Source organism: Neofelis nebulosa, chromosome 3, assembly GCF_028018385.1.
Source record: "Neofelis nebulosa isolate mNeoNeb1 chromosome 3, mNeoNeb1.pri, whole genome shotgun sequence".
Taxonomy (NCBI): domain Eukaryota; kingdom Metazoa; phylum Chordata; class Mammalia; order Carnivora; family Felidae; genus Neofelis; species Neofelis nebulosa.
In genome coordinates, this window is record NC_080784.1 from 132,912,694 (window position 1) to 132,984,782 (window position 72,089).

The 72,089-nt window shown below is 37.2% G+C and overlaps 1 long non-coding RNA gene across 1 annotated transcript; it reads left to right on the top strand.

The window, feature by feature from the left end:
• The first annotated feature begins 11,367 nt into the window (after nt 1-11,367).
• Nucleotides 11,368-37,610, top strand: LOC131507326 (uncharacterized). Its single transcript, XR_009259450.1, has 3 exons — nt 11,368-11,566; nt 13,427-13,531; nt 37,297-37,610. It is a non-coding gene; the product is annotated as an uncharacterized LOC131507326 (long non-coding RNA).
• Nucleotides 37,611-72,089: the final 34,479 nt, after the last annotated feature.

Consider the following 72,089-nt stretch of genomic DNA (forward strand, 5'->3'; position numbering starts at 1 on the left):
CATGTGAGTGAGCCATGTTGGAAGATCTCTCCCCAGTCAAGCCTTGCGATGACTTCAGCTCCACTCAACATCCTGACTACAACCTCATTAGAGATCCTGAACCAGATCATTCAGCTAAGCTGCACCAGGATTCTTGCCCCACACAAGCTTTGAAATAATAAGCATTATAATTTTAAGCCTCTAAATCTAGAAATAGATTACTAAAACACCATCCTTCAAGCCATCTCCTTCTTGGCTCATGACCTAATCCAGAACTTGTGGACAATAATGCAGATGCAGAATTATTATTTTCTCTTTAGAGATATGAGTATTTTTATACCTCCATCCCTGCCATAAGATGGAAATCTCAATACTCACCCTCTCTCTAGACCTTCTTCTGCCTGACGGTGTTATTGTTAAAAGGCCTAGTTGCCATTTGAAGTCTACACAGCTCTTTTAACTAGTGTGTTCAGTCTTTATAGTTTAAGAAAGCAAACTTGGACAGTCGCTGAACATTGCTTCCTCACAATTCTTTCTGCTCTTTTCTATAGCTTTGGTCAAAGTACACACCTTCCCCCAAGCCAGGATAAACTATTGTAGATGACTGTACTCACTACAACTCCTGATTAGCAGGCATAACTCAAAAATCCAGAACGCAAAGAAAGAGGCTCAGGGTTTTACTTTTTTCACATAAACATAGGGACTCTTTTCAATGCAACCACAAGAAGCTTTAGTCTCCCAAAGTAATTATAAACACTGAAATTATTAATGGCTCTGAATTAAAAAGACAAAAACAGTGCAGTGGAAATATCATCAGTTCTAAGAATTCAGGAATATATTGAATGTGAAAAGTCCTCTATAAAGTACTTCACACATTGTAGTTGTTGTTGTGGTTGTGGTTGTTGTTTTATTATATCGAGCCACCCATGAACACATACAAATCACTTAAGAAATGGTCAGATTCCTAGGTCTAAGAGACTTGTGACATTGCCAAATCTGTCTGTTCTCTCAGCACAGTGGAAGTGTAACGCGATATGTGAAAACTGCAGAAAGCTGCATTTTCCGGAAGCTACCACCTAGCTAACAAAACCAGGGGCAAGTTGCTTGTCTTCAAAGGCCAGTTTCCTCATCTAGAAAATGGGTAAATGAGTTAGAGAACTTTAAAATAGCTCCTTGGGTGCTAGTAACTGTAAAATAACACTTGTGGTTAAATGGCAAAGGAAGAATTTTAAAAGTCAGAAAAATAGTCAGCATATATTTTTACCTACTCTATTAAGGAAATAATTTTTACTCTGCATTCATTTCATTTGAAACGGTAAGTGTGAAAATGTTCTTACATATCTGTTTTGATAAGTAGCCAGATGGTGTCTAAAGATACATTTTCTTTGTAGTTTAATGCAATTGAAATGAGTTCTCTAGTCACCTCTTGAAGCCTATGGAGCTTTAAAATCAATCATTTAGAATATGAAGATCCTAGTGAGGCTATTAAACTCTATGACTTTTAAATGTTAAAATCACCAAAGCACCTTTAATTTTACTGGTAATGACATATACAACCTTTTATACTGGATATTAAGTATTCATATTAAATCATAATAAATATTCATGCTGAACCATAAGCCACCTGATATTGCAAATGGTCATTTATGTTGTCATTTATGTACCAGTGTCAGTTCTGATAGGATAATGTTTATAATTTATTAAGCAATATGTCACAAGAAAATGTCCATTTCCACACTATTTCCATATTAGTAGCAGTGAATGTTGCCAGGGCATGGTGGAATATAAATTATTTCTCAGTTTGAACATGATGCTACTACAATAAAATGCCCATGGCTAAAAAAGTCATTAACATGCACTATAGAACAAGCTTGTCACACATAATACACACAGACACACACGCGCGCGCACACACACACACAATTAGGATATTTGGTAGTGCAGACAAAAAGAAATAAAAAAAATAAAAAGCAGTAAACATCAAAGCTGAAGGTCCTCTGATTTATAGCAAGCACAGCAGGGATGGATGGAAGTCTGACAATGAGATGCATGGAGAAAGTCTGGCTCCTTCATAGTAAGCCAAAGACTTTCCCTTTATCTACAAGGGAGCAAGGTTCAAAGCCAGGTCAGCCAGGGAAACTTGGAACTTAAGGGAACTAGAAAACAGAGATCTTTTGGAAATAGCTATTGCTTCCAATGGATGACTATGTGCCTAATAAAAATGGAAGGCCTTGTTAATTTTATTTAACTGTTAATCACCAGATGTTCTGAGCCATATGGAAAAAAATTTAATTTAAAGTTTTCAGAGCAGTGATGTGTGTGTGGGGTGTGGTAGGATTTGTGTTTGTGATTGTGTGTGTGTGTGTGTGTGTGTGTGTGTGTGCATGTGTGTAAGTGCAATACAATCAGATATTTAGATCCTCAGAAAAGTAATTTGTTTTATCAGGTCTTTTATCTCAACAGGAGAGAAGGCAGCATTGTGATATTTGTGATAATATCACCCTAGCACTATACAATATTTTTTAGTTTATATCCAGCTCCTCATGCAGGACAGGGTGATCTAGCTCTCATGTCACCCCAGGGGTCAGCCCTGGGACAGAGGACCAAGAGGTTTGCTAAGTGAATGTTTAAGAGAAAAGTATGCAGTAACCGTAAACAGAATAAGCAATGTAGTGGGTAGATTAGAATTTTAAGTGAAATATGCAGGAAAGGACTTGCTGAGGTTGCATTTGAGTGAAGACCTGAAGGGGGTGAGAGAGCCATGCATTCTGATATCCAGAGGGAAAACATTCTCAACATAGGGAAAAATGAAAGCAAATCCTCTGAAGCTTGAGTGTATCTGGCATTTTTTGAGGAAAAACAGACCAATGTTGTTGGAAAAGAAAAGAAGGAGCAGGAAATAGTAGGAGAAGGGACCAGAAAGGTATCTGGGGCTAGAACTTCCAGGGCCTGTAGGCCATGCTGTTAAGATACAGAAGAACTAGTATTCACCATTTATGGAAGCCATGAATAATACTGACAATTACCTCGGTAAAATTATTGCAACCAAGCACAGTAATTATTATTATTAAGGTGGTAATGGATTATTACAAATTAATTCATAATAAAAGTAACAGCTTAGGAAGAAATTTTGAAGAGCTATTGTAGCTTTTATAAAATCTCTTAGTTATGGATATTAAATGATTCTGCTATTGATGATCATATGATATGGGGACATGCCACACACAGCCATAAAAATGACTTGCACTTTGTGAACAGAAAAAAGTACTTTCTAAAATTATCTAAAAATCATACAAAAATCATGCCAAAAATAGGGGTAAAGATCATCATGCATAAGCTATGTGCTCTATTTTCTCATGATATGAAAGAGAGAGGTGGGGAGAGAGATTCTAAGAATTATCTTTCCCAGAATAGTAACTACCTATGGGGGAAAAGACGTGTTGAAAGGGGAATAGCTGTCGTAGTGTGTTTTGTATCTCTCTGTACAACTTAAAAATTCTATTTCTATACTTTTGTAGCTTTTTAACAACAGCAAGGGTTATCTAATGGGAAAATGATATTTTCCTGTTTCGTTTTATTCTTTGTACCTACTGTATTTTTAAGTGAATAAGTGTTAACATTATAAAAAAATTCTGCAGTCTTAGTATGAGTATTTTATGAGCAATAACACTATAAAACTTTTCAGAACATTTTAAATAAAGGAAAACATTTCAACAAACTAGTCTTTAGGCAACCCTTCCTGAATTCCCAAGAAATGGCAGAACTGACAGAGCAAATGAGGATGGATCTAGAATTAGAGTGCTATGTATGGGGCACTTGGGTGGTTTAGTGGGTTAAGTATCCAACTCTTGATTTTGGCTCAAGTCATGATTTCAGGGCTGGTGATATCAAGCCCTGTGTTGGGTTCTGCACTACCAGCATAGAGCCTGCTTGGGAGTCTGTCTCTCCCTCTCCCTCTCCCTCTCTCTCTCTCTGTCTGCCCCCTCCCTCTCAAAATAAATAAAAAGTGCTATGTACATTTTAAAAACGAATATCTTTCCTAAAACAAATCTTCTAATAGCTCAAATTGCTGGAACAAAGCATGGGCGTTTTAATTTGTTCTAACAATATAATAGTATTTCAAGTTCCATAGTGGTTCATATTGCTTGTACTCATTATTGCATCAGGAAAGAAATCACTTAGTGTCTGTTAGCTTCAGTTTCTCATCTGAAAAATGGACATAATCATGCCTACCTTTCAGAACTGTACAGAGTCTCCAAAACATGTCTATAAAGTAGCTGACATACCACCTAGCACAAGGTGCTCAACAGATTGTAAGCAAATTAATGTCAGAGTTTAGGTGATCACCTGAGTTCACAGCTTTTTAGTGACCATGCCAGAAGTGGAATTGCTAACTGAGTGTTTTCTGTTATGCCATGAGTATGAGTCTAGGCACTGAGTTCTGGACCTCTTATCTGCTCAAAATGTCTCATGCTGATTCATGAGGGCCAACTGTGAGCAATACTTCTCAACTCTTCATTTGGTGACATTATATTGAAAATTTTAAATTGACCATGATGGGTATAGTTATGCCACAAAAATCAACAAATGCTACAAATCAAGGATTTTGTTTATAAGAGAGCCAGTTATTAAATATTCACCAGCATACCACTAGTCTAGGCTTGTAGATCTGGAACTAAGGGCACAGATAGCATCTATTGTTTGGCTCACTATGATAAATGTGATGTAGATATCTCTTTGAGAGGCTACTAAGATTTTCAAGATTTTCAGTGTGTATTTAATTACCTTGGGGCAACTTCTAAACTAGGTGATTCTTACTCTGTAAGTCATTAGACATCTTTTTTAAGAATCTTAGAGTATTTGTTTTCTGAATGTTGCCTTTCCCCACATTTCCTGAAGACGGAATAAAAGGCTTAAATCAGGGCACTCATTTTTTTTTTCCATCTCTTTTCTGTTGCCAGTTCAGTGAAGCTTCCTCCCCAGGCAGAATTAATCGTTCAGGCTTCTGTGCTCCCTAGCATTTTGCTCAAACTGTTAATATTGCACTTATCACATTGTATTACTGTCAGATTTTTCCTGCTTCTTTTCTTGGCATGATCGTGAGCTGCTCAAAGATCTCTCATTCATGTTATTACCACTAGCACCTAAAATGCTACCTGGCTCACAGTAGGGCACTCAGTAACAGCATATTGAGTTCAGTTGAGCTGGCTTACAAGAAAATAGAAGGAGCCACCTTATTTTGATAGGAATCCCTCAATTAAAAGAGGGCTACAATTTTGAAAGCTAATGACAAATTATTTTTCTAGGTCACAAAATACTTAAATAGTTCCTTCTACAATGAAATTAAAATGACACAACAGATGTAATAGAGAAGGAAACGATAGAACAGTGAGATTTTTATCAAAAAGTTACAGAGGCAGTGTGCCCGAGCTCTTTATGTGTTACCAAGAGCCTTAGTGTTTTAAAACTATTGGCCTGAAGAGACTCTAGCTTTTTTGTAAAATGAGGATAATCATACCAACCATACCTAAAACCCAAGGCTTTTGTGAGAATTAAATCAGAAAAATGTTTCTGAAAGTTCCTTATAAACCATAACACTCCAAACAAATACAAGGTATTATTCTATCTGCAGAGACTTACTTTGTAGAAAATCTGGAAATTTCTGTAACTCTGGGATCTTCTCACAGTTTCAGTATTGCCTTTAGAAGCTTGTCTCCCCATGCTAAGATAAACACTCACCCAGAGTTACCACTGAATGAACCTAGTTTCCTAACTTCCTTTTGGGTTTTGCTATTTAAAAAGCATCTGAATCTGATCTGTAGTATCATACTAACTAGTTGGGACTGCCATCTAGTGACTTCCATAAACCAATCAGCTAACTCCGAAGAAATTTAGCTATCCAGATATTTAAACAAATCAATGCATAAATATCCCATTTTTCCAAAACTGACATTTGTCTCTCATTTACATGAATTTTGTGTGTGTGACAGAAAGCTACTATTGAAAATAGTTTTAAAAATAACATGCTACTAATACCTTGTTGCCTAGCTGCTTTGCAGCATTATAGCATTATTTTATTATTAATATTATTATTAATTTTGCACTGTCTTAACTATTTCTGGCAGATACTTAAATCTTGATATCCATATTAGTAGCATTTCTTTTTCTGCCTCAAGAGAGAAATTATTGTGGATCACGGGTAGAATTATTCTGGATTTATTCACACATTGCCAGTATGTCTTGACCCCCAATGACAGTGATCAAGCAGCTGGAATCTGAACGAACAGCACTGCATCCTATCTGATTTCTCTGACATGTCCTCCTCTTGCCTAAGGAGCCCTGACCTAAGAAATGGAGTGGGGCTTTGTACCATGTCATGTGAAGTGCCATCTAAGGTCAATGTGTCATCAACGGCTTACATAATTATACCAGGATTCAGCCTGTGATGTGGGGCTTGCAGCCTACATGTTACTTAAGGCATGTGGCTTAGGAAAAGAGTCCTGAGAGAGCTACTAATGAGAAAAGCAAACATCTGTTTGCCTCATCTGGAGTCTACTTTTTTTTTTTTTTCAATATATGGAGTTTATTCTCAAATTGGTTTCCATACAACACTCAGTGCTCATCCCAAAAGGTGCCCTCCTCAATACCCATCATCCACCCCCCCCCACCCCCCATCAACCCTCAGTTTGTTCTCAGTTTTTAAGAGTCTCTTATGCTTTGGCTCTCTCCCACTCTAACCTCTTTTTTTATTTTCCTTCCCCTCCCCCATGGGTTCCTGTTAAGTTTCTCAGGATCCACATAAGAGTGAAACCATATGGTATCTGTCTTTCTCTATATGGCTTATTTCACTTAGCATTACACTCTCCAGTTCCATCCATGTTGCTACAAAGGGCCGTATTTCATTCTTTCTCATTGCCACGTAGTACTCCATTGTGTATATAAACCACAATTTCTTTAACCATTCATCAGTTGATGGACATTTAGGCTCTTTCCACAATTTGGCTATTGTTGAGAGTGCTGCTATAAACATTGGGGTACAAGTGCCCCTATGCATCAGTACTCCTGTATCCCTTGGGTAAATTCCTAGCAGTGCTATTGCTGGGTCATAGGGTAGGTCTATTTTTAATTTTCTGAGGAACCTCCACACTGTTTTCCAGAGTGGCTGCACCAATTTGCATTCCCACCAACAGTGCCAAGAGGGTTCCTGTTTCTCCACATCCTCTCCAGCATCTATAGTCTCCTGATTTCTTCATTTTGGCCACTCTGACTGGCGTGAGGTGGTATCTGAGTGTGGTTTTGATTTGTATTTCCCTGATGAGGAGCGACGTTGAGCATCTTTTCATGTGCCTGTTGGCCATCTGGATGTCTTCTTTAGAGAAGTGTCTATTCATGTTTTCTGCCCATTTCTTCACTGGGTTATTTGTTTTTCGGGTGTGGAGTTTGGTAAGGAGTCTGCTTTTTTTCAAATGTTTATTTATTTTTGAGAGAAAGAGAGAGAGAGAGAGAGAGAGAGAGAGAGGCAGAGAGACAGAGAGAGAGAGACAGAGACAGACCATGAATGGGGGTTCGGGGACAGAGAGAGTTGGAGACACAGAATACCCAAACAGGCTTCAGGCTCTGAGCTGTCAGCACAGAGTCTGACATGGGGCTCAACTAATGAGCCATGAGATCATGACCTGAGCTGAAGTTGGATACTTAAACAACTGAGCCACCCAAGTGCCCCAATCTGGACTTTTAATCTCACTTTTCTTATATCATGTTTTTACCCAGTGATCACTTTATTGCATGATTTTTTCATTACCACCAATGTTTCTAAATGTAGCATTGTATCATTTCCTATGTTTTAAAAGAATAAGTTAAAAAAAATAAAAAGAAAACCTGGATTACCAAAATGCTTAAGGGATTGTGCTTTGTTTTTTTTTTTTGTTTTTTCTACTCTGATTTGCCCAAGAAAATCAGATCCCTCTCTCTTGTGGCTAGTAGCACTGTGTCTTACTGTCTGGAAGTATTTATTACAATAGTAATTAATTTTGGCCAAACATTTGAAACATCTGCAACCCTGCTAGAATGAAGGCAATTTACGAGCAGGGATGCGTGGCATCTGCCTTGGCTGTGTTTTCCTCCCCAGAGCCTAGCACAGTGTCTCCCTGTGTAAGTAGGCACTCTCAGAGAAATTCATTGAATGTAAAATAAATGACCCCATGTCTAAAGATTAGTCTTAAAATTACATCTTCTGCACCTTATCTCTGTAGATTATAAACCATGCACAAAAAGTCTATCTCTACCACTTTTCTAAACCTTAGCTCTATTATCTTAGCTTTTTCATTAATGAGCTATTAAACCTTGGTCTTGTCAATTGATCCCTTTGTGCTCAACTCCCTCATTTGTGAAATCAGAACGTTTCAGAAAACAGTGATAATTTTTTTTTAATTTCTTTCTTCATTTAATTATGTTTTATTTCTTTTTTAGAGCATATTGCCTTGGCCAGAACTAAAATAACAATGTTAAACAACAGTGAGGGTGGAAGAAGGAGACCCTGGGTTTTTAAAGGCCTATGTGAAAGGCCATGTGAAGTACACCAGTGTTTCCCAAGATGTGTTGTTCGAGTTCTTTTTGAGGAGTGTCTTCCAGAATACTCCAAACTCTTAAAGTTTGAAGTCTAAGATCAAAATGAACAAAACTGGATAGAGAAAAAGCATAGTTCCTTTTAAACAAGCTGCTATTTTAATACTTTAAAATTGAATCTTGAATTATAATGCAGCAATAAAATCATCTGAGTGCAGGCAATTAGTTGAAAAGGAGAGATGATCACATAGCCTTCTGAGGTAATAATTTGCAGGAAAGCCCATAGATTCAATGTTTTAAGTACTCTTTTCATATTTGATCAATGTAATCTTCTTGTTCATTTTAATGATGATGTTAACATTAGGCTGTCTGAATCCTTTGATTTACTGCTAATTGTCAATTTCCAAGCCGTGCTCAGCAGATGCTCATGCCTGCATTCATAGATATAATTATGTGAACCATCTTTTTAGCAGTCAAGGCCATAGATTTAAAATGTAGGTAAAATAGTAGCTTTGGGAAATAATTATTTTCAAAATCCAGGGTTTCTTTTTATGATTAACAAAAATCTATCTAACAATGTATAGATGAATGCTTTCCTATCTAGAACCACTCTTAATTTGTTTCTTCCATATGCTTTTTGGTATTTTCCAAATGTTCTACAAAGGGCTCATAAACTATAAAGAATGTTCTCTTTGTAAACTGCTTCACAAGGGAGGCCATTTCTCCTCAGCAACCCCTCCAATCACTCACCACTTCCAGGAAATTAATGAGACTCAAATTCCTTCATAGAACAACCACCCTGGTCATTGCTTAATGGGCGCATATACAAAGTGGCTATGGCTCAAAGGGAGAGGCCAAACTGCCAACAGCAAAGATTAAAATTGAGCCTCTGATGCAGAACCTTTCCCAAGGTTACCAGAAGGATGAGATTGGCTCTTTCAATCAGGGAGGAAGCAACCATTTTTGTCACAGGAATGGAAATATATTCCTCATACAAATTTATTTTCTGTGCTCAAAATGTCTCTGCTACAACTGGAATTTGTGGCATTCCTTATTCATCATTACAGCTTCTCATATAATAGAACTTCTGACCAAGGAAATAATTTTATGGTGAAGGATATACAGCAATGTGTCTTGCCCGTAGGATTACCGGCTATAGACAAAAAAGAGGCAGAGCAAGATAGCCAACTAGGAGGTCCCAGACCTTGTTCTACACTAAAAACTATGACCTAGCCACTTCTAGAATAAAAAGAACTCTGGAAAAGTTTCACGGTCCAGGTTAGAAACTGCAACAAACCAGTGGGGCAAAAGAACTGAGGATAACTATATACAAGAGATGGGAAAAAATAGTTTCACGTTATCCCTTCCCCCAGGCACAGCTCAGTAGTAAGAAGAATCCTTTCAGCTTTGATTTCCCCCTTGGGGAAAAGCAGTATAGGAAGACACCAGCAGTCCTCCCACTGCCAGGGACCAGATTCTTTGCTGCTAAGGAACCCCACAGTCTTCACCAGTAAGAGCCCCAGCTTCTGGAGCCACCAGGAGCTCAAACTGCCACATCTCTCCAGAACTGCAGATATTGTATGCCCTCCCTAACTGCCACCACCGTGCACCACCTCTCAGCTGACACTGCTAAGTACCCTTAGTACCACCACATACCCCTGGACTTGGAAGCCCCAAATCCAATTGCCCACGTGCCCACATATGCTTCTGGAACCAAGTGTTACCGTGCCCCACCTCCCAGAACTGGTACCCATACATTCTCTTAAATCCAGCACTCACTGGACCTGGGTGCCTCCTGGATGGGTGCCACTGCACACCCCATCCTAGACGGCAGCCTCATGCCCACCCACAGATAAAACTCCTTCCCTACTGAATCCGGTATGTAAAGGCTATGAGGAAGTCACTGCTTCTTCTAGTGAGCAGACACCAATGCAAGGCTACAAAGAACACAAAAAGTTGGGAAGAAAGACAACCCAGAAGGAAGACAATAAAATTTCACTAACAAACTCCTGAATGTGAAAATCTATGAATTGCCTGACAAATAATTCAAAAATAATTATTTTAAAGAAGTTTAGTGAGCTTCCAAAGAATACAGACAACTCACTGAAACCTGAAAAATAATACACAAAGTTCAACATAAAGATAGAAATCATAAAAAAAAAAATATTTTCTGATAAGCACTCTCTGACTTGAAGATAGTCACCTTCTTGTTATGTCTTAACATGGCCCTTCTTCTGTGTATGTGCTGAGAGAAAAAGAAACTCTCCCATGCCTCTTCCTCCTCTTATAAAAACATCAGTCCTATAGATTAGGGCCCTACCCTTATGACCTCCTTAACATTAATGACCTCCTTAAAGGCCCTCTTTCCAAATAGAGTCAGACAGGAGGTTAAAACTTTAACGTATAAATTTTAGGGGAACATAATTTCATGCCATAACATTTTTCCCCCAACCCTCCCACCACCAACACATTCATGTACTTCTCACATGCAGAATACATTCACCGTGAACCAATAGCTCCAAAAAGTCTTCATACAACCTGGCATCAATACTAACTCAAAACATCATCTACATCTCCTCTAAATTATGTATGGGTAAGACTTAAATTGTGCTTTATCCTGAGACACAATACCTCTCCAACTGTGAACTCATGAAACCAGACATATTAGGTACTTCCAAAACACAGTGCTGGGACAAGCACAGGATAGACATCCTCATTGCAAATAAGAGAAATAGGAAATTAAAAAGGGGGGATGTGTCTCAAGAAAGCCCATAACCCAGCAAGACAAATTCCAGTAGATTTTTTTTTTCCCCAATAGATCTTAAGACTCGAGAATAATCATCTTTGGCTCAGTGGTTTGTCCTCCAGGCCCACTGGGGCGGCAGTCTCACCCGCATGGCTTTGAGACAGTGGCCCCACCTCACCTCATCTCTGCAGCACAGCCTGGCTACTGACACCAAGGAAGTGGGCCCACCCTATGAAACTAAGAAGAAAGAAGCCTTGTACACATGGGCTTGTGGATGTGAGTGGCAGCCTTGATTATCTCTGAAATGTCTTTATATACGTCATTTTCTCCCTTTCCTACAGGATATGGCATGCTCACAGCTGGATAACTCTATTGTTCCATGTGTGAAACCCCTGAAGTCTAAAAGCCTTCCTTTATTTCAACTGATCTCTGTCCCTTTCAATGCAAACTAGTAGCGTCTGTATTGGTGTAATCGCATCTTTATTTCTGGCTTCTGCTGAGATTGTTGATTAAAATTATGTGGCTCAGTCAGTTAGGCATCCGACTGGCTCAGGTCATGATCTCACATTTTGTGGGTTAAAGCCCCGCATCAGGCTCTTTGCTGACAGCTCAGAGCCTGGAGGCTGCTTTGGATTCTGTGTCTCCCTCTCTCTTTGCTTTTACCCCACTCATGCTCTGTCTCTCTCTGTCCCTCAAAAATAAAGAAACATTAATTTTTTTTTTTTTTAATTATGCACAATCTCTTTATGAGGTGATTGCCCAGGCACACTGGACAGTGATGTTCTCTCCAGAACATACTTTCTCATTTTTTGCCATATGCATAGACTGAGAATTTTCCAAATCTTCAATTCTGGTTACTTTTTACTTAGCAGTTCTTTCAATTTCTTACTCTCCTCTCACACTTTACTATAAGCATTAAAGAGAAACCAGGTGACAAGTTCAGCAATTTGCTTACAAACCTTTTCAACTAAATATTTATCACTCATAGGGCTAAAGACAAAGGAATTGTACCCAAGCACTCTACTTGAGTTCAAATTTTTCCCATAGGGGTATGTTAATAATTCTGAAATCACAGTACACATATAATGGAAATGCACACTTAAGAAAATGAATGGCAATAGTGGGAGCCAGGTTTCTCATGGCTGGAGTAGGAGGAGGCAATGGGAGAAGACTATATTGATTCACATAGTAATGAATTAAAGTTCTCAACATCAATATGAATTCATGGTTAGCTTGCTATAGATACACATTCTTACATATAACAATATTTATGAACATGTCTCCTTAAAAAGAAACAACAGGTCTAAGATGGAGTCACTTTTGCTAAGCCCCACCAAGACTTAATACCTAACCTAACTTCACTTTCAGCCTTTCTCAATAATAGAATTTTAAAACAATTAGTCTGGAATTTCTTGACCAGTACTAGTGAGGAAATCTACATGAACAAAACCCCCTGCCTTTCCTTAAAGGAAGCTAACTTTCCCTGAAATAATCCACTCTTTTAACTTCCTTGTCCTATCCTCCTGCCTATAAACCTTTTCTTTTGTGCAACTCGTCTGAGCTCCTTCTATTTGCTAGATAGGATGCTGCTCAATTCATCAATTGCTGAATAAAACCAATTAGATCCTCAAACTTACTCAGTTGATTTTTTTTTAATAGTATACACACAGGTTAGTATATGCCCACATATTCTGCCCTGTCAGCTAAGAGGACCTAAAAGAAATGACATCTCACTAGCAATAAGCAAATCTAGTATCCACATCTTGGTTTCTGATACTAGTCTCAAATAAAGAAAATTCAAAGAAAATTTCTCCTTGGAGAAATGGCTGATTTTAAGACTGGGGCAGAAAATACACAGGGTGAGCCTTTAAGCAACTGGGGCAGAAAATACACAAGGTGAGCCTTTAAGCAACTGGTAAGTAAAATTGTATTGGATTATAACCCAAAGTATAAAATAAATATCCATAAGTCCATATAGGTATAAATGATTGGCTAGGTAAATGGGGGGAAACAGACAAATCACCGTGCAGAGTAATTAAAAATAATTTATATACATACTTTACCAGATGCTTCACTCTCAAGAAGGGGAGGAAAATTATCCACCCTTGACATGTGTGCTGTATACTTCCTTCCAAGGCTGCAGTCTGAAAAGAGTAGAAAAGAATAACTTGACATTGGAGAAGCCTAACAAGCACTACTTCAGCCAGATGATCAAAGTTGGCATCAATCGTGACAAGTCATGTGAGTATGAGTTATCTTTGATAAGATATGATGAGAATCGTACTTGATCTGTTGTCTTCCTCACAAAAGCCTCAATATCAGTCTAGTAGTAGAAGACAAATTCCATCTGAAGAACATTCTGCAAAATATCAGACCAGTACTCCTGACAACTGTCGAGGTCATCAAAAACAAGGCAAGTCACTAAAACTGTCATAGCCAAGAGGAGTCTAAGGGGACATGATGATGAAATGTAATGTGGTATCCTGGATGGGATTCTGGAATAGACAAAAAGTCAGTAAGTAAAAACTAATGAAATCTGAATAAAGTATGGACTTTAGTTAATGACAATGTATCAGTAGTGTTTTTTTAATTATGACAAATGATCCAGACTAATATAAAATATTAATAATATAATTATGTTCTTATATTTATATTCAAATATAATATATAAATAATATAAAATATTAATAATAGAGGAAACAGAGTATGAGGTATGTGGAAACTCTGTAGTATCTTTGAAATGTTTTTGTAACTCTAAAACAATTCCAAAATTAAAAAAGTTCATTTAAAATAATCAATTAAATCCCTTCTCTCAAAATGAAAATATGTCTACCACAGACAGTTCAGTTAAAAAAAAAAAAAGCAGACTTAAAAAGATATTACAATAAACAATAATGATAGTAATAATTAAAATTTTCCATCAAATCCTTTTCAGATATTTATGAATGACTAGAAATTCCCAGAAATACCTTTGTCAGAGGCTTCCAATTCTGCAGTTGCCTTGCTGCATAAACTCAAACCTCTGTCAAGCTGGATAAGTTTTTAGTCTAGATTAACATTTTACTCTAGATTAATTCACTTATGTATCCATCTTTAAGTGACTTCGTGTATCTCGTTATCTATACTAATTGTAAGATTTAGGACATTTTAAAAATTTATGCTCTAAGATCATCCATAATGTGCTATAATTCACTACTTATCATTATAAATGGTGAAAATAAAAACCTGTGTGGCTTGAATTGGTGCCCATCCTCCTTTGTCATAGGAGTCATGTCTGTCTTAACACATCTGAACACACATCTGTGCACCTCTTATAAATTTTGGTTAGTACTTTGAATGTTAGCCACATGGAATATTAACTCCACAATGAGTAAGAGATCCCTAACTCCATCAGGTCAAAATTCAATGTCCCTCCAAATGCTAAATTTTTGCTAGGTGGAGGTAGACCTCCCAGTAGGGCATAAAGCACTAAGTCATTTATAAAGCCACATGGTCACTTAAATCTTTTGGGAGACAGAGTAGGAAGATGAATAAATAAATTAAACATACAAATTTCAATACTAGGCCTCCCCGAGACTGGAATAACTTGAAGACATAAAAATTTTTCTTACTCAAATTTTTACTTTTAGAATTCCAGTTTTCTCAGAAAACTATAATTTGATGAAAATGTGTTATTTGGTGACATAGCTATACATAGCATTTCATCAAATAGCAAAAGTAATCATAGATAGAAGTATAAAATTATGAAGAGATAACAATTTTATTTTTGTGATTACCAAGAAGGAAGCAAAGATTATGCACAATAAAATTAAGAAATAATATAAGACATGTGTACAGTATAACAAACAGAATGGAGCTTACTCAACTGTAGTAATAATTTAGAAATGATATAAAGCTGAACATGAACTTAATAATTACATACATTAAGATGACAATTTAAAAAACGGGCTTACATATACTTATGAGGGGCTTTTCTCATAATGCTTAGAGATGATTGATCAGCCTGCTCATTTGGGAAGGGGAAGAAGATAATTCAAAAGTGAGATAACCTATCCTCCATAGAATCAACGATCACAATTATGAACAAACCAGAGGATTTTTTCGTAGGGAACAATTAGCACAGCTCTCTGAGACTTAGTCTTCACATTCAGGAATTTTAAGAATTGTTGCAATATTCAACAATTAAACAAGAAGCTTATCTTGCGCTCAAACAATTGTTTGAATTTGACAGTTTTTATTTTATTTCTGTTACTCCAAACTGGTTGTATATAAATTCATGAAAGCTAAATTTCTCAATTATGTCAAAACCATTTGGCATTATATTAGGCAATTCCTTGAGTGTTAATTTCTGCCTTTCTCAGACATTCCTTCTCCAGGTGCTGCCCTGTTTTTCAACTAAGGCCAGTTAGATGAGCCATGCATAGAAGGCTTAGCTCCACTGGCTGGTGGGGTCTTGGTTAATTTTTGTTGCACTTAAACCAGTTTAAACTACCAAGGGTTAGTGCCTCATTTTTCACTAAACCTCAGGGTTTCTGTTAAACCCTTTCTTCTTATGCTCAGGATTCAACTTTTGTTGTTGTTTTCTGATCTGTACTCCGGTCTCCACCATTGGGATTTGATTGGTATCTCTGTCATAAGTAAATTAGAAAGCTTTATCCTGCACGTAAGAGATGCTTCCTCAGACTTGTACTACACATAATAACCTGTAAGAACTTGGTTATGCAGTACGTTAAAACTGCTGTGACCAGTAGAGAAGAAAACTATGGTACTAACTTAGTTTGTCTCCTAAAATAGCAGTCTGCAATCCAAGTCTTAAATGGCGTGGATGGGTCAGGTTTGGAGTATATCAGTGTCAACATCTGAAAGTCTGGCAAGGTGGGAAGAAAACTGGGAGTGGCCTGATTTAAAAGAGAAGAGCAAAAGAAGCAATGCTATTTGAGTCATGGCAGTGTAGCTCTACCTTATTTGAAGCAAAACCCTAGAGAGTAATAGGGATTAGAGCCACTTTGCACTTTGTTCAGAAGTGTTCCTTTGACTTCAATACCATTCTGAGACTGGACTGCATGGTTCATGACTTTGGAAGTATTGTAGTTGTTTATTTGACAATCAAACTTTATTTTCCCAAAGAAATTATCCTTATTTGATTCTACAGCAATGCTACTTTAGTTCACATGGCAGACAGTAAATGGTAAAGACACTTTCTGTGCACCAAAAGTTATGTTCTTTCCATAATATAGAGTTCTTGCCAGGATGCAGTGGCTAGGATAGGGACTACAGTCTCCAACCAATCTTGTGTCCAGATGTGTCCATGTGACCTATTCTTAACTAGGATAATGTCATTTTACACCTGAGACTTGTCTTAAAATTCATTATATATAGCAGCCTGTGGGAACCAGACTAGGTTCACAACAGAAGAATAGAGAGGCATTTAAGCTGAACTCTCCACAACATACTCTAGGTTACCAATGAAAACAGGCCACAGTAAAAATCTCTTCCAGGCAATTATTCAAGATACTCTCTCACATTTGATTCTGAAATCAGTAACTGAAATCATTTCATAGCATCAGCCTCCTAGTTCCATCTTGCTAGATCTAGTTACTCTGTGGCTATTCACTCCTACTGGCTTCTTTGGTACCCCAAGATAGCATTCTCCTTTTAGGACTCAGATATTTCCCTGTTCTGAATCCTCTGTCCTATGAAAGAATGAAACCAGTATCTGTATCTTTTTCTAAGAAGAGAGTAAATGTGGAGGACAGAGAATTTAAAAGCTTTGATACAAGAAAATGATATTCTAGAATATACTGGCATTACTCCCAGAGAAAAAGATCAGCATAATTTTACAAGTTGACAATTGGAATCTAGGCTTTTGAAGAAATTAGTAATTAACATCAGAAAGCCACTTCCTTTCCTAGATTGGAGAAACAAAGGGATGGGTTTGTTTATCAGATACCAAAGTGTAGGGTCAAAAGACAGTAGCTGTAACCACAGCAGGCCCAAACAGAGGGAGCAGGAAACAATGAGGAGATACAGCCACTGCTAGAGAAGCTCCTCTAGGTAGGGAGGGAAGAAAAAAATAGCCTAGTTGGTTCTTCCTTAGTTCCCCTCCAATCTCCATCAGTACTTCCCATTGGCCAAATCCAGCAGGAAGGCATCTGCTAGCATGGACATCACTTAGTTTCCCTTCAAGTCTTTCTTCTTAATAAGCTGGAGTCATTTAACACAAGGGATTGCAGTTCTCTTTAAACCATCAAAATAATAAAATTAGTCTGTTCATATAAAGGACTAGCTGCCTGTATTGGAAAGATATCAAATTATTTTTAGTTTGGATGTCAGAAATTATTGGGTAAACAGATATACAGTGAGAGTAATTGAGGAGTAGCCTTCAAGGTGTCTAGAAGTTCTTTTGTTTTATTCTAAAAATTTCATGAAGGAAAAAATTATATTTTTCTTTCCTAAAGTACAGTAAGAAATAGTACTTATGCAGCACTTATAAATGCATTCTTTAAAATTTTTCTTAAGTTACTGTACCTCATCTAAAACTATGTGACATTTAAATTGTATTTATTCTGATGAAAAGATTTGCAATAATTTAGTTAAAGAGGATCATTATTATGTAGAAAAAGCAATAATCTTACTGAATTTCATTTAAAGTGATCTTTCAATAATCCCCTTAATTCTGAGAGGTGAGGACACAACTCTGTAGGAAGACCCTAATGAGTAGAGCCCTTAGGCAATTGGTAGAAAGAGGAAACCACTGCCCTCTAAAATTCCGCCTCAAATGCTAGTCTTAAGGAATAGAGATAGAGTTGCAACATACAAGAGGTCAGAGTTGAAAAAAGAAAATCACAGAACATAAAGGAAACAAGCCACCATGTATAAGAGTCAGCAGAAAATTATAAACAACAAACCTAAAACCACAAAGACATCTGATATTGTTATGTTTCGATACTGAATACAAAATAAGTGTGTTTACTATGTGAGAAGCAAGTTTAAAAAAACTGAAATCATTAGAAGAAAGAAAATCAGATATTGAATCTACACTCCATCTTAACCTAGAAGCTTTGACGTTATCGGTTGAAAGCTTAGAAATAATTCCATCTGCACTGCAGAAAACTCAAAAAGTTCAGAACTAATAATATCAGGAAATAAAGTCACAGAGAAACAAAGAGATGGAAAATAATAAGAGATTATGAGACACAGAGAATTATAGTAGAAGGTCCAATCAACCTTTAAGTGGAATTTTAAAAGAACATATTGGAAACAATGTAAAAGGATAAATATGGAAGAAATAATGCTAAAAAATTATTATTAAAAAATTATCATATAGAGGTATAAAATCCCAAGCAGGATAAGAAAAATCTAAATCTTGATACACTGTTCTGCAGCCATATAAAATGTAAAAAATAAAATATTAAAACCATTGAGAGGAAAAGTTACATTACCTACAGGGAAACAGCAGTTAGATCAAAACTGATTCCTGAACATCAGCAAAACAATCAGAGAACAAATAAATCCATATATCAACAATCATAACAGACATAGGTACGATGACTTTCCAGTTAAAAGACTGGATATAGGGGCGCCTGGGTGGCGCAGTCGGTTAAGCGTCCGACTTCAGCCAGGTCACGATCTCGCGGTCCGTGAGTTCGAGCCCCGCGTCAGGCTCTGGGCTGATGGCTCGGAGCCTGGAGCCTGTTTCCGATTCTGTGTCTCCCTCTCTCTCTGCCCCTCCCCCGTTCATGCTCTGTCTCTCTCTGTCCCAAAAATAAATAAAAAACGTTGAAAAAAAAAAAAAAAAGACTGGATATAAGTTAAATAAATAAATAAATTCAGCTATGTGTTTATAAAAAATATGTACAACATAAGAACACAGGTAGTTTGAAATTAAAACTACAATTGAAAATAGTTGATATACCTATATAACTGTATTAGGGTTCTCCATAGAAACAGAACCAATAGGATATACAGAGAAGTAGATAGATATATGAAATCCATTATAGGAATGATTTGTGCAGTTATGGAGGTCAAGAAGTCCTACAATCTGCCGTCTGCAAGCCAGAGAACCAGGAAAACTCGTAGCATAATTCAGTCTGAGTACAAAGGCCTGAGAAGCAGGAGTAGATGGGTTTCCCGGCTCAAGAAGAAAGAATAAGAATTTATCTTTCCTTTGCCATTTGGTTCCATTCTAGCTTCCCATGGATTGAATGATGCCCATTTACATTGGTGAGGGTAGAACTTGTTACTGGTCTATTGAATCAAATGCTAATCTCTTCCAGAAACACCCATACAGACATAGCCAGAAATCGAGAAACACCCATACAGACATAGCCAGAAATAATGTTTTAGCAACTATCTGAACCTCCTTTATCCTAGTCTAGTTGATATATAAAGTTAACCATCATAATTACTATTAAAACACTCACAAAGATGTAAGAGAAAATGACATTAATATTGAAAGCAGTGCCAAAGAATGAGTCACTGTAACAGAATGTTCAGTTCATCAGGCAAAAATAAAAAAAAAAGAAAGAAAGAAAAATTAAAGTCATTATGTACCTAATGACCTAGATTCAAAAACTGAAAAATCAACCAATCCATTGTCACATTTGTACATTTTACCATCCTCATTCTTGACATATACAGATATAGAACTCTGTACACAACAACTATGGATTCCCACAGTATCTTCAAATTTATTTTTGAAACATTTATAAAAACCAAGCAGATATGAGAATAACAACAGCAACAAAAAAGGCTTAACATTTTTCAAATAACATATATAATATAAAACATGGGGGGAGAGGATTCTTACAATCTGTATGTTATAATCTATACAACACAAATCATGTGAGAGAGTGGTAGAAATATAACTTTGTAAAAGTACTTTGAAAGTAATTTGATCAATTTGAAGATAAACATGTTTCATGACCCAACAATTCCCCTCCTAGGTATACTTTTATTTATATGTAGCAGAAAACTTGTATAGAAATGTTTATAGTATTATCTGTAATATCAAGAAAACTAGAAAGAACCCAAATATCAACTGGCAAATGAATGGAGTGCAGTATAGTTACACAATGGGATACTATATAGCAGTGAAATAAATAACTCATAAAAATCCAAATGTATGAATATCAGAAACATGTTGAGTGAATAAAGAAATATCAGAAAAATACATAGAGTATGACAAAGTTCATAAGAAGCAAAATAAAGCATTAAATTCTTTTAGGAGATATATATATGGAATAGAGATAGAAAAAGTTAAAATAATAAATATAAATTCCAGGTAAGAAATTTCTGGACTGGGGGTTCACGGGGGTTGTGATATAGGAAGTAAGTACAAGGACCTAGATCAGTATGGTGAATGCTCTATTTCTTATGTTGAGTGTTGGTTTTTCTAGGGTTTGTTTAATTATTAATCTTTACATTTCATACTTGTCAAACATAAACTTTTATATACAAAATATTTCATAATTTTGAATGCAATATATGCAACTGCCACTTCGCACATAAAAAGATGTTCAATATCATTAGTCCTCAAGGAAATGCCAGCCCAAACCACAATGGGATACCACTTCACAACTATTTAGATGGCTATTATTTAAAAAAGAGAAAAAAAGGAAAGAAAGGAAGGGGAAAGAGCTAGTGTTGGTGAGGATGTGGAGACATTGGTACTTTCATGTATAGCTGGTGGGAATGTAAAATGTTGCAGTCCCTATGGAAAATAGTTTGGCAGTTCTTTAAAAAGTTAAACATAGAACTACCATATAATTTAGCAATTTTACTCCTAGGTATAGGTATACCTAAAAGAATTGAAAGCAGAGATTCAAACATAAAGTTGTATACCAATGTTCATAGCAGCTTTATTTACAATAGCCCAAAGGTGGAAACAACCTAAGTGTTCATGAACAGAAGTATGAATAAACAAAATGTGATATATACAATGGGATATTATTCAGTCATAAAAAGGAATAAACTTCCAATATATGTTATAACATAGATGAACTTGAAAACATGCTAAGTGAAATAAGCCAGACAAAGAAGGACAAATATTACATGGATTCAACTTATATGAGTGCCTAGAATAGGCAAATTCACAGAGACAGAAAGTAAATAAGTAAACAGGAACTAAGGGAAGGAGGAAATGGGGCATTATTGTTTAATGGGTACAGAGTTTCTGGGTTAATGAAAAAGTTGTCAACATGGATGGCACTTATGGTTGCACAACATAGTAAACACCACTGAATTGTACACTCAAAATTAGTTTAAATGGTAAATTTTAGGGGTGCCTGGGTGGCTCAGTCGGTTGAGTGTCCGACTTCAGCTCGGGTCATGATCTCAAAGTCTGTGAGATCTCAAAATCTGTGATTTCGAGCCCCGCGTCGGGCTCTGTGCTGACAGCTCAGAGCCCAGGGCCTGTTTCAGATTCTGTGTCTCCCTCTCTCTCTGACCCTCCCCCATTCATGCTCTGTCTCTCTCTGTCTCAAAAATAAATAAACGTTAAAAAAAATTAAAAATAAATAAATGGTAAATTTTATGTTATATATATTTAAACACAATGAAAGATTCTTCATAAAAAAAAAGAATTATTCAGATCCGAAATATTGACAAGGAACAATCTCTCAGACATATTAAGTTAAAAAAAAGCAACATATGGGATGGTGTATATAGACAATTGTACCACTCTTAGAGAAAAAAGTGGGAGCTTCCTACACACATCTGCACATATATGCACACAAAGATATGTATACAGAGAGATTTTCTGGAAAGACACCCAAGAAACTGATAACTATGGTTTTCTATGAAGTGAGAGATAGAGTGGAAGAGTGATTTACATTAGATTTTTAATTTACTTACCACATATGCATCATCCTATTAAAAATAAAATAGATTTGAAAATAGAGACTTTTAGTCAATAGAATAATAGGTATTTTGGAAAAATTAAACTTTTAGAAATGCACATGATTGATTGGATAGGTAAAAACCAGAGTTACAATACTATTTGATTATTTTACTATTGTAAACATGTGACAGTTGGCATCTAAACAAAAATTCTGTCATTGGAAAGGAAATTGAGAAATGTCGTAAATATTGATTTAATAGGTATAAAGGATAAAGAATAAATGAAAATACAGAGATAAATTTCAGGGTCTGGTTGACTAAGAAATTGATTGACAATCCCTTAATTATGATGAATAAATAATAAAGAAAATTCTCTGCACGTATAGATTCATTCCTCAAACATTTATCAAGCAACATTGTTGTGCTTCCAGACATCGGGCCAGCACTGGAACACAGAGTTGAGCAAACACATCTCCTACTATGGACACACAGTTTTGTAGGGAAGACAAATGTGACTAGAAAATTACAGTGTAATAAAATAAATGCTGTGATGTCTTACCAATCAATGTAGAGAGAACACAGAGTAAGGGGGAATGATAAGAGCTTTCAAAGAGGGGTTACAATCTGAACACCAATCTGAGGGAGGATCTAGAACCACCCTAGACAAGGACAGAACTATCAAGTGTACGAAATGGGTTTGGCATTTTTCAGAAGTGATGAGAACTTCACGGGTCTGGAGAGCAGAGTGTCATGTGGATAAGAGTGTAGGGAAGTGTTAAGTCTCCCAGATCCCCAAAACCAACACATGCAAAATGATAGTTATCCATGAGTTATCCACAAAAACCTGCTGCTCTTGCTGACTCAATAATTTGGTTCTAGGCATCACAGTCCTAAGCATATTCACTTGTGATTTATAGTTTTGATTATTTTGTGTTCTATGCCTTGCCAGCTTCCTCCCTAAGTTATATATATATATATATATATACATTTTCTTCCCTGAGGCCTTAAAGTCCTACTTGTTAAGCTTGGGGAAAGGAGGAGGTGATGAGTAAGAATAATCATGATTCTGTCTTTATGCTTCCAAGCAGGCTGAGGAAGAGGGAGGTTTTAGAGAAGATGGTGGGGACTTTTCAAAAATACATCCTTGAAGACCTCAGTCTTTCATAAGTTCTTATTAAGAGCTGTTGGGGGTGCTTGTCCAGGCACCCGACTACAGTGGTGAGAATGTCTGTGGAGTTCTCAGTCTGCTACCTCAGTGACAAGGCTGCAAAATGACATTACTCAAGTAATGAAATCAATACTCAGGTGAGGCATCAGTAAGTGATTGAGAGAATTAACAGAGACATAGGAAAATACACTCGGTAGATGATCGCTTTGTGCAGCAAAAGTATTTTATTGTATCTGACATGAAAATGTTAATTTCCACAATTCTCAGCCTTCTTTTTTCCCCTCTCACCCTCTCCTTTTCTTTCTCTGTAGGGCAAACAGCATGCACTGACACACAATAGAAATCAGCAAACATATTTATGACAAAGACCTAGTTGTTATAAGTACTGTCTTATGGGTGATAACAATAAAAATAATATTGATAATGGATAATATTTGAGAATGTACGGTGTTCTAAGTGTTTATTATGGTTTGGTTTGCTTTGGTTTTGCTTCACTACAAACCTTCAAGGTAAGTATCATTGTTACACCTATTTTTAGAGATGAGAAAACTGAGACATGGAAAGGTTGAATAAATTGCCCATGGTCACACAGCTAATAATGACAGAGCTGGGATTTGAACTAGAACAGTCTGGCCTGAACTGTTAAATGTGACACTATGAAACTCTTGAGTGACATCTGTTACTCTGAGCTAGCAAAGGAAACATGGGTATAGCCTCAAGAACCTTATTACAGAGAATTTTAACTGGTAAACAAATTTGTAGCGATGGGATCATACAGAGTCTATTACAATGGCCAAGATATTTATCTCCTAGATTGACCATTGAGATACTAGCTTTCAATATTCTTTCATAACTTTATAAATCAATTGCCTATACACATAAAATCTCTGAAGTTAAGACTTTTTTATGAGGATCTTGGATATGCTACATTTTTATAATTAGAATTGAAATATACTAAGTATTTTTATAAAGAAACAGAAAATAAAATTTGGAAACAAATAATTCCCATGTTTTTGCTTATAAGACTCTATAAGTTATATTATGTCTTATCAAACCATAATACCATAAAACCATAGAAACCAAAATTGAAAAATCTTAGCTCTCCTTTTGCTTATCCTTTCTGCAATTGCTGTCATTATTTTTGGTTAATGGTCGAAAGGCAGCAGTAATCTCAGACTTTTAAATTTGTGGAAATCTGGGAAATAACTGCATACATTTACAAATGATACATTTTAATCTTTTTACACTTTTCTTCTCAGTATTTTTTTCTTTTCAAAAGGCCTTTATCCCTTTATGTTAGCTTGTTAGACACGAAGGTCTTTCAGTGTTTCAAAAATGCCACATGTCATGACGACATTTTATAAATGGCACGTTTGCTCCCGTGACTGCATTTAGCAAAATACCCTCTTAGTGCAGTTCATGATTCTCACCAACGCTGACTGAGAAAGGGATGCTGTCATCAAAAGGTATTCATTATATTTCAAGAAGGCAATATTAAGTCAAAGGAAGGAGACCCATTTCATGACAATTTACACAAAGGAGAATGTCCTTGGAGATGGATGGCAGAGATTTGTAAAATGTATGCTATAATTAAAATTGTAACCATGGGTTCATGATTTTCTACAGATACTACAAGCTACATTAATTGACTAGGTGGAATTTCAAATTAGCAAAGTACTATAATCAAGATGAGGAGGGTTATAATTAAATGTGCTTGCTGGTAAGGGTCACCAAGTGAGACAAAAGTAGATTCTATTGGCTGCTGCTGTCCTTCAAATGATTTAGAGCAAAATTATGATGTAGCAACTTAAGCTAAAATATTGTCTTTAGTGATTTATTAGTTCAGAATCATAAAGGCATAAGGTGTGATGAACATAGGTAAATGTGTAACATATGAAATTTAAACCACTCTTAAAAGGAGAAACACAGTGGAGAATTTTTTATATATGTAAACATATAAAATCTAACACATAATTCCCTATGATATATATTTTATAAAATATGTTTGTCATTAGTATACATATTTATATTAAAATATATATAATATTAAAAGAAAAATTTTGTTCTATATATACTTAAATCCTAACCCACTGCTCCACTGGGAATATCGATGAATGAAAAATGTCAGTGTTCATGAGGATAAGTACTCTTCCTTCTGTCACTTCATTTGTTTTTTTTTTTTTCTTCCCTTTTAGTAAGAGGAGAGTATGTTGGAGAAAAGCCAAAATGTTCAGAGCTATTCTCACTATTTAATAGCTTTAAAGCTCCAAGTTGCAAGCAAATCTTTTCAAGAGCCCTCAGCTGAACTCATAATAGATGTTGATTCAAAGGAAGTGACAAAAGCTTGCCTAGTTGCCAAAAGTGTTTTTGTGGAAAACACGAAGAAAGCAAAGGAGGTGGAGAGTAAAACAGTATTCTCTATTCCAAGGCTAAATACAGGTAACCTTTGAACAGCATGGGGGTTAGAGGCACCACGCCCCTTCCCCAGTAAAAAATCCACGTATAATTTTTGACTCTCCAAAAACTTAACTAATACCCTACTGTTAACTTGAAGCCTCACCAATAGCATAAACAGTCAATTAATACATATTTTGTGTGTTAGATGTATCATACACTGTGTTCTTACAATAAAGTAAGCTAGAGAAAAAAAAATGTTATTAAGAAAAGTGTAAGGAGGAGAAAATACATTTAGAGTACTGGGCTATATTTATCAAAAATATCTGCATATAAGTGGACCTTCACGATTCAAACCCACGTTGTTGGGTGAACTGTAGTCACAATTTTAAGTCCAAGAGGAAAGACTTATGAAATGTTTTTCTTTTTTATAGCTTCCTCCTTTCCTCAAAACAACTTAAATGCATTTTAAATGTTGTCTTCGTCTTAATTCAGCACTTTTTGCAATTCCTTTATATTATCTGCCTCTCTCATCTACTAGAAAGTAAATTACATGAAGGTTTGGATGATCTTACCTTGCTCACTGTGCAACTGGATGTAGATAGCAAGTGCTTGTATTAGAAGACTGTTCCCCTTCATGTCTGTTCAGCCTCACCTGTATTCCAGCCACAGGGGTCAATCAGCTTTCCCATCTGCAATTTGACAAGGCCTCACATTGGCCAGTACCACACACCCTCCTGACTCAGGACTTCCCTGCACCAAGAATGCAGCTGGAGGCGCTGGCCTCCATCTTGGAGGAAACTCTTGGATGAATTAGAAGAACCCTCACAAGAGGGAGGGCTTGAGGGCTGCAAGGAGTGGACCTTACCCAAAACTTTTCTGTACCACTTTTTATCCATTCAGTTCTACCTCTTGTTCCAGCCCCTGTTCCATTCAAGAACCAAAATGATGAAGGTTTAACTTGCCAGTACTCACCTAGATCAGTACTACATATTTTGCCATTCCTACATGAAGGCCTTTCTAATGCTACAGTATGACTTCCCCAGGTGAACCCACTCAAGCTAGCAGAAGCTACTGATGGACAAGCCAGAAGTGTGAGTTATTTAAACTTTTTTTAATTTATAAATTTTTTTTATTTTTGAGAGAGAGACAGAATGAGTGGGGGAGGGGTCAGAGAGAGAGAGGGAGACACAGAAGTAGTCTCCAAAGTAGGCTCCAGGCTGTGAGCGGTCAGCACAGAGCCCAGTGTGGGGCTCGAACTCATGAGCTGTGAGATCATGACCTGAGCTGAAATCGGATGCTTAACTGACTGAGCCACCCAGGCACCCCAGAAGTGTGAGTTACTTAAACCTGTGGGGTAACTGCTGGCCAATGGAAGGCAGAATTCCATAGATAAATGTGTCTTCCTTTCATCCCTGGAGTGTAGAGTCCTGAGAAATATACATAAGTTTCCTCAAATTATCCCAGAGGGTTAAGCATTGGTTACCAGCAATGAGAGCCACCTTGATAATGCTCTCTTATTTTACTCCACTAATTCCTCATTTCTGCCTTCCAACTGGGCTCACTTCTAAATAAATTACTGAATGCATACTTTCATCTCAGATTCTGACTTGGGGCCAACCCAGGTTAGGAAAGAGATCAACATATATTCTTTGAATGAACAAACAAACAAGTAAATATTGGTAATTCTGCACCTTCCCTATTCAGTTCTTTTTCTTTTCTTTTCCTTTTTTTTTTTTTTTTTTTTACTTTCTCTTCTCAACCTTAAATGTTGGTACTATACAGACTTTGAACTTTCATTCTCTTTCCTTTTATGCAAAGAAAATTCCCCTGAGGAGTCCCAATACACATCAAGGCTATGGCTAATCTCCATTCTGACAATTAGCTCTTGCCAGGTTCAGAAACTCCAGAACTGTGCATGTGTCAGTGTGCACATCAGCATAGAGTGAATGTTGTAACTCTGTAGAGTATTCCCTACTGTTTTTCCACTTGAATACCCCATAACCATTTTAAACTCAATATATCCAAAGAAGAAATCATTGTCTTTCTCCTAAAATCTACCCCTTTTCTGGGTTTCCATCCACTCAAACCCACAAGTCAGAAGTTGGAATCTTTTTTTGATTCTGATCCATCACTACCATAACCAATTAGATACAAAATCCTATATACTAAGATATTTAAGAAGTCCATTCTATCTCTTAAATATAATGTAAATGTCTCCCCAATTAACATTTCACTACTTCCTTAAATTGAATGCTTATACTGCTACAACAACATCATAACCAGTTTCTCCAATTTCATTCTCACACCTGTATTTTGAAGATGTAGTGATTTTCCTAAAATTCTTGTAATTTCCTTGTTTTAACTTCTTAGCAGTATCTCATGGCCTTTAGCTTAAAGGTGAAATTTCTTAACAAAGGTCCTTTATCATATAGGTCTTCCCTATTTCTCTCATTCTTTATCTTGTCCCTACACATACATTTTGTATCAATCATACAGAGCTCCCGAACAAGCCATGTTCTTTTCTACCTCTGTGTCTTTATACATCAGGGGTACTTTTTCTAGAACAGCTTTTTTTTCTCTTGTCCACCCATCTGATTATCTGTCATCATTCAAAAAGCAACTCCAGTCTTACTTCCTCTTAAAAATAAAATAAAATCTTTAAAAATAAAATCTTTCACCAATTTACCTCACATCTTCTCAATACCAAAGCTTAATTAAATATTATTCCTTTAAAATTTTTTTAAGCTTATTTATTTATTTTGAGAGAGAGAGAGAGAGAGACAGTGCAAGTGGGCAAGGGGCAGAGAGATTGGGAGAGAAAAAGACTCCCAAGCGGGCTCCTCACTGCCAGCGCAGAGCCCAATGCAGGGCTCAAACTCATGAAGCTGCGAGGTCATGACCTGAGTGGAAACCAAGAGTTGGATGCTTAACCAACTGAGCCACCCAGGCACCCCTGGATGTAACTCCTTATCACACTATTTTTTTAGTTCTTTACCATTCAATGTCTTCTTCTCTGATAGCATTATTTTAAGTATATTAGCTATTGATTTTCTTAATTTTCTTTTACACAATATGCATCTTTAGGTTAGGAACTTAACAACTTTATATTTTTGAGATACATTGGAGTGTCTGAATATAACTCCTCAATTAATGCTGCCAAATAATATAATCAATATCAGTAGAGACTATTCATTGTGTAATAACATTTTCAAAAGTATACTCTAAGAAAGGCATTATTTCCCACCATTTTTTGGAAAAGAAAAATGAAATTTAGAGAAAGTGAGAGACTCCTTCAAGTACACAGCTAGGCAATAGAAAATAGCAAAATTTTGCAAACCTTTGTCCCTATCATTATAAGGCCCATATCCTTACTCTGTGCCACATCATCCTCCAAGGCCCAAATCAATTGTGTATGGAGAAGAAAGAGTCAGTATTATGAGAGGTAACTGAAGAAAAAAGAAAATCCAAGTCAAGCTACCACAAATATCTTTTTATTTCTACTCATATTTTTGTTGTTATTTCCTGCTAGTTTATATTATTTAGATGAGAAAATAGATTCCTACTTCTTTTAACAAGCCACCTTAAGAGCAGAATCTTCTACTGACAAAACCAAAAATTCATCAAGTCCTACTTTGCCTTAGTTATTTTCTTCCAAACTTGGGATGATCAATAAATGACTTGACTTGAAAAGCAACTATTTCCTTTTCATATCCACTATTCTTCATATTTGACAAATCAAAAAGAAATGAATCAAACAATTTGTTAAACATCAAAGAAAACAGGATCTTATACAAATAAAAACAAAGACACATTTTTAACATTAGAATAGATCCTCTTTGTCAAACGGGTTAATGTAAGAAGAATAGCTATTTTTTTCCTATTATTTTATTTTAGAGCAAGAGTTTTGTTTTAGGCCAAAAGTGCTATTTGTTTTTGACACTCTTTTGTCTCCTCTTGTTTTCCAGATATATAGACATTTAAAGCCCTTTGTCAGGCAATGCAAACAGTGAAGACATTCACCAAAACAAAATGAAAAGGAATAATGTGACATTTATTTCCCTACTCTATAGATTTGCTTAGAATTATACTGTGGGAAAAAAATTCTTAACGTATATATTATATTCTAGATGAAGATATGCATTCTGAAATGTTTAAGGATGAAGTGTACTGATAAAGTGAATTGCCTTGAAAGCATAAAAAATTATTTGATATATTTATGGAGGATGAATAAGATGACTGGATATTTGATAAATAATTATAGCAAAATATTAATTATAGAATCTAGATTACAGGTATCCACTGAATAATCCTTTCAGTTTTTGTCTGTATTTTGGATAAAATTTGTTTAAAAATGTGAAAAAAATCAATGGAAAAATATAATTGACCCTATGCACAATCTCTGGACTTAAAGTCAGTTTTCAGAGCCAGAACTCATTGGCTGAAAGAAAATTCTGGGATTCTGTGAGAAAATATCATATTTAAAAACAACTTTTTTTTTAATGTTTATTTTTGAGAGAGAGTGAAAGCAGGGGAAAGGAAGGGACGGAGGGAGACACAGAATCCAAAGCAGGCTCCAGGCTCTGAGCTGTCAGCACAGAGCCTGATGTGGAGCTAGAACCCACAAACTGTGAGATCATGACCTGAGCCCAAGTCAGACGCCCAACCAACTGAGCCACCCAGGCACCCCAGGAAACATCATATTAAACTACGACAAGTATGTTCACTAGTAATTTCCCCATCCTTCTCTAAAGGGAACTACAGCCATTTTCTTCATTAACCACCTATTGGTAGAAGAGAATTTCTCCAAATGTTGAAAGTTAGGTATATATCGATATATTGTCATTGATATTTGGAGGTCTAGGTTGCCACCTTCATCTCTCTAATAGAATATGTAAAGATGTTATCTAGGTAATAAATGTTCTCTTAGAGTAGGTTCACCTCACAGTTGTGGTCACACCCAGTAGTTATTTCTCATTCTCTAAATGTGTAATTGTATTAGACATAGTTGGTAGTTGGTAGAAGCCCCATATTAGTTCCTTGAACTGTGGTATAAGAGAAATAATAAGGAAAAGACCAAGTGGAAGCTACCGAAACTGCCCCTTTACCTCTGGCCAAGATAGTAAATATGATAAATCACGAGCAATAACATATTATCAAATGAATCAAAGAGATTAGTGCCACACTAAAGGCATAAACTATGATGGGGTATTGGTCTTCATCATATTCAACTCAATTCAAAAGTCTGGCCCCTACAAAAATTAAATAAATACAGAAAACTAGCTGACTAGGAGCCCACATTTCCGCTTCTGTGTCAGATATGGCATCTATGCTAGAGCAAATTAACGCAGCTCCAGTATGTATTATGTAGCCACTGATCTGCTGAATGCCTTCTTGTCCATCCTTACCAGTAAGGAGGATCAGAAACAGTTTATACTTATATAAGATAGACAACAGTATGCATGTATTATCTTACCCTTAAATTTTCCTGTTCTTCTCCGAAGTATAGTCCAGAGTGACTTGAGCCATATCAACATTCCACAGCTACTATATCTACGACATTATGTTAATTTGGTTAAAATGTAAATTGGCAGCTTAGGTAAGATAAATGTGCTCCAAAGGCTGAATAGCACAACCTGCAAAGACTCAAGGTCATGCCTCATCAGTGAAGTTTTCAATCATCCAGTAGTCTGTGATATGCTGTGTTATTCCTCCAAGGTAAAGGAGGAATTTTTGTAAGTATTTTTTAAATGTTTATTTATTTATTTTGAGAGGTGGGGGGAGAAGGGGAAAGGTGGAGAGAGAGAGAGAGAGAGAGAGAGAGAGAGAGAATCCAAAGTAGGCCCCACACTGTCAGAGCACAACCCAGCACTGGGCTTGAAGTAACAAACCATGAGATCATGGCCTGAACAGAAATCAAGAGTCAAATGCTTAACTGACTGAGTCACCCAGGTGCCCCGGGAGGAATTTTTTTGTATCTCAGATTTTCCAGCACAAAGGGAGACATATAATATCTGGTTTACATTTTCAGACTTTGAAAATAGCAGCTTCTGAAAACAGAGGAACAGTACTCTGACCTATTTATTGAATGACAAAGAAGCCTAGCTTCGACTGGAGCCCAGAAGAGGAAATATCCCTCAGTAGTTTCAGGGTGTGATTCAAGTAGGTCTGTCCCTTGAAATAACCAGGATAAGAAAAGAATACATGTGGTGTTTATATAAGACCAAGTATCAGAAGATTCTGAGGGTTCTGAAGAAGGGCTATGTTATCTAGAGCACAGAAAGGATAGAGTCTTCAAAAAAAATGGTATTGGAAAAACTGGATAGTTGTAAAATAATGAAATTGGGCCTCTGACCCACACCATAGATAAAAACCAATTCAAAATAAACTAAAGACTAAAAATGTACAACATGAAATCATGAAACTACTATAAGAAACATGAGCAAAAAGCTTCATGACATAGGTCCCAGTAATGGTTTCATGGATGTGACATGAAAAGCACAAGCAAAAAGAGCAAAAGTAGATGAGCTGGACCAACTGAAACTAAAAATATTCTGCTCAGTAAAGGAAACAATTGACAAAATGAAAAAGCAACCTCTAGATTGGGAGAAAATATCTTCAAACTACATATCTGATAAAAGAGTAGTATCTATAATATATAAAGAATTTCTACAACCCAACAGCAAAAAACAACCCAATTTAAAAATGGGCAAAGGATTTTAATAGACATTTCTTCAAAGAAGACATACAAATGGCCAACAGGTATATGAAAGGATGCTCAACATCACTAATTATCACAGAAATGCAAATCAAAACCACAATGAACTATTACTTCACACCTGTGAGGATGACTATTATAAACACACACACACACACACACACACACACACACACACACACACAATCAATTTTTGAGAGGATGTGGAGAAATTGGAACCATTGTACACTGTTGGTAGTCATTCAGGCATTATGGAAAAAACTAGCGATGTTTCTCAAAAAATTAAAAATAGAACTACCAGATGATCCTGCAATCCCACTTTGGAGTATTTGTCCAAAAGAGTTGAAATCAGGACCTCAAAGCTATATTAGCATTCATATGTTCGTTGCTGTAACATAATAGCCAAGATATGAAAACTTAAATGTCATTCAACAGATGAATGGATAAAAAAATTGTGGTATATATGTACAATGGCATACTATACTACTCAGGCTTTAAAAAAGAAGGAAATTCTGCATTATCTGACAATATGGATGAACCTTAAGGACATTATGCTAAGTGATTTAAGTCACAGAAAGACAAATACTGCATAATATCACTTAATATCAAGTATCTAAAATAGTCAAATTCATAGAATCACAACGAGTAGAATGGTGGCTGTGAGGGGCTGGGAGGGAAGCGGGGGAGAAATTAGTAGTTCTAATCAATGAGCATTACTTTCAGTTAAGCAAGATGAACAAGATCTAGAGATCTACTTTACAACAGTATACTTATAGTCAACAATAATGTATACTGAAAAATTTGTAAAGAGGTTAGATTCATGTTGTGTTTTTATTATAGTAAAATAAAATTTAAAAAAAATTATCCGATAGGGGCACCTGGGTGGCTCAGTCAGTTGAGCATCTGACTTCAGCTCAGGCCGTGATCTCACTGCTTGTGAGTTCGAGCCCTGTGTCGGGCTCTGGGCTGACAGCTCAGAGCCTGGAGCCTGTTTCCATTTCTGTGTCTCCCTCTCTCTCTGCCCCTCTCCTGTTCACGCTCTATCTCTTTCTCTCAAAAATAAACAAACTTTAAAAAAATTTTTTAAAAATTATCAGATAAATGGCCGTTAAATGGGTTTAATCCCACATTTGCCTAATTTTAAATTCTATGCCCTTTCCATTAAAAATACTGCTCCCCTGAAAATTATTTTGATTGCAGAAGAGTCTTACCAAAATCTGATCTGCATGGGGATATGTAAATTGTAGAAAATGTTGAAAGAGATAACATGAGTTTGGCCATGGATTTATCTCACTATCTTCAACATACGAAAATATATCCAGTGTACAAGAGCTTCGCATTCCCTAGGGAAGATTTATTGTTGTTACTGTTTTGCTTTGTGTTTTAATTTTATGATATAGAAGTATTTTGTCAAGTCTTAACAATTCCTGGACATTTTTTCCTTTAAAACTACCAAATTTCATAATTTTTTATTTGCTATGAAATCATTAAGGCCTATAATTTTGTTTACTCAGCAGGAAGGGGTACCCTAGACAAAGGAAATGCATGCTTTAGTCATTAATCATTACATATTTTACTATAAATGAAGAATTAGGATTCTATGTGAGTCATTGTTATCTCATAAATTTATTTTATGAATGAGATTTTGAAGGCCTTTTTAATAATTTCTCAACCTATAACACAGAGGACCAGCAACTGAGTGACAGAGGTACCATATAAACCAAACCTCCCTGCAGGTGTTTGCTATGAATTCTTTAACTTTCACTAATTCAAGTTGAATCTTATTTCATTGATGATCCACTTAGTTACCTCAACTGATAGGCATATAATTCTTCCCCCCAAAAATCAGTGTTTGGTAACTGGTGGTAATCAAGTATAATTCATGACTCTATTAAAGTGGGAGTGACTAAAATGAGACAAATCAGAAACATTAATCAATAAGGCTAATGTATTTCAGACCACCAACTAAGACTTCCAATATGTATCCAAATCAATGGAAAAGTAGTATAAAGAGTTTTGTTATAAAATTCTTTACTATTGAAATACTGTGATTAGTAAAATCAAAGAAGATAGAGTGAATGGGACTGAAAAGTCACAGTCTGTTAGCAAACCCACTAAAAAAAATTCAAGTTTAAGGCTTATATTTACTCTTAATTGATGTGAAAGCACAGATAAAATCATGGGCAGGGTCAGACTCATCAAAATGACTGGTGTTCTGAAATTTCCAGTACCCTAAATGACAGGGAAAATCACAGGACATCTGGAGTGCCACATAATCATTAGCTTTATGATCTTGGTTGTAGCTCTACCTCTCTGAGGGTCAGTTTTTAAATCTCTAAATGGGGATAGAGTACTTATCTCTCAGGGATTTTTAAGGATTAAAGAAGATCATCCGTATGTCTATTGTGACAGAGTTACATTTCGCCCTAGCACACAGCTAAATTCTATTTTCCAGCCTCCCCTACGGTTAGGTAGGGCCAAAGGATTAAATTCGGAGCAATGGGGTGTTGGTGGAAATGGTGTGTGCCATTTCCAATAGCAGCTCCTAAAATGTCCTCTACAATCCAAATTCTGTCTCCCATGTGCTGGCTAGATGACCTCAGGACATTAAAGAGAATGGAGTATTTATCAAACTTGACCCCTAAATTAATGGACTTCCAGAAGACCCTCATTAGACAATGAAGTGAACATAAATTAAATATGATTATGGCTCTGGTTGTACAGAAGTTAGTTAAGACTGACAAATACTACAGAGATGCTGCACTGTTGTTGTTTTCTTTTTCCATTATTAACTAGTCACATAAAGGTAAAGGGAAATCTATCTGACAACACAAATGCCATTTGATCTGGTTTAATTAATTTATCTATTTAACAAGATTAATTGAACCCATATGTGCCCAAAATGGCTCTAGAAATTAGGAATAGAATGGTAAATTCAACATAGTCCATACTCTTATATAGCAAATATTCTATTGAGTGAAACAATAAACAGGCAAATTTACACACACACACACACACACACATATTATATACATAATATGTATTATTTATAAGTTATATAAAGAAAAATATAATTGTATAAGAGAATATAGTATGATAGGGGACTATTTTAACAAGGCATTCTGGGAAGTTTCTTTGGGATATGAACTGACGTATGAATGTAGAGAATAAACCACTCCAAGAAGAAGAAATTGCAGATGCAAAGGCCTGGATGGAAATATGCTTGGCAAGTTTGAGAAATCTCAGGGAAGTAAAACTAGAGGCCAGAGAGTAAGAGCTAGAGTGGTAGGAAGTGAAGCCACAGACTTATTTATCATTTATATGTATCATAACATGTATATTGATAATATATATAATGTATATATTTAAACCATATAATATATATAGTTATAATATATACAGATAGATCCATTTGTAATATATATGTCCAATATCCTATATATGTACATACGTATGTGTGTGTGTATCCAGATCACTTAACAACAAGGTCATAACAGGGATTTGGGTTTTTTTATTTTTAAGTTTATTTGTTTTGAGAGAGACAGCACAAGCATGGGAGAGACAGAGAGAGAGGGAGAAAGAGAGACTCCCAAGCAGGCTCCACATTGTCAGCACAGAGCCTAATGCAGGGCTCGAACTCACAAACTGTGAGGTCATGACCTGAGCCGAAACCAAGAATCAGACGCTTAACCAACTGAGCCACTCAGGTACCCCGGGTTTTTGTGTGAAACCTGATGGAACTATGTAAGAATTAAGACAGGAGATAATATGGCTTACCATTTTAAAAAGTAACTAGCAACTTTGACTACTGTGCAGAGAACAGACTGTAGAGTGCAAGAGTGGAACCATGAAGAACTGTCAGGAGGCCACTGAGATAATGCACATGAGAAGGGATGCTGCCCGTGAATAGTGTGTTGGTGGTATAGGTGGTGTGAAGTGAAGGGCTTGTAATTCATTGCAGATTGCTGGTGTGTTGAAAAGATGTCAAGTGTGGCTCCAAGGTGCGATGCGTGAAACGGAGTCAAAACTGGTGCCATTTGTTGAGAAGGAATATACCATGAAAAAGATGATTTTGGAGTGGTCACAGGGAAGAATCAAGGGTTTGGTACATATTAAGTTTTACCAGTAAAATGTCTATTGTTTACTCTTATACCCCAATTGTCTTAAGAAAATAAAGGAAGTTTGAAAAAATTAGGCTGCTCCAAAGATCTTTCCCCAGTGGCACTATGGGCATCCAGGAGAAGGCCTACTTTTATCACTATAGCAGCTTTGAAGGAGGCCAGGACGTGAGTTCCTGTATTGGATACCTCCTATACCCTACCTCACCTCCTCTCGGCCCAATTTATATTCCAACCTTCGCTTCTGCAACTAGCTTTGTGTACTGTGACCTGATGGTTATCAGCACCTCTCTCATGCCCAGCTGTATTGCTCTGGGTTTCCCTGAGGTTTCAGTGAGGGACTGATATGAATGGATCTGGATGTATAAAGAAGCTAACACTCCATGGGACAACGCACAAACAAAAAAGGATGAGAACTGGTAGATAAATGTTTCCTCCTTCATCCAGGTGGGAAATTCTGAGGCTCTTTCCAGCAGTTCCCTAGAACTTTGTGGCAGGACCAAACTCCAAGAACCAGTACCAGTAACCTATTTATACGCCTGGCCTTTTTTCTTTCTCTATTGTACTATCTCCAGTCCCTTAGTCGATCTCCCTGGGATCATTTTCCAAATAAACCATCTCATGTGAAAAAAAAAAAAAAAAAAAAAAAAAAAAGCATATCTTCTGTATGGGATGCTGGAATGAGATCACTCACTCATCACATAAAAGAGGAAGGTCTCAGGATGTAATAATTTGTTTCATTAACTGTCTGCTATTGTGTCTTTTTCAGGAATTGTTGTCAAATACTACTCTAGAAGCTTTGTGATGGACTGAACTCGAGTGTAACCTCGTGGTGCTAACTATGAACAGAATCAAGAGACTCTTATACCTTCCCTCACATCTTCCTGGCTGCCCTGCTTTCATTCCAGCCATTCTGGGGCAACCAGCACGGAGAAGATACAACCTGACAGCGCCTTGACCCAGCTACACCTCCTGCCTCTTGCTTTCTCACTCAGACCTCTCTAACTAAACCTTGAAGGACTCCATGCAGTAGTGGTCTGAGACTTCAGATGATCAGATCTGCCAGATTCTGTGTAAAATAGAATCAGGAAGAGCTAAATGGTGTCCTGAGGCTCATTCCTGGTTAATTGAGTAATTGATTTTGAAATGCAATTTGATGTTGATACACAATAATTTCAGCACCCAGGTGCTTTTTCAGCAACAATTTCAGCTAATCATAAACTATTTTAGTTAAAACTAATGTTTTCCATATTTTGAGCCAGTGATGGAGTGGGAAGTGTTAAAGGAATATAGCTTAACTAAAGACCATTATGCTTTGCATATATAGATACTACTAGTTTAAAAAAATTTTTTTTAATGTTTATTTATTTTTGAGAGATACGGAGCACAAGTGGGGGAGGGGGAGAGAGAGAGGGAGACACAGAATCCAAAGCAGGCTCGATGTTCCAAGCTTTCAGCACAGAGCCTGACGCGGGGTTTAACCCCACAAACTGCGAGATCATGACCTGCACCATAGTTGGATGCTTAATCAACCAACCCCCCAAAAGCCCCAATACTACTAGTTTTAAATAGATATAGATGTCTAGAGTAATGAAATGCAAACTGATCTAAAAGAGTATCTGAATTCATAGTAGTGTTTGATTAGTATATATTTTCTCAATAAATGGGTACTAAATATACAACTACTATCACGGAGAAATGGTGCATAATTTTTTCTTAATGTTAAGAATGACTCATAATGCTCAGAAATATCAAGAGCTATTGTGCCAGAGGATGGAGTTTGCCAGAAATGTTACTCATGAATAATGTAAGGAGAAGTACAAATTGAAGATAACAGGCTAATTCTCCCTGTTAAAAATAATGTAACAGACTTATCTTCACTTCTTAGAGCATTTACTTTAGATAACTTGTAATTGTATTTACTTCCCCCTCTCTTAAATTGTATAAGTCTTTTTGAAAAATAGGACTTTTGACTGCTTTAGGACACAAGGCTGTGTTCCTCAAGGATCTGAGAACAGTCTCTTTGAAATATAAACATCGGAGACAATACTCCCATCTCCCAGTTTCTGTGGGAGGGTAGGAGTGTAATTTCAGTGCCCCTGCTTCGAGTTGCAAAACTACCTCCTACCATAAAGACATGAGAAGTTTATTTTTCTTCTGGATAAAGTCAATTCGTTACCATAAGATGGTCACCCCAATTATGAGATGAATCTAGAATTAACTGTGTGACAAATGGTGCTGTCATGTCCTCTCACCTGAGCATTAGTTGTCATTTATCTTGAGAATGTAATGGGTCCTATCTGCTTAACTCTATAAAAGGGAGAGATTTCTGTCTTTGTAATATCTCAGTGAGTTGTTGCCTGTGATGTGCATCATATTCTCATGTTTATTCAATCATAAAACTGTTTTCTTGGCTGCCTTTGTGGAAAGGTTTTACAGGTTGGGAGATCTTGTTTTTAATTATATTTTCCCAATAGTAAAGAAGAAAATTACTCTTTCAATGGACCCAACATTTATCAGGCCAACACTGAAATGAGCAATACAGCAGATTCCATTACAGACTATCTACCCTTTCTCCCCCATCCCTGAGGTATCTTAAACAAACCTGAACCCTATAATCACTGCTCACATGTGTAATGGTAGCTCTGTGTTACCCATGGACCTTCCACCTCCTTTTCTGAATATAATGAGGCTGCTAAAAACATTTCCTCACATGATTACTCTTTAATTTTTCCTTCTTCAGACCTTTTTTGGTCATTGTCAGTTCTTCAGATTTCCTCCATTGAAAGCTGGCTTCAATCTGAGCATTCATCCGAAGCAGCTATGCTCAGCACCTGCTTGTCCCTTCTCATTATCTTTTACTGCAGTCCCAAATTACAGCCACTGTTCAGAAATTCTCACCCTCATGCGTCAGAAATAATGTCATTTCAGAGTTTTTCCTTTACTCCATTTTCAGATTAAGAATAATGTATACATTGAAAGAGATGCTATATGCTTGTAATAGCATTTTTCTTTCAAGGATGGTAGAAGGTCCAAGGTAATTCCACTAGACCTGGGGCAATCTTTTTGTATCAACAAGCCAGGACTACATTTCAGTTGGCAATTATCAGTGTGCCTACTGACTTAGTCTCCTGAGTTCTAGCCATCCTGTTTCCAAACTGTCACCAGTACTGTGGTATCCCAGGCGCAAAATGTCAGTAACACTGATAGAAGGATCTTACACAGCACACAGTATGGTAGGTGATGTTCATTAGCAATGTACTTATTTCCCAAATGTGATTCTCAGACTAAAGTAACACCCAGAACATCAGCTTGTTTAATTGGACTGTTCTGTTAGGCAGTGACTCAATCACAAAAGGAAGAAATAACATGTGCTCTTTCAGAATTCACTGACATCTCAGTCACACCATTCCACAGTGATTTAAATGGAGCTTACAGCTGTTTTGTGCTCAAAAAATATCTCTTAATTTTGATGGAAGTCCCTGTTGACAGTCTCATCAGGAACACTGCATATCCTTTTCTGCTATTAGCAACAATTTTAACAGAGTTACCCATCACATATGTCTTTTCACTTTAAGACAATACATCTAAAGTTATGGTTCCTCTTTTGCCTTTCCATAATACAGGAAAAAAATCCATACACAGATTACTACAACATTTTGAACTTTTTTATCAGTGATTCTTTGACTAGTGATAACAACTCCATGGCTCCTTATAATATACTCTGGTACAGAGCAAAGGAAAGCCATCATTTTCTTTTACCCGGAGATTTTTAGGGCAGCCATACACCAGGATGGATGATCAGGCTCTTAGCAATGATGCTACCCAATAAATATCTGGATTCACTGAACCGATTTGAAGTCAACACAACAAAACTGTTGTAAGAAATCATCCCTTGTTGAGAAATTAGAACTCTTGTGCAGTGTTGGTGGGAATGTAAAATGGTACAGCTGCGTGGAAAACATTATAGAAGTTGCTCAAAATATTAAAAACAGAACCACCACATGATCCAACAATTCCACTTCTTGTTATTTATACAGAAAAACTGAAGAAAAAATATTGATATCTGCACTGCCATGTTTATTGCAGTGTTGTTCACAATAGCCAAGTTGTGGAAGTAACCTAAGTGTCCACCTATAAATGAATGGATGAACAACATGTGGTGTATACATACAATGGGATATTGTTCAGCCATAAAATAGGGAAATCCTGTCATATGCTATAAGATGAATGAATCTAGAGGATGTTTTGTTAAGTGAAATAAGCCAGTTATAGCAGGACAAGTACTCTGTGATTGTACTTATATGAGGTATCTAAAGGGGTTAAATTCATTGAAGCAGAAGGTAGAATGGTGTTGCCAAGAGCTGGGATGGAGGAGAAATGGGGGGTTGCTATTCAATGTGTATAAAGTTTCAGTTATGGAAGATGAAAAAGTTCTAGAGATCTGCTTTGCAACATTGTTCTTATAATTAACAATATGGTGATGTACACTTTAAATTTTTGGTGAGAGCGTAGAGCTCAAGTCATGTGTTTTTTACCACAATAGGAAGAGACGGAGGGATGAAAAAGGAAGGGAGGGAGGAAGGAAAGAGAGGGATAGAGAGAGAAAGGAAAGAAAAAATGAATGAACAAAGGGAGGGAGAAAGACAGACTGGCTCATCTTTGTGACCACTATAGTCAAAGCATAATTGTCAAAATGATGAGGTCTGAGTTATGACCTCTAATCTCACACACAATACTGTAGCTACCAATGATAGTACATTTCTCACCTCTGTTCATGTTCTATGACCATCAGAGTGGTCATAAATGGCAACTCTCACACTAAATAAATATATTTAATGGTATACTTTAGTTGATAAGTTTGTATGATCAACCCTGATATGTCTACATTTAATTGGACTTTGGTGTAACGTGATGAGTCAATCATAAAGGGAAAAATAACATGGGGATTTTCATAGTGAACATAGACAGCAGTTTCTATTAGCTGTTCTCAAGTCAGTTAAAATACATTCCTGTTAACTTGTACTAAGTTGGGGGGTTTTGTTTGTTTGTTTTTAATTTATAGGTTGATTTTTTGGGGAAAAAAATCATTGATCTTCTCAAACGCCGTTGTGCATAGGTTGTACCAAAGTTTGGATTCTGGAATGGGTACTAGCCAAATATGGGTGTTACTGTGGCTTCAGCTGAATATGAACTCATGTATGATCAACGGATATGTGATTATGTAGGAGACCTTCATTCACAGTCATTTTAATGTCATTAATGATATGAATAAGATGCAATGAACACTGTGGTACATCACTGAGGCATTCATTCTTCCTGAAGCCAGGAGAACAGACTGATGAGGTTCATCGCTGAGTCCTTCCCCATGCGTTGGCCTCCCACTGAAGGAAACTGCCTTATCCAAGCTTTTACCCCCTCCCTGATCCTTCCCCAGAGATCCTGGTCTATGATGTATGTTATGTTGTTTTAGAATTATTATTTTTCCCTATTTATGAACATTTTTAGACATATAGAAAGATTTAAAAAAAACATTACAGTAACACTGTATGTAACACTATGTACCTATCACCTAGCTTCTACCATTTACATTTTACTATACTTGCTTTATCGGATATGTATCTATCCATCTTGGATTTATTATGAACATCTGAATATTTAATTTAAAATATTGGTAATCAACGTAAAGTGTAAGGTTGCAATGAAAACCTACCTCACCAAAACCAGGCTACATGTTATTAAGATATTTTAAACTACCTTATCTTGCACTTATTTAAGATGTTCAACTGAGATAGAATTAAAACCATCACATGTTCAAAGGCTACTTGAGCAAAGAAAGCAAGTTCATTACATACTTTACAGATATAGCAAAAACTAATGGTTGCTTGCAAAGTTCTCTTCTGCTGAAACCTGGGGAAGAAATCAAACCAATTGATCATGAGATGTATTTCTTACATGCTACCTGATGGACAGACCCTCCTATCACTCCATCATTCCTCTCCAGGAGTACTTGTCAGTGAGAGACAGAAACCTGAGTGGTAGATAGAAATTCAAGAACAATTTCACTATCCTGAAAGCCAGTCATATTTTTCTATTGCCAAAATTTTCATCCCAGGTTTAAGGACACATTTTTCTCAAGAGGTTTTGTGAAGCAGACAATGACTGGAAAAATATTAGATATAAAAATATAAGTGAGATTCACAATTGCAAGACTGTTTCTGAAAATATTCAGGAAATATCTTGTTCAGTGTTGATACAGAGCTTCAGTTTGTGGGGCCACATCATCAACATCGCTTTATCATCACCCTCTAGTCCAGAAGCCAAAGAGGTGGGAAACTTAGTTACAGTTTGGCAGGGGTATTGGGGGGTGGGTATTAATAACTTGGTCACATTATTACATCAGCTGTTCCCTAGATTGTAGGAGTTAAACAAAGGAAGTTGCTCCTCCACTAATCTCAGCTGAAAATGAAAGTCTATTTAGTCTAACATGCAATATAATTACTGTAGGAGAAAATATACCAGCCACCAATGCTGAAAAATACTTCTGCTCTATAATGTCAAGCTTCCAAATGCGATTACTAAAATTATAAAGAAAATCTCAAGAGCTGAACTTTATTTAGTAACATTTCAGATTTGTTTTGCATTTGACATGTTTTTCTATATTATGATACCCATCTTGGCCAACTGTTGATTTTAACATTTGAACATTCAACATTCAGTCAAAATGTGTATTCACTACATCTCCAGTGAACTTGATAGACTGTTTTTCCTTTGTTAAGGTGCCAGATTTTTATGTTGTTGAAAAAAAAATATGTCCTATACTTTTATATTTTAAAATTATATAATGCTCCTAGAGAATTCTTTCCATTTCAGAATCTTCAAGTACCTTTAAAAAGCAGTATTAAATTCATTCTCACAATTATCTCTTTTGGAATTAGTGTAAGCTTCCATAAAATTAGAAAGAAAAAAACCCAGATTTTGTTTTATTATTTAGAATATATACATGGATTTCAGAGCTTGTATAGAGTGATTTTTGGTTTCAAAATTTTTACTAAAATAATGTGGTTCTACTTTTTGTGGATGGCATTATCTTATATAAAGTTACATTTTTGTATTTTCTTAGTAAGACAAAAAGTCAAAAGTTAAATTTTGAATGTATGGCTTTACTAATTAAATATCTGATACTCATTAAGGGTGGTCAGAAGACAAGGAGTGAAATGCAGAGCCTGTGTGAAAGAAATGGAGCATCTATGCAGTGGGAAGGATGCTGTGAGAGCTGGGTGCACAATGAGCCCAGACTCACTCCCATATTAGGAGCAGGTGCACATTTGAGCAGTAGCTTATGTCCATTTTTAAGGTTGTTATTATAAACAGCTGGACAAATATTTCACGAATCTCAGGAAATAAACTGGAAGAGAATGGTTGATAGGAATAAATAATACCGAGGGCAAAGGGTATTTGACTAAAGTATGGACATAAGGAAATTTGCCAGTTTAAACAGGAAACAGAAAGGAAAGGTCAAGCTTCCTGACATGAAGCAAGACTCTTTTTAACAAAATGAGGCTCATCTTCCAAGCGAAAATGGGATTAGTAGGTAAAGAGCTAGCAGATCTTAAGTGTAACTATTTTATTGACCCAGGAGGAGGTCACAACTTCTAACTACATTTGATAGCTGACTTTCAAAGGACTTGTTCATACTGAAGTTTGTAAAAATGGCTTAAAGAAAGTGTTTGCAGGGTGCCTGGATGGCTCAGTCGGTTGAGTGTTCGACTTTGGCTCAGGTCATGATCTCGTGGTTGACAAGTTCGAGTCCTGCGTCGGGCTCTGTGCTGACAGCTCAGAGCCTGGAGCCTGCTTCAGATCCTCTGTCTCCCTCTCTCTCTGCCCTTCCCCCATTCATGCTCTGTCTCTCACTGTCTCAAAAATAAATATAAAACATTAAAAATTTTTTTTAAAATAGTGTTTCATTTCATTATAATGTGGGTGCCCACACAGAGGATTCAGTATACAAAATGTTCTTTAGTTTTTAGTAGTTAATGAAAGGAAGACTACTCTTACCCTTGCAATAATGTAGATGTAACCTCTTCTCTAAGTATATTGGCTCTTTAACAATAATAATAATATGGACTTCTTTCTACTCTGTATAAAAGAAACCTGAACTTTTAATTTCTTTTTTTTTTAATTTTTTTAACATGTATTCATTTTTGAAAGACAGAGAGAGGCAGAGTGAGAATGGGGGAGGGGCAGTGAGAGGGGGAGACACAGAATTCCAAGCAGGCTCCAGGCTCCAAGCTGTCAGCACAGAGCCCGATGCGGGGCTTGAACGCACAGACCGCAAGATCATGACTTGAGCTGACATCTGCCGCTTAACTAACTGAGCCACCCAGGTGCCCCACTTTTAATTTCTTATTAGGAACCAAACAAGCAAGTGGAATTCTTTGAGTTCTGTATTGTGGTACAATTACACTTTCTCTTAGTAGCTTTCTTGTACTGAATCTTGGCTCACAATTTGTTTTAGGAGAGGTAATGATTTCAGCTGAAGTTTCACCAATAACCTTGCTTAGCTACATGACTGGAGTGTGAAAAGGCGGGAGCATTTCTAGCAGCCCAGATATCAAATGTGGGTGTCACCTTGGTAGCACAAATCTCAAGGCATCGCTAAGACCCCAAGAGGAAAATCCTTCTCTGTGGGGAGTATTCACCATTGTCAGAGCAGATGTAATTAGGAATGCTAAGAGTATTTAGTCCCAGAGATTTTGGCTTGCCTGAACAAAACACGTGTTAGCTTTTGTTGGTTCCACATTTTGCCAATTTTCTCACTTTGTTACAGCTATTTTAATTTTTTCACTTTTCAAATGCTATGCCTGCCTCTGCCACCACAAGTGAAGAAAAAAAATAAATACAATTCTCTTAAACGCTGATAGATCCAAGAACTGATGCACAGTTTAGACATTGCCTGCCCAAGAGGTATAATTTTGAAGATAGTGGCAAAACCTCTCCCAAAGCCCAACTTAGATCATTGCCGTATTGTTTGAAATTATATCCATTTAAGGCTTCATTGGATGGAAGAATTCAAACAGATCTTGTAGTATATGTCTGTCTTTCAGAAAGGAAATTGTGTGAACCTTTAATGTTCAATGACAAAACCTGTTCCAAGAAAGGTCAACATTTTTGTTTCAGATAAGCTGTTTATTTCCATGTTTGGAAAGAACTGAGCCAAAAAACAGAATGGAAAATGGAATGAATCCCTAGTCCTTCTTGTGATTTGGGTTTATTCCAGGTATTTTCTTATATTGCAAAACATCGGACATAGTAATATTCAAGTATGATCACATAAACACAGCATTCAGCAAAAATATTAGAAAATTATATGCCATTACAAAGAACCTTAATCTTCTTCTTCAGTTCATTAATGAAGACCTGTGAAAGCTTTTAAATTCCTTTTATATGAATGCGACATAGAAATATAGGAATAGCAGTATTTATTACCCAGTGCCTACCTCTCCTCAGATATCTGTACACAAACACAGAACTTACAATTAGATTTACTTGCCAGTAAATTTATTCTATATATACCGGCCCAAAGACTGTGTGCCCTCAGTGTGTCTATACGTGTGTATGTTCACATGTTCCTATGTGTACATTTGCATGCCTGTGGAAAATTCTGCATCGAGAGTGGTATATATATCTACATTTCGTTATTTACTGAGTTACGCTGATAACTCTAGATGATCTATCAGAAGTAACTTTTGCTACTTCACAGTCACACTTCACATCTTCTCTGTCATCCATCTGTGAAAAACCCAAAATGACTTAACATCAACCTTGAGAAAAATTAAGAAATCATGTCATGATTAAACCAAGGATTTAAAATCTAGTTGGCATGCTCTGTTCAAACCTTTTTTTTTTCTTTTTTCCTATTTAATTCACAAGGGGTTCTTCCCCTTAATGTGAAGTACTGTCTATGTATCTTCTGCTCAGCATAAAATAATTTGTTCTCTTACTCTGGGAATATGAGACTATGAGCAATAAAGGAAGCCTGGATGAATGCTGGTTTGAATGTAAGCTCTGCCTCTATCAGCCATGGGAGCTTGGCCAATAACTTCTCTGTGTTTCAGTTTCCCTATCTCCAAAATGCGGAAAATAATATCTACCTCATAGTGTCGTATAAAGATGAAACGACAGAATATATGCATCTTGCTTAGCATAGTACCTGGGACACACTGGGAGGCAATATTAGCGTGGAGTGGCTAAGGGTACTCCCTTGGGAGCCAGACTCTGCCACTCCTAGTTCAGTGATTCAGGGCAAGTTACCTGATACTCTGTGCCACACTTTCCTCATCTGTAGTAGTGAGGGTATGATAATAACACCCAACATGCTGGTTGGATTAAACAAGACACTTAAAATACTTTTATAATAGTAGCTGTTAATACCATAGCAGTGGTTAATATTAATATATGTTATAAAAAGTGCAATTTTATTTTTATGAGGAAAAAGTATTTTATTTATTTTTATTTTTTTAAATTTTTTGTTCAACATTTATTTAGTACTGAGAGACAGACAGACAGAGCATGAACATGGCAGGGGCTGATAGAGGGGGAGACACAGAATCTGAAACAAGCTCCAGGATCTGAGCTGTCAGCTGACAGAGCCAGACATGGGGCTCGAACTCACGAACTGAGAGATCATGACCTGAGCTGAAGTCAGTAGATTAACCGACTGAGCTACCCAGGCCCCCCGGAAAAAGTATTTTATTTTTTTATTATTTTTTAATGCTTATTTTTGAGAGAGAGAGAGAGAGACAGAGTGCAAGCAGGGGAGGGGCAGAGAGAGAGAGAGAGAGAGAGAGACACAGACTCCGAAGCAGGCTCCAGGCTCCAAGCTGTCAGCACAGAGCCCAACGCGGGGCTCAAACTCACAAACTGCGAGATCATGACCTGAGTCGAAGTCAGACACCCAACTGACTGAGCCACCCAGGCGCCCCACCAGAAAAAGTATTTAAAAAAAAAATTTTTTTTTTTAAGTTTATTTATTTTTGAGACAGAGAGAGACAGAGCATGAACGGGGGAGGGTCAGAGAGAGAGGGGGAGACACAGAATCGGAAGCAGGCTCCAGGCTCTGAGCCATCAGCCCAGAGCCCGACGCGGGGCTCGAACTCACGGACCGCGAGATCGTGACCTGAGCTGAAGTCGGACGCTTAACCGACTGAGCCACCCAGGCGCCCCCAGAAAAAGTATTTTAAAAAAAATAGAAGCAAAAAAGCAAAATATCCGTTGGAAATGGCCTACGCTCCACGACTTTCACCTCACCGCCAGCCTTGCCTTCACAGATGGGGGACTGACCAAAGTTTAACCACCGTGGGAGAAAACAAGAGCTGCTGTGTGGCAGGCCCTGCTTCTCTCCCTGGTAGCTGTCTCCTAGAGATGCCTCTTTCAGAGCTTCTTCAAAGAAACAATAATGCAGACAAAAGGACTAGATTACTTCTGCCCTGTGGGAAGGAGGGGCTTTCCTGCGTCTCAGTTTTCATCTTCGTTGTGGACCCATGTCAGCCTTTGCGGATCATTTTTAATCCAGTTCCAGGCTCGTCCTTTCTCCTGATCTATGCCCCAAATTCCCCCAACCCAAGGCTGGCAGACAGAATGCCTCACCTTGTAGTTGTTGCTCAGCCAAAGGTTTTCTGCCAAAATGAAAAACAACTAACTGCTACAGCCAGTGAGAATGTTCTTGACCACGTAACACCCTGCAGTCGGACAACGGAGGTCAGGCAATTCAGGTTTGGAAACTAAAGTTGCAACATGAGTACAAGTGAGTGATTTACACACAAAGGCAGGAGTCCCATTTGTAGACAAAAATAAAAAAAATTATATAATGAAACAATTGTCTGTAATGGAAGAATTAATTTGAGATTTTTAATTCAGAAAAACCAGTTTTCTATGTACCATGTGATCAACATATGCACAGAAAATCTCCAGAAGGACATGCATATATCAACATGGTAACAGTAACTGTCTCTGGGTAGTAAAGTCATAAATTATTTCCTCTAAATCTCCGTTTCTATATTTGTGAAAATGTGTGATTCTTTTACAACATAACATTAAAATTAAATTAGTATTAGAGATAGCCAGCCTCGAAGATGGTCCCCAATGATCCCCACCTCCTGGTATTGACACCCTTGTGCTATTCCTTCCTACATTGTGCCATTGTTGGTCTGTGTGACCAATAGGATATGACAGAGGTGATGGTACATCACTCTCAAGATGAGGTTATAACAGATGCTGGCTTCTGTCTTGGGTTTTCTCTGCCCCCCTCCCCCACAACACTTGCTCTGAGGAAAGCCATTGCCATGTCATAAATACATGACCTACTTGGCAAGGAATGCCAACCTCCAGCTAACAGCCAGTAAGGAACTGAGGCCTGTTAACAACCCATGAATAAGCTTAGAAGTGGATCTTCCAGCCTCAGCAGAGCCAAGAGACATCTGCTGCTCCTATGGAAAATTCCATACATCTATGGAAAGCTGTAATCTCACAAGAGACCCTGAACCAGAACCAGCCAGGTTCTTCATGCTCTCAGATTCTTGAGCCTCAGAAACTAGGTGATAATGAATATTTGTTATTTTAAGCAGTTATATTCAGGGGTAATTTATTACTCAGAAACAGTTAACTAATTTTTTCTATAATATTGAAGATAAAGACAAATAAACTGATGGAAAAAAAATGTATTTTTTCTTTAAGGTGGCTTGCACACTTTTCCAAGGAGGGGAGAGGGGGTTTAAGCATTATTAACCTTTATCCATAAAGACTTCCAAAGTGAAATATCTGATTGATATGAGGACTTCAGAACTCCTTCTTCAATTTTGTTCAGATCTGTGAAGAGGGAATATTTCCTAGCACACATTATATCTGGACTGATAGAAAACCGGAGGTAAAGTGAATCTAAGTGTGGGAAAGAACCCTTAAGGCTAAAGTAATTTTGTACCAACTTGGGAATTTTATAAAAATAGCCTATGGCTATAATTTTATTAAAAACTAGACTAAAGGAGCAAATCCAAATGGAAAGCATTGAGTTATTACTTTCCTGCTCTGACAGCACAAAGATATCATTCTAGATCTGGAAGGGCCCTGGGGCTCTCTGCTCACTAAATTGTACCTATGAAGAGGCTGACTGAACATGGCACTTTATGCAATACTGACACTTTACCAAAACTTGTCTGGAAGGTGAAGGCTTTGTGTTTTTGTTTTTGTTTTTTAAATGATTCTTATTCCTTGAGGAAATAATAGAAATAATCTGCCAGGTCTTTTTATGTCTCTATCCTGGATACCTTTCCAAATAGGCCCCAGCTTCCTTTTAAAGCATACAACAGATGAGATGATTTGTGTCTTTCAATTTGTTCTTACTCATTTGGCTGTTTCTAGCTCCTCATCTCTTGGGAAATGTAAAGAAAAAAAAAGAACAGAAATTGAGAATGACCAAATCTTTTTATTCTATATGATTGACCATGCACAGATGTAACCAGGATGCCTGGAAGCTATTCTTGTCAGATGGTTGTATAAGCACATAAACACCCTCACAGTCATTCAGGTAGCAGCAACAGAGCCACAGTGGGCGCCCTGTCAAAATTTCACCTGTCAAGGCATTGCCTTCTTGAATTTTCCTCTTGAATGCTTAATCAAAAATTCATTTTATTCTTTTTCCCCAATTGCTTCATCAGTATATATTTTTTTAATTTTTTAAATGTTTAATTTATTTTTTTTTGGGGGGGGGGGAGGGACAGAGAGAGACACACACAGAATCCCAAGTAGGCTCCAGGTTCTAAGCTGTCAGCACAGAGCCCTAAGGGGGGCTCAAACTCGTCAACCGCGAGATCATGACCTGAGATGAAGCCAGACGCTCAACTGACTGAGCCACCCAGGCCCCCCATCCACCATCAGTACATTTCTTACACCCTTCTTTTATTCTGCCTTTTACTAATGTTGTTTGTATACTTGTCTTTATTACACACAGATGGACTAGCAGTAATTGTTCTAGACACTGGCAATACAATGATAAGGGATGCATGGTTCCTCAGCCAGAGCTAAGAGGACTCAACAGGGATCATCACAATCCTCAAGAAAAACCCTTCTCTTTCCCTATCCCATTTTAAAATACTGCCTGTGTCACCCCATAACAGCCAAAGGGATCAGTATCTAGAAGGAGACTATAACTAGAACCTATTATTCTTCAACATTATCTTTCCTTGCAAAAAAAAAAAAAAATCACACAGACTACCCTCATATTTACAACCTTCCTCCTTAGACACGGGAACTCCTAGTCTTCCAGCCTTTCCTTTTGCATTGCCCCTTAGCCATCCAACCTCTCAGCAGGCTGTCCTTCACCTGCACTGTGTCTTCTAGGATGACATCCACAAAAGAGCTTGCATCGTCAAGTTCTTTAAATGTCCCTGTAGCCTTCTGCGTCTTTGAAACCAGGCTATGCCTCAAGGACACTACCTTCCCTGCAGGCCTTGGATGTGGAGCATTTTGGTTCTCCCTCTTCCCACACCACACTAGGCCTCAGTGAGGTTGGCAGCATCTTTGCTTCCCATCATGGCTTCCAGATCAATGTTCTTGCCATAAAAAGAAAAAGAAAAAAAAAAAAAACACCACATACTTGAAGTACATGTCATCATTATACCAACTTTCATTTCCACAGGTGTCTACTACTCTGCCTGCTCACTCCCTATTCATTGACGATTTTAGCACTTGGCTTCAAGTGCTTATTCCTACAGAATTCCTGTCCTTGCTCCTGGTGAGTTTAACATCTATGTAGATGTTTCATCTGTACTTCTAGCTCTTCAAATCCTCAATTCTTTTCATCTCTTATACCCAATGTCTTATGCTTCACTCTCAGCCACTTATGTCCATGGTTTATATCCTTAACCAGAGGGCTGGCCTATGGCCTACAGCCATGTCTAGCCCACTAGCTGTTTTTGTCCAGCCTGCAAACTAAGGATGGATTTTATATTTTTAAGTGGAACACACCCATGTTCACTTTTTTTTTTATTGTCTGTGACTGTTTTCCTATTACAATGGCAGAGTGAGTCGTTGAGACAGAGACCCCACAGCCTGCAAAGCTGAAAATGTTTATTATCCGGCCCTTTGCTTAAGGTTTGCTGACCATTGTCCTACACTTTCGTATTACTAATAACTGCAACACCTTCAAAATCTCATTTTCAAAAGTCCCCCTCTTTGACAGCTCCCTCAGCTCTTTCTGGTTTGCTTGAACAATCTTTAACCACCCAACCTACTGATGCTGTCATCACTTTTTCTCCACCTCACTTCTCTCGTTTCTCGGATTGGATTCCAAATCATCAGCACACTTTCTCCCCTGCACATAGCCTCAGCTTCCATGTCCCTTTTTCTATCATTCCAGCTTCTTATGACTGTAACCAAATCGTTGGTTAAGTTCAACTATCTGCCTATTCTGTGCCTGCCCCCAAGCAGGTGAATGTGGCTGCAGCCATAGCAGCAGCAATGGGGCCTTGATAAACATACATCGGATATCCCCAGTGGCCATCCAGTCCCCTCTGTACTCCAGAGGAGTATCTATGAAAATAGGCGTCTTTGACACTCCAGTCAAATACCCATGAGGGATTATTCAGAGCCCTCATATATTAATGGGTGATGCATCACCATGTTAGTCTTGCTTTCCCTTCAACTCTGTTTTATCATGGATTTACCTTGACCTCATCTTTTACAGCTCCAAAGACTTTTTGGTTCCAGCTTGCCTGCAGCTATGTTTTCACATATGTTTTTTGTGCATATTTACTCCATATCCTTTCGACAGCATCTTCAGTTTACTTCCAAGTGGATAGTGACCAAAATAATGATTCAAATGTATATCTGGAAATTTCCAGGATATTGGAAAAGGATATTGAAAAAGGTGCCGCCTATTTAAATTGTGAAGGAAACAGGATTGTAGAAATTGTGGCATATTTTAATTTGGAAGATGAATATATTTCAATAGTATCACTGTAGCTTGGTGTGTGTTTATGTAAACTGATTTGGAGGTAATATCAAAAGCCCAAATTTGAGTCCTACATTAAATGCACTTCCTGGACCTTTATGGTAAAACTGGCTGTGTACCTGGAAGACATTTAACATTTCAATTTTCTCCTATGTGCAGTGAGAGCATTTGCTTAGCTACTTCTAAGGACCCCTCCTATGTTAAAATTCTATTATTCTGAGATCTACTCCTATTCTTCTCATATTCCATTGAAGTAAAAGCCTTTGGTCTGTTAGCCAACTTCATTTCTTATTGAACAAGAGTGGTCCTGTGTTCTCAAGTCTGATCTAAATAGCTCTTAAAGAGAAATCAAAAAATTTTTTGAGACTCTTGAGTCCTGATTGACTGAGACCTTTACATCCTAACAATAGCTATTTGATACAGTCACTGGATAAAGCAATGGCTCTTCCATTGATGTGTCCAAGTGTCTGCGAGTTCAGCCAACCAAAAAATCCATTTGGCTGAGTAGTCTTAGTACTGAACAAGGTTTCATCCCAAAGGAATACATCTTATTGTAAGATAAGAGAAAATGTTGGGTAATCTTTAAAAAAAATCTTTGTGGATCCAAATGCTTCAGCTGATAACTTGGCAGGGGGCGGGGAAGTAGTTTAAATAGATCTATGTTTTTTAAAAGTGAATTCTATAAGATCTCAAACAAAAGCAGCAGTTTGAGGGAATAAGCTACACGTCAATGGTGCAGTAAAAATAAATGCTGATATTAGTTCTGTATTTCACAAGAATCCTCACAGTCAAAGAAATGGAAATATACATTTTAAGTGAACTTACCTGTACTTAGGCAAAACTTTTTATCTTAATAGCTATGAAAGCATAAGATAAAATCAAGTCATTATTCTGAACTATTAGTCAAATGCCTTAGGAAAAGTTGAAACTTTATGGCAAAGGGAGTTCTATGTTTCAGGCAGGAAATCTATAAATGAGGCCAAAAAAATCCCAAACAGAATTTTTAAATATCTATATGATAAAGAGTTATATTTATAAGGCTTTTGACGTTTTCAAAGTGTCTGAATATCACTTTTTAATGGTTAGTTGATATTATTAGCATCTAGCCCCATGTCTTGCTCCAAAAGTCCAAAAGGTATATTGAGAAGATCATGAACATTTAAACTATCCTTAAAACTATCCTTAATGAGCTATATAAGATGAGTTTCTACCTTTTTTTTTTTTTTTTTTTTTTTTTGGTTACCACTAACTCTTTTTTATTCTTAAACATCTCTCTTCTGAAATTTTTCTAATCCTATTTCCCCTGGCAGGTTAATCACTAGCATTCTGTTTTTATTTTAAACAGAAAACTGGTATACTTTAACATTCATGTTTTAATCATTTGCATATCCGTCTCCTTCACAATGCTCTTTTGTTCATTTCTGTGTCCCTAATACCAAGCATGGAGCCTGGCATACACAAGAACCTAATAAATCATCTTGAACTAGTGAGAAAACTGAGGCCCAGAAAGAGGCTGTTTCCACAGATCATACACCTAGTTAATGACAGTGCTTTTGCTAGAATTCCATGACCTTCACATGATAATCTTTACCTTATTCATAAATATTTAAGAATTTGATGAACCAACAGGTTAATAAGGCAATGATTCCTAAGAACTTCCCATTGCACTGTTTTGATAAAAAAATCAATACAGCATGTCTCATTTTTTTTTTTTCTAACCAGTCTTCTGACTACTTGGTTTTAATGAGGAAATAAGATTAAGATACACAACAACAGGAGTGCCTGGGTGACTCAGTCATTTAAGCATCTGACTTCTGATTTCAGACCATCATGATCCAATTATCATGATCATCCAATGATGGGACATGATCATGATCAAGTCATGATTTCATGGTCGTGAGATCGAGCCCCACATCAGGCTCTGTCGTGGGCATGGACCCTGTTTGGGATCCTTCCTCTCTCTCTGCACCCCCTCTCAAAGTAAATAAACTTTAAAATATATATATATATATATATATATATATATATATATATATATACACACACAACATCAAAGGGACCAGATATTTCACATACATTTATTATTTTGGTTTCATAGATACAAAATCTATATCAATCATATAAACTAATTTTATTTTATTTTATTTTATTTTTTTTGTTTTTAATTTATTTTTGGGACAGAGAGAGACAGAGCATGAACGGGGGAGGGGCAGAGAGAGAGGGAGACACAGAATCGGAAACAGGCTCCAGGCTCCGAGCCATCAGCTCAGAGCCTGACGCGGGGCTCGAACTCACAGACCGCGAGATCGTGACCTGGCTGAAGTCGGACGCTTAACCGACTGCGCCACCCAGGCGCCCCCATATAAACTAATTTTAATCTGTTAATAAATATCTGTTAGAGGGGCACCTGGATGACTCAGTCTGTTAAGCGTCCGACCTTGGCTCAGGTCATGATCTTGTGGTTTGTGAGTTTGAGCCCCACATCGGGCTCTGTGCTGACAGCTCAGAGCCTAGAGTCTGCTTCAGATTCTGTGTCTCCTTCTCTCTCTGCCCTTCCCCTGCTAATGCTCTGTCTCTCCCTCTCTCTGTCTCTCAAAAATAAACATTAAAAAAAATTTTTAATCTGTTGGATCACTAATAGTTTAAGCCAATGATCTGAGAGACAACTTTCTTACCAAGTTGAATATGTATCCTAGCAACACAGTTATCTAAGAGTGTTTGTCTGAAAATTAATCTTGGACATGGGTCAATGTGTCACAGATGTTTAGGGAAAGTTGAATGGTTTTTTCTCTTGTTTTGAAAGCACAGGGGTAAACTTTTTATTGACTTGGACAATGCAGAACTTCCCATTTTACCTCAAGAATCATAGTATGCTTTGGATATATCATTTCTCCAAAGCAAAATAAGAAACCTCTGCCCTTAGATAAACACAAGTCTTATTTTCTCATGTCAACCAGATATCTGTACTTATATCACCTTACCAAAGAGGTCTTCTCTGATATGTTTGAAAACAAGACCCCATATAATTTATTTCTGGGTTGCAGGGGTAGTACAATATTTGCAAATCAGTCAATGCAATACATCACATCTATAAGAGATTATTTCAATAGATGCAGAAAAAGCATTTGACAAAGTACAACATTCATTCTTGATAAAAATCCTCAACAAAGTAGGCTTTAGAGGAACATTACTCAACATCATAAAGGCCATATATGAAAAACCCATAGCTAACTTCATGGTCAATGGGAAAAAAAAAACTGAGAACTTTCCCCCTAAGGTCAGGAAAAAGACAGGGATATCCACTCTCACCCCTTTTATGCAACATAGTACTAGAATTCCTAGCTATAGCAATCAGACAACAACAACAGGCATCCAAGTTGGTACGGAAGAAGTAAGACTTTCACTATTTGCAGATGACATGATACCGTACTACATAGAGAAAACCTGAAAGTCTCAACCAAAAAACTGCTAGAACTGATAAACTAATTCAGCAAATTTTCAGGATACATAATCAGTGTACAGAAATTTGTTGCATTTCTATAAACCAATAATGAAGCAACAGAAAGAAAAATTAAGAAAACAATCCTATTTATAATTGTACCAAAAATGATAAGATACCTAGGAATAAGCCCAACCAAAGAGGTGAAAGACCTGTACTCTGAAAACTATAAGACACTGATGAAATAAACTGAAGACGACACAAACAAATGGAATGATATCCCACGCTCATGCACTAGAAGAACCAATAATGTTCAAATGTCTATATTACCACAAGCAATCTATACATTTAATGCAATCCCTATCAAAATACCAACAGCATTTTTCAAAGAATTAGAACAAATAATCCTAAAAATTGTATGGAAACCACAGAAGACCCCAAATGGCCAAGGCAATCTTGGGAAAAGAAAAAAAAAAGTCAAGCTGGAGGCATCACAATTCCTGACTTCAAATTATGTTACAGAGCTGTAGTAATCAAAACAATATCATACTGGCACAAAAATAGGCACATAGATCGATAGAACAGAGTAGAAAACCCAGAAACAAACCCACAATTATTTGGTCAATTAATCTTAGACAGAGGTAAGTATATCCAGTGGGATAAAGACAGTCTTTTCAACAAATGGTGGAAAAAAATGGACAGCAACATGTAAAAGAATGAAACTGGACCATTTTCTTACACCAAACACAAAAATAAATTCAAAATGGATCAAAGACCTAAATGTGAGATCTGAAACCATAAAAATCCTAGAAGAGAACATAGGCAATAACTTCTCTGACATTGGCTGTAACAATTTTTTTCTAAGCAGGTCTCCTGAGGCAAAGGAAAGAAAAACAAAAATGAACTATTGGGATTACATCAAAATAAAAAGCTTCTGCACAGCAAAGGAAACAATCAACAAAACTCAAAGGCAACCTACTCAATGGAAGAAGACATTTGCAAATGACATATCTGATAAAGGGTTAAGATCCAAAATATGTAAAGAATTTATACAACTCAACATCCAAAAATCAAATAATCCAATTTAAAAATGGGCAGAGGACATAAACAGACATTTCTCCAAAGACATCCAGATGGCCCACAGGCACATGAAAAGATGCTCATCATGACTCACCATCAGGGAAATGCAAATCAAAACTACAATGAGATGTCACCTCATACTTGTCAGAATGGCTAAAATCAACAACACAAACCATAACAGATGTTAGAGGGGATGTGGAGAAAAAGGAACACTTGTGCACTGTTCATGGGAAGGCAAACTGGTGTAGTCACTATAGAAAACAGTATGGAGCTTCTTCAAAAAGTTAAAAATAAAACTACCCTATGATCTAACAATCACACTACTGGGTATTTAACCAAAGAACACTAATTCAAAGGGATACAACATGCATTTTTATAGCACTATTATTTAACCATAGCCAAGATATGGAAGCAGCCCAAGTGTCCACTGATGGATAAATGGATAAAAAAGCAGTGGTTGTGTATACACACACACACACACACACACACACCAAAAAATATTATTTAGCCATAAAAAAAGAATGAAATCTTGCCATTTGCAATGACATGGATGAAGCTAGAGAGCATAATGCTAAGTGAAATAAGTCAGAGAAAGACAAATATCATATGATTTCACCCATATGTGGAATTTAAGAAACGAAACAAATGAGCAAAGGGAAAAAAGAGAAAAACCAAGAAACACACTCTTAACTATATAGAGAACAGTCTGATAATTACCAGAAGGGAGCTTGGTGGAGAGATGGGTGAAATAGGTGATGGGGATGAAGGAGTACACTTGTGGAGATGAGCACTGAATGATGTATGAAGTGTTGAATCACTAAATTGTACACCTAAAACTAATATAACACTGTGTATTCACTAGCTGTAATTAAAATAAAAACTTACATAATTGGTTTTGTTTTTTGTTTTTTTGAGAAAGAGAGAGAGTGAGTGGCAGAGGGGCAGAGAGAGAAGGGGATAGAAAATCCTAAGCGGACTCTTCTTTGACAGCAGTAAGCCCGATGCAGGGCTTGAACTCACACTGTGAGATCATGACCTGCACTGAAGTCGGACACTCAACCAACTGAGCCACCCAAGTGGCTCTAAAATAAAAACTTCTTAAAGAAGAAGAAATGGAACAATTTAGAATAAAATAACTAAATTAAATAGGACCCCATTCTGGTCTTCTTCCTTTGTCCCCAACCCTCCTTTTCCTGCACCTGTTATCACCTGATTAGCGTATGCTTACTTTTTCCATTTCTTGTTACTGCATATGTACTATGTATATATAATGTGTATGTGCCATCCACATTTCACACATTTAATACTTTTTTAGTAACAGGTGATCAATATCATAGATACATCAGAGATCCTACTTTGAGTAAAATTTAAGATTTTGAGATTTAAGATTTAATAAGGCTAAAGATTTAAGATTTAATAAGGATATTGTAGGCCATATGGTATGATTTATTTCATGAGATCAATGACAATAGGTAATTAATTACACACTTCATGCTCAAGGCACTGAGTGAAATAAATACATGCATAAACTCATGATACTTATAGCAATTCTAGAAAGTGGATCTTACTATATTTTATTGATTTAAATATATACTTTTTTCACATTTCTGCTTTTATTATCTATATGCTATCAAAATTGAAATCAGAATAACTATCACTTCAAACATTTTAGAAGTTATGTGAGTTTGGAAAATATAAGAAGGAAAGGAATTGAAGAGAATATCTTTCTTTAAATAAAATAATAAATTACCATGTTTACCACTGTGTAATTTTTAACAAAAATCTCAAAAATGAAGAAATAAATTTGCCAATAACATAGTTTGTAGCACAGAGGCTGATGTGGGGCTTGACCCCACAAACTGCGGTATCATGACCTGAGCTGACATCAAAAGTCAAATGCTCGGGGCGCCTGGGTGGCTTGGTCGGTTAAGCGTCCGACTTCGGCTCGGGTCCTGATCTCACGGTCCGTGAGTTCGAGCCCCGCGTCAGGCTCTGTGCTGACAGCTCAGAGCCTGGAGCCTGTTTCAGATTCTGTGTCTCCCTCTCTCTGCCCCTCCCCCACTCATGCTCTGTCTCTCTCTGTCTCACAAATAAATAAACGTTAAAAAAAAAAAATTAAAAAAAAAAAAAAAAGTCAAATGCTCAACCAACTGAGCCACACAGGCATCCCTTCATAGTTTGTAGTTTTTTCTCTGTCTTTTCAGGAAAAAAAAGTGTTCATGATTCTCCAAAAAGAAAAACCACATTCCACACCACCTGTATCATGTATAATATGTGAAACATTATTTGTCCAGCGCTCATGTGAGACTCAGCTGTGCGGGAGAGTGACTCGAACAACTAGATCATGGATCCTGAGTGTATCATCCAAGGTGAGAAGGTCAAAACTATGGACATAGACATGGATAATTTCTAAGCAGGAGTCAAAAGTTAAATTTCTGAAATCCAAAGCGAGTAAGGGTTAAAAGACAGGGAGTTGCTGTCCAAATAGCTACACAAGGCAGAGAACATGGTTAGAATCAAGATGGAGTTCAGTGTGGGGAGGACCAGAATGGGCAAGGGGTCAAAGCAGAATCTGCCAATATACACGGTGGCTTGAATTCAGGGTTTAAATCAAACTAAAAACAGAAGAAATTAGTCGTAACTGGAGAGGAGTTTAAATTTGGGCAATAGAGCAAAAGCACTAAGCATGAGTAATTTTTAATTGTAGGACACAGCTGTGTGCCCCACAACTTCTGCTCTTTGGAACAGATATGCCTTTGAGATACAGTCCACTGTACGGGGAGGCGATATTGGTGATTTCACTTGGGTGGGTCCTCCTGGAGCACTAATAATTCTAAGAGCCAATATCTGCCTAATTAAACAGATAAAATTCAAGATCCACTGAGACACTCTTATGGATATTGAGCATAATCTTTGGTGTGTATCATTTTATAAAGAAATAGTCATGTTAACACATGTTAGCACAATGCACCCAAATGACAGACTACCATGTGCCCCATAATCCAAGGGGATGACGTTCTGTCAAGGCTTTTCTCATAACAGCCCTGCATTTATGACACAGCACTAGGGGAAGGCCATTTGCAGCTACAACCCCCATTGCTTTGTAGGCTAGTCATTCAATTTCCAAATAGAGCTGCCTCAAAAAAAAAAAAAAAAAGCCAATTTGTAAGGTTTAAGTGATAAGATTAAAATGATACACCTAGACTTATTAATTCATGAATATGAGCACTGTCTTCTAACACAAAAATATCTTAATGGACCTAATCTACACTGGGCAACCCCTGTCAGACACTTTAATTGAGCATGAATAAATGTTCATGAAAAACTGCTCAAAGTTTTTATGTGTTTTGTATTTTTTAAAAAAGAGAATTTAATGATCAATTCCTATATCTACACAACAATGATGATTGATGCAGAAAATTCAGCCTCCAACATGAATATTTTAGCCTGACATATCTCTATTCATTAGATAGATATGGCTTATCTGCACTACTTTAAGAGGACAACACTGAGCCAGAATGAAGATAGTTGCTGCAGCATTTGAAATGTTCACTATAGTTTTAAACTGTTGTTTGGGATATCACTAGTTACTGACTGTAGCTAACCTTTATTAAATGCTTAATATTCATCAGTGTTTTCTTTTTAAGTTTATTTATATGTTTTGAGAGAGAGAGAGAGAGAGAGAGAGAGAGAGCGCACACATAATTGAGGGAGGGGCAGACAGAGGGGGAAAGAGAGAATCCCAAGCAGTTTCCATGCTATTAGCATGGAGCCTGATGCCGGGATTGAACCCATGAACCATGAGATTATGACCTCAGCCGAAACCGAAAGTGGGATGCTTAACCCACTGAGCCACCCAGGTGTCCCCACCGGTGTTTTTTTTTTTTAAGAGATTGATGTATTTTGTCTTGTTTAACCCATACAACAACCTTCTGAAGTGGTATTACTTTTAATCATTTTACAGGTAAGGAAAAAAGGACTTATGGACGTTACATAAGTTATCCAAGGGGACACAATTACACAGGAACAACAGAAAGGTGCCTCTTTTAGGGAAAGGAGTATGGAGAGCTTGGGTAGTGGGTGGGAAGTGGAAGTTTGCTCACCATAGCATTTCTTACTGTAAATGAATAAATCAGAATTTATGGCAGTGTATCCATTTCCTCAAACTTGAATAACATAAGCCCACTTGGGAAAGATGGATCGGTCCCTAGTGCACATATCAAACTCCAAATATGATAAATTCACCAAATAAATGTATTTGTATCTATGTAACAGGGCTCTTCAACCCAGTGACCTCTGCTCCGTTTAACAGTAATTGTACAACTATGCTGGGAGAAGAATCAATCCAGAGATGAGTTCTTTTAAAAACCAGTTGTTGGGGGAGGGGAAGGGGGCTCCTGGGTGGTTCAGTTGGTGAAGCATGTGACTTCAGCTCCACACATGATCTTATGGTTCATGGGTTCGAGCTCTGCATCTGGCTCTGTGCTGACAGCTTAGAGCCTGGAGCCTGCTTTGAATTTTGTGTCTCCCTCTCTCTCTGCCCTTCCCCTGCTTGTGCTCTCTCTCTGCCTCTCAAATAAATAAAAGCATTTAAAAAATAATTTTAAAAAAGTTGTTTCTTGCTGCCAAGGCATACCTGCCATAATCTAATATTCCATACATCTTTTAAGAATTCAAAAAGAAATAACTGTAAACAGAACTTAAATAATACAAAACAGAAAACCCTGTTAAATATATCTAATGTATGAAATAAAACTCTTCCTTTAGCTAATACTAGGCATACATTGATATATTGGTATGTTGGTATATCAGTAGCTACTGAAACTTCAATAATTGTGCTCTTAAGAAAAGAACTATTACCTGGTGCCATGATCTTGAGTTCTGATACCATTCTCCAATAGAAAGAACTGGGGCTCTTCAGAGAAATGGCTGACTCTAGAGCTCGGGCCAGAAGCACCTTAGGGTGCCAGAAAGTAAGGCAGTGCTCAGAGAACAGAAGGATGGGGTCTGTCAAGGGAACCAAGGTGAAAGAGCTCCTAATGGCCAAAGCTGGAACAATTTAAGCAACAAAATAAATACCTGGTATTAGATGATAATTTAAAACATAAAATAGAGATCCCAAGTCTATACTGATATAAATAAATGATGTAATAAGTAAGCAAATGAGGAAGAAGAGACAATTCTTTATTTTTTCTAAAGTTTATTTATTTATTTATTTTGAGGGAGAGAGAGAAAATGGGGGAGGGCCAGAGAGACAGGGAGAGAGAAAATTGCAAGCAGGCTCCGTGCTGTCAGCACAGAGCCTGATGCAGGGCTTGATCCCATGAACCATGAGCCGAAATCAAGAGGTGGACGCTTAATCCACTGAGCCACCCAGGTGCCCCAAGACCACCCTTTCTTACAGAAGAATCTCTTGTAATTTACATGGATTCTCACTTTTCCAGCAAGTGGAGCTCACATTGCCCCCCTGCCCCACCCCACATTTGAGTGTGGGCTACAAGAGTGACTTGCTTCCAAAGAAGAGAGCAACTACAGCAGAGACAAGGAGGAACTTCAAAGTAGGGAAAGCTGGCAAGCATTGCCTTGGCCAGGTAATTAAGATTAACACCATATTAATAAATGATGGTGAAGGCATGTAGCCTTGCTCTGATGTGATGAGAATTCAGCTCCCTGGTCTTTTTCCCAAAACCTAGAACCCCAGGCTAATCATGACAAAGACATTAGACAAACCCACATTGAGGGAACACTCTACAAAATATTCTCTCCAAACTGCCACATTCGTAAAGAACTAGGAAAGATGGAGAACCTGAGGAGACTGACACGTGATGACTAAAGGCAATGCGGTGTCCTGCAGGGACATCCTGGAATAGATAGTGGATATTAGGGGAAAAAATTAGTGAAATCCATATAAGTCTGGAGTTCAGATAATAGTAATATACCAATGTTGTTTCCTTAGTGTGACAAAGGTACCACAGTAATATAAAACATTAACAATCAGAGAAATTGGTGGAAGGGTATATATACTAGAACTCTCTGTACTATCTTTGCAACTTCTCTGTCATCAAAAGGTATTCTAACATTAGAAGTTTATTTTTTTTAATTTTTTTTATTACGTTTCTTTATTTTTGAGAGGCAGAGAAAGAGCACAAGTGGGGGACTGGCATAGTGAAAGGGAGACACCGAATCCAAAGCAGGCTCCAGGCTCTGAGCTGCCAGCACAGAGCCTGACATGGGGCTCAAACCCATGAACCGCGAGATCATGACCTGAGACGAAGCCAGACGCTCAACTGACTGAGCCACCCAGGTGCCCCCAGAAGTTTATTTTTAAAAAGAGAACTATTGCTTATTTCACACTGTGCCATTCTTAAAAGGTATACAATGAAAAATCTTGTATCGGATGCATTCTGACATTTCTAATTGTTCTGCCGTGGTAAGTCACCTTGAAAAGACTGCATTCAGATTGAGCAACCTAACAATTCAATTATATGCCACAAACCATCTGCACTTGGGATGTTGTGAGACACAAGTTCTCTGGCCTCAATTATAATAGCAGGATCCTTTTTTGATCTGACTCCTTTGTTTGTAGTAAAGGCTAAAGCCTAGTAGTAGAAATAAATAAACAGTAAATGAAGAAAAACAAGATCAATAAAACAATCATGTCATTACAGGTACTCAGCTGAGTCTGGAAGAAAATGAACAAGGAATGTTTTGGGAAGTTGCCTCATAAGAAGAGGGATTGGGATGGGAAGTTATTTATTCATTAAATAACCTATTCAGTAAAAATGTATTGCTCACCTTTGGTGAGCTAGCTAATCCAGAAACAGGGAGAAAGGACAGAGCTCCTGTGCTTTTCATGGAAGTCACAATCTGGGGAAAAGACTGACAAGGAAACGGAAAATTTAAATGCACTGGGAAGTGCTAAAGCCTTTTCCCTCCAATGTTTGTACTTTATAAAATATGCTGGATGCTGTCTCAACATACCACCTCACTTTGCACCATCAGTGGTTACAAATTCAGGGGCCATTCCAGATTGGGAGCAAAAATAATTTTCAGATTAAAAGCTACCTCAAAAACCTTTATCCTTTTTTTTTTTTTAGAAAGCCATTACTTAATGGTAATTTCTCTGTCTCTTCCAAATATTCCCCTTGCTACCACCATCCAGTCTTTTGTTATTTAACCATTCAATGCCCACTTATGAATAAGTCACCATCGTGAACTACTAGTATAGGCTTATCCTTGAAAGGGGACTTCTGATTCCCAAAGATCTATAAATGCAACCTCTAAGTGTAGAATATGTTTTTACAAGTGCCATGCGGATTTCTTATCTCCTTTGCCTAGCAATCTGTGCAAAACATGTTACCTGATGACTCCTGACCTGCAGTAAACCATGGCACCATTTGGGATTTCTTTTGTAATCAATTTTATGGAGGAATAAAATATGCTCGCCTTAAGTGTACATTTCAACAAGTTTTGACAAATGAATATAACCACCAATGATAAAGATATCATTGAGAAAGATATTAAATTTTCTCATCACTCCAAAATTTCCTTCATCCCCCACCCTCAGCCCAACCCAGCCCAATCATTGTCTTAATTCACATAGTCCTGGACACAGGTGCCAAGATAGGATTAGCCATGAAGGAGATTTAGGGGAAATAATGTGAAGGATGTAGGAGAGAGGACTCAGGGTGTGGAGAGCCTGCAGAGAGAGCAATGCAGCTCTGACACCTGTAAAAGAAAAGTGGAATGCCGGAAGAGGGGGTAAAAAGAGATTTTTAGACTGTAAAGTGCAATTCCAAGAAAGCTTTGGCCAGCCAGGGGTGTCCTCAGGCAATCTCCCATTGGAGAACGCCTGTGTCTCTTAGGAATGGACTGAATCCAGATCTACCCTGTGCTCAGCCATTGACTGGGGATAGTATTTCATGTACGATGTGACACAGTTTGTTTATCTACTCACCTACTCCTATATCCTGTCACTTGATGCATTATTTCTAGTTTGGGGCTATTATAAATAAAGCTGCTATGAAAATTTCTGTATAATTGTTTGTGTAAACATATGCTTTCATTTTGTTTCTAAATATTTATTTTATTTATTTTGAGAGAGAGAGGGAGAGAGAGGGAGAGAGAGAGAGAGAGAGAGAGAGAGAGAGCAGGGGAGGGGCAAAGAGAGAGGGGAGAGAAAGAATCCCAAGGAGGTTCCATGCTGTTAGCACAGAGCGCATTGCGGGGCTCGAACTCATGACCATGAGATCATGACCCGAGCCAAAATCAAGAGTCAGACCCTTAACCAACCAAGTCACCCAGGTGCCCCATATACTTTCATTTCTGTTAGGTAAACACACAAGAATAGGATTGCTGGGTCATATGGTATGTGTAGTTTAACTTTAGAAAAACTGGCCAAACTTTTTTCCCAAGTATGTGAGTCATATATTTTATAAGATTTCCAGTTTCCAGTTGCCCACACCCTCTCCAACACATGGTATTGTCAGTCTTTTCCAGTGTAGCCCTTCTAGTGGGTGCGTAAAGATGTCTCATTGTGGTTTTCATTTGTCTTTCCCTGATGACCAGTGATGAGAAGCATCTGTTCATGGGTTTATTGACCACCCCCAAGTTTCCCCAGAGTTTCATCCCATGAGAGCATCTGCCCAAAAATCATTTCAATCAGGTGCAGGTGTAAATGAGGTTACTGGGTGTAATCTATTAAGTATAGCTCCTGATGTGTCAGCGTTCCCTACTGAGGGAAGAATAGTAAAATAATCTAAAAAATATAATAACCTCAAGAAGGTTGGAAACCATGTAATCCATTGTTTAAAAAAAAATATATATATATATACAAAATACTTTACATATGTAAAGTATTTACATTTACATTTGTAATTACATTACATTTACATTACATTACTTTACATTTACATACATAAAATGTATTTACATATGTCTATATAAATATATATATATATTTTTTTCCTTCATTTAACTTCATGTCACCAAGCTAACACACGTTGTCCGTTTATAATTGCATTCAGTGCTAAAAACAATTCCAATAACAGGGACTTAAAATACATATTCTTCTTACAAAACAGAAGTAAACATTTAACGACATTGGTTCAAGAATATTAGTGCTGAAGTACCTGAGATTTTTCTCACCTTTTTTTCAAGGTCCCAAGACGGATGCTCTGACCTCAGCCATTCCATCCCATTTCCGGAAGGCAGAAAGAGGAAGTGGAGAGGAACAACAGTATGGCTCCCAGCTGGGGTAGCCCTTTAAGAGTTGTCCTGGAAGCCCCACCCACTGACTTGTGATTGTATCTTATTAGCCATCTAATTGTAGAGAGGCTTGGAAATGTGAATTTAAACTGGGCATGTTATTGTGACCAAAAATAAACAAAGATTCTGTTACTCAGTAAGGACAGAGTGGAGACCAAGTAAGCAGCTGGGAACCTGCAGTCTTCTTCCCCTCACACTTGAGGGTCCTAAAAAAATTACCTCAGGGGTGCCTGGGTAGCTCAGTCGGTTGAGCGGTTGAGCATCAGATTTCAGCTCAGGTCATGATCTCACGGTTCGTGGGTTTGAACCCCACGGGCTCTGTGCTGACAGCTCAGAGCCTGGAGCCTGCTTCGGATTCTGTGTCTCCCTCTCTCTCTGTCCCTCCCCCGCTCATACTCTGTCTCACTTTGTCCCTCAAAAATAAATAAATATAAAAAAATACCTTAAATTACTGTTCTCTATTTAATCACTTTTAATTCACGCTTAATACATCTAGCTTCTGTCATGTAACTTCTTTTTCTATATTTAATTTTTTCAGTATATTGTATCCTTTCTGGAGTATTTATCTATAATTAAGTCCCTTCTTTTAAAAATGTCTTCCTTGCTTTATAGAAAATTATGCTGATGACCCACCCACTGTCAGGCTACTCTTCAGCCTCCTATCTTAACTCTGCCCCTCTTCTCTTATTTCTATACATTCTCACTGGCAATTATCATTCACACCTGTGGCATCAATTTTAACATAATCTGTCTCCCCCCACCGCCATTGGTTCTTCTTGGCCTCAGATTTGAATTACAAATCACCTACAAGATACCTCCTTGAACTGCCGACAATCTGCTAGATTCTTCTATCTGGATATCTTACAAGAAAATCAAATTCTAGATTTTCAAATTGAACTTGTCCCCTTTCCTTTCTTTCACCCCAAATCTCCCATAGCTTCTATCCCAGCTGATGTTACAGAATGAATAAAGGAGCAAAAGACACATCCAAAAAATTATAAATCCTCTATTATGACTCAGAATCAACATTAAAATATTTTTATGCCCCATCTCATTTAATTTTCACCATAACCCTGTAAGAAAGTTACTTTAGTATATGCATTTTATAGTTGCAGAAACTGAGATTTAGAAAAGAATGATTAAAACCAGAGAGCTAATAAATGATATTCTTTCTTAGTCTTGAGTGGAGTCCAAAATCATTACACTAGGCTGTTTCTCTCTCTTCCCACCCCCCCCCCCCATTAAGATATTTAATATAACTTTCCTATGTATCTAACTGCCTAGGGAAAGTGACTCCTACCTCAACCTTCACAAAATTCAGCAAAGTGTACCTTATAAATAAGTTTAAATACTCATATCCCACAGCCATTGATTTTAATGCAGGATCTTAGCATTTCTTGTCCACTAATACAGATACTTCTAAAAGTCTTCTTACCAGTGTTACCAGATTTTCCTTTCTTCATTCTCACAAAAAAAAGATAATTGCAAAACTGAATTCTGACCATGTCAGTACTTTGATCATATTCCTCCAGTGACATTTTATCATACATAAAATAAAGGCCAGGTCCTCAATGTGATAAATAGCCTGTCATAGCTGAGCCAATGTCTCCTTCTCCCCGTCACCTCACATTTGTCCTATGCTTCAGCCATGAGTTAATACTTGATGATTCACTATCTTTGCATATCCCTTCCCTTCAGTCTGTCTTGACAACTCCTTTTCCTTCTTTGGCATTTGGATCTCATATCATACTCTCTTGGAAACTTCTGGCTCTTCCACACAAATGTATTTCTCTCTCTGTATCTCTGTCTCTCTCTCTGTCTCTCATGAACCATGGTACTCTACTATATATCCCAATACTTAAACAAGAATGAGACAATCAACTCTGATCTCTCTGAGGTCAACAACTGTGTCTCTCTAAAAGTCTATGAATTTAGTGCCTGAAATAGTACCTGTTGCTAGAACCTCACAGTCAAGTATGAGACATGTTAAAAAATATGTAACAGAGTAAACTATGTCCTACCACAGGATGGACTCAAGATATCATATTAACATAGATGTTATTTATCTGTACCTTGTGTTATGCTATTTCTTCTCCTTCCTCACAATAAGCAAAAAGAATGAAATAGGTTAACTTAGGTTTTATAAGATGTTAATGACATGAGAAAGAGACTAACTAGTATTACATCTTCTAAACAGCCAGTGAAAAGCAACGGATGTGTTTTACATGTACAGGACTTCCCTCTTTCCTCATTCTACAACACATGGTATACCTGCTCCTGACTCTCATAATATTAGTTCACTTTGCCAAGTAACAACAGCTCCAAGTTTCAATAAGTTACTACCACAAATGTTTATTGTTCATAGATGTTAAATTTAACTACATCTCAACTCCAGGCAAAGCACTGCTCAGTCGGTCTTCTCATTCCAGGACCCAGGATAAAACAGTCACCATCTGAGACTTGTTAAAATAGCCCAAGAGCAAGCTGCTCCACATAATTGCATCCCATGACTCTGCCACCTCTACTCACATGTACCTCAGCAAATCACATGGCCAAGGCTGCTGATGAGGCACTAAGAGTCAAATGGCAATGGCAATGAGATATAAGCCTCTTACAAGACAGGAAATGATTGCTAACAATAAGGCAACCTACCTCACTAAGTTATTTGTTTTTTAATTTTTGTTTGCTTGTTTTTTGTAAACAGCACACAGCAGTGGAAAGAGGACTCATCAGAAGTCATGAGGCAAAAACATTTGTCTCCGCTCTTGTCCATCTCATTCAACTTTACTAAGGTTCAGTTTCCTCATTGATAAAATGAAAGGATTGGGCTAGATCATCTGAAAGGTACCTTCTAGTCTGAATTATGTAACCAAATTATTTTATTTTATTTATCTTAATTTATTTATTGTAGGGAGAGAGCACACATATGAGTGGCAGACAGGAGCCGAGGCAGAGGAGGAGAGAGAAAGAGACAGAGAGAGGGAGAGCGAGGGAGAGAGAATCTTAACCATGTTCCACGTTCAGCACAGAGCCCGACACGGGTTTGATTCCACAACCCTGAGATCATGACCTGAGTTGAAATCAAGAATTGAATGCTCAACCGACTGAGTCACCCAGGTGTTTTATGTGACTAAATATTTTAGATGGAGTGTAAAGCAAACATAAGAAGATTATGAAGAAACATTGCTTCCCAGTAGGCCACTCAAGTTTTGTGTCACATTATCTCATTCTATCAAGTCACAATTTTTAAGGCCCGGTTCAAACACATTATATCACAGATGTAAACCCTTTTATACTTTATTGTGGGATTATTTTTTTTTCTGTCACACATTAGAAGAACCACTTTGCTTATCTCCCATCTGACAAATATGTAAGCCATACGTGCTCATTCTCTTATGAGTTTTTTCAGTTGCAAATAACAGGTATTATAAACACATTTTTGTACACAACAAAGATGATTTATTAGTTAACATACCTACAAAGTCTAGAGGAGGGCCGGCTTCAGGTATGCCTGATTTGATGACTAAATGATTGTACCAAGAATCTTTATCTCAAGACTGACTCCTCTTGTGGTTACAAGACAGTTGCCAGTTGCAACTGAAATAACGGATGCTTTTCCTTCTAGTTCAAGAGGAGAGTGCTTACCATCCCAATGATCCACTAAAATTTCTGGGCTATCTTCTGAGTGGATCAACTTTTGTCCAATTCCCTGAACCAATAACCAGTCAGAAAGAGAATATAACTTGCTCTTTAGTTTCTGCCCACACAGATCCCCATGCCTTTACTCAATGGAGAAGGGGTAGAGGGAATACTGGAGGCATAACTGATTGAGCCTATAACAAAAGTCAAAAATTTATAAAGATATTTTAACTATTGCTTTGTAATTAAAATATTTAGTGAGGATATTTGCTTTGTAAACTTTATCAATATTGAGTAATATTATCACTGTCTTACAGAGAAGAATAAAAAATCCACCACATTTACATATCCACGAACATATTTTTATGCTCTAATAGGAGATATGATAACTAATTCTAATCTGGATTTTGTAAACTTCCAGTGTTTTTTTTTGGTTTTTTGGTTTTTTGGGTTTTTTTCTGTTTTTTTTTTTTTTACTAAAAGTACCTATTTGAGTAAATTTAAATTATCTAATTTGTAGAAGCACCTAAAAGTCTTTTTGGAAAAAAAAAAAAGTTTCTCTATAAATGATTAAATATTTGTGAGGGAAAAATATAAATCCACTGTATTACCCCCAGAAATTTCTGTTTATTCTTTTAGCTTGCATTTAAGATCTTAACAATATCATAAACTATTTTGCTATATTAACTCTTTTATTGACATAAACAGAAGATTCTTGTTTTTGTGGAAATAGGAGACCGCTACATTTGAGGAGGAGGAGTCCAAAATTAAAACTACACAGCACACCACAATGCCAATCCTTTTCTGGTTTATTTTTATCTCATTAAATAACTTCCTCTTACTTCTCAGGAAAGTAGACCATATGGGCGGTGTGTGGAAGAACTAAACAGGAGGGATGTTTTTGGCTTCTGGAGAATCAGGTCTTACAGATGTGGCTTGAGTCTTTTGTATGAAATATTGGAAATTCCTAGAGCATTGGCCACACTTATTCCAAAGGAGATGCCAAAATGTATTTCACACACAAATGTAAGCGATTTTTGGATTATCTGCTTTTGTTCCTCTCCAATAGCTTGGAAAATTGAGTCAACTGCATGTGAACTTCTTATTCACAGCTAGACAGAATATAGCCTCCTCTGAATTATTCATGCTAATTATGGAGAAGGAAAAAAAATCATGAATAAATTAAATCCACAGATGAACAAAAATATCTGTATTTCCATGGCATATTGCATTTATCACTGAAATAGGATATTTAACAGTATATTGTGTTTATAATGTTTTGTCTATTAAGACTTGGAATTTGGAGGGCACCCAGTGATTAGCAATGGAAGCACACACTAGAACCACAGAAATCAAAAATCACAGTTGGTCATCTGAAAGAATTTAGTGTTTTATGGAAGACAGATAAGAATATTAAGGTTTACAAAACAGTAAGACAATTGCATAGGGACACGAGGGCCGAGAAAGAAGGAGCTTGCAGGAACCAAGATACTTAAGAATAGATAACATATAAGTTGAATGTTAAAGAATGAGTTATCTAGTTGATAAGGAAGGCATACTGAAATAAGGAAACCTCAGAGCTCGCGAAAAAACAAGCATTTCCATTGAGTTTTGTACAGCTCTGAGTAGCATGGAAGTCTAGGGGCTTGGCTGTTGCCACAGCCTTAACTGGTATCACAAGAAGTTACGGCAGTTAGAGGACGCCTGGATGTCTCAGTCAGTTAAGTGGCCAACTCTTTTTTTTTTTTTTTTTTTTTTTTTAATTTTTTTTTTAACGTTTATTTATTTTTGAGACAGAGAGAGACAGAGCATGAACAGGGGAGGAGCAGAGAGAGAGGGAGACACAGAATCTGAAACAGGCTCCAGGCTCTGAGCTGTCAGCACAGAGCCCGACGCGGGGCTCGAACTCACGGACTGTGAGATCATGACCTGAGCCGAAGTCAGACGCTTAACCGACCGAGCCACCCAGGCGCCCCAAAGTGGCCAACTCTTGATTTCAGCTCAGGTCATGACCTCAGATTTCATGTTGGATTCTGTGCTGACAGTGTGGAGGCTGCTTGGGATTCTCTCCATTACTCTCTGCACCTCCCCAACTCACTAAATAAATAAATAGATAAATATTTTTTTAAAA